Raw genomic sequence first — 72,089 nt, 5'->3', positions numbered from 1 at the left:
CTTCGATCGTCATGGCCGGCAACAACAACAACACTGTCCTCGTCCCGACCCCCGATCCTTTCCGTCTTACGGACATGATCGAGGAATCCAGCCAGGCCCTGCATCGACGGGGAGGTCGACGACACTCTGCTGAAAGGAATGGGAGGACAGGTCATGAGACCCCCCAATCCGTCAGAAGACCACCACCTCAACACGTCGAGCAGGCTCAAAATGATGAGCCCGAGCAACTCCAGCCTCAGAACAACGGAGAGGACACAGCTCGGAACGATCGGAACGCCGAGTTGATCCAAACCCAGCCTGAACAACCGCTGACTCGCGTCCAACACGAGACTGACCACGGGGACGGGCAGACTGCCTCCTCCTCCACCCGTTCCCGTGAGAGACCGAGAACTCACCATCGGCAAACTCGGGATGCTACGGATGCCCGTGGGGAAACCGACCCCTCAACCCTCGTCATACTCAAAGAGCTGCAGCGGACCAACCGCCTCATCCGAGTCCAAGGCGAACGGATCGAGAAACTGGAGAAGAGGCATCGTCATCGTTCTCCCCCGCGGAGGCACCGTCGATCGCGTTCCTCCTCTTCGCGCTCCCCGCCTAGGAGGACTCGCCGACGCTCACCATCCTCCTCTCGGTCTCCACCGAAAAGATCCCGCCGCCAAAGGTCCTACTCGCGCTCCCGTCTGCGAAAAAGCAGGAAAAATCGGAGGCCTGAGCCCGCAGAGGAAGAGAGCCCTTCTCCCGACAGAGAGGAAAGAAGGCTCGCCAGGAAAGGGAGGAAACCTCGCAACGAGGAACCCGCCTGGCGTAACACACGCTCGATCTCTCCGAGCGCCAGCAACGAGGAGGAATTCCGCAGCCCCTTGTCTGAAAGCATTAGAAGGGCCCGCCTTCCCCGAGGAATGGAAAAACCCCCGACTTTGGATGCATACGACGGGACTACAGATCCCGACGACCACATCAGGAACCTGGAGGCCGTCATGGAGTATCACGTCGTCCAAGGCTCCATCAAATGTCGGATCTTCCCGACCACGCTCCGGAAGGGGGCAATGACCTGGTACAGGAATCTCCCCCCCAACTCCATCAAGTCTTGGGCCGAGCTCAAGGAACTCTTTCTGAGTCACTTCACTGCTTCCCGCCGTCAACCGAAATCAGAGGCAAACCTCGAAGCTGTAGTCCAAGGGACCAACGAGCCTCTCCGAGACTACCTCGACAGATTCAACAAGGAGGTCGTCCAAGTGGAGACAACCGACTACATGAAAAGGTATCTCCTCGAGCGAGGGCTCCTCCCCGGCAGCGAATTCAGGAAAGCGATAAAGATCGAAAAAATGCGATCTATGAACGCCATCTTGAAAAGGGCGCAGGCTTTCATCTCCTTCGAGGAAGGCGAAGCGGCCGCAGTCAAAGCATCAAGGGGAAATGGCGTTACTCGGAGCTCAAGCCAAGACCCGGCCGCCGCGCCCCGAGCCAACGAAAGAAAGAGGGACGACAGGTCCCGCGACACAAAGGAGCGCAGAGGGCCAGCAGGGCGCTTCAACGACTATACCCCCTTGAAAGTTTCACGGGAGAAGATCCTGGCCGAGTGCATAAACGCCGAGTTCAGAAACTCCAACATCAGGCCCCCGAAGCCGAATCCCTCCCGGCCGAGGACCGACAAGTCCAAATACTGCAAGTATCACAAGAGCCACGGGCACCTGACGGACGAGTGCATACACCTGAAGGACGCCATCGAGACACTGATCAAAGAGGGTCACCTTTCTAAGTACACAAAGAGAGGAGACCCTCCCAGAAGGAAGGACCGTCAGAGCTCCGACGAGGGCAACTCACCGAATGCCAGGCCGATGCAGGTGGCATTATCCGTCACCCTACCAGAAGACTTCATACCCTCGGTCGGAGTGACATCTGCCCTTAGCGTCTGGGAAGGGTTCCCGACAGCAATGCTGATATCCAACGGCGGGGACCCTGGCTCCCTCACAATCGGCTCCGTGAAAAGGAAGTTCGACGAGTTGATCAGCGCCACCACGGACCTGACCCCGACCCTGAGGAGGTTCAAAGGGAGGTCAGAACCGATCACTTTCTACTTGGAGGAGCTACCCGGCGGCGCTCCGAACGCCACAATCCCACTGCTCGTGCGAGCGAGGATGGCGAACTTCGACGTCCGACGGGTCCTGGTCGACGAGGGAAGCTCGGTCGACATCATGTACTCCCACCTCTTCCAAACCCTACAGCTGGACGACTCACATCTCACTCCTTACGTGGGATCCGACCTCCAAGGATTCAACGGGACAACCACGAAGCCGTGGGGTTACGTCGAACTGCTCGTCTCCTTCGGGGAGGGGGAAGCTTCCAGGCAAATCAAGACACGGTTCTTGGTGATAGACTGCAAGACCCTCTACAACTGCATCATCGGGCGCCCCACTTTGGCCGAACTCACTGCCGTCCCCTCAACCGTTCACTTGAAGATGAAGTTCTATACGAAGAGAGGACGAGTAGTCACAGTCAATGCCGACATCGAAGCTGCTAGGAGGATATTCGACGCATCAGTAAAGGGACTGGAGCTGATCTCCCCACCCTCCAGCTCCAACAAAAAACCAAGGGCTGAAGACAAATCCCCTCCTGAAGATCGGCAGACGACAACAGACGTCTGCTCAGTCGACCTCGACGCTCGTTTCACAGAAGAGGAGCTGAAGAATGGCGAAGAACCGCAGCCGAAGACAGCTCACCCTATCCGGCCCATTCCAGACGGGGACTTCGAGCTCGTTCCTCTGGGTGACAACCCCGACAAGGCTGTGAAGATCGGCAAGAACATCCCGGATACACCGAGGAAGCAGCTCATAGCTTGCCTGAGGAACAACGCTGACTTGTTCGCCTGGAGCGCAGCAGAGATGCCCGGACTTGACCCTGGAGTCGCCTGCCACACACTCTCCATCAATCCGACCGCAAAAGCAGTAGTTCAACGTAGGCGTCGGCAGTCTCCCGAGAAAGCGGAGGCTGCCGAAAAAGCTGTAAAAGACCTCTTAGAGGCAAATTTTATTTCTGAGGCCAAGTATTCAACTTGGCTCTCAAACGTTGTACTAGTCAAAAAATCTAATGGAAAATGGAGAATGTGCGTTGATTATACTGATGTTAACCGGGCATGCCCCAAAGATGCATACCCATTGCCTAATATTGATAGGCTGGTCGACAACTCGGCCGGCTATAAATTATTGTCGTTTATGGATGCTTATTCAGGTTACAATCAAATCCCCATGGCGAGATGCGACAAGCAATGCACGGCATTCATGACCGAGTCAGGCAATTATTACTACAACGTAATGCCCTTCGGACTCAAGAACGCCGGAGCCACGTACCAGCGGATGATGAACAAGGTTTTCCGGGGAGAGATCGGCGACACCCTCGAGGTATATATGGACGACATGATCGTCAAATCTCGAGAAGACGACGATCACACGGCACATCTTGAACGGGTGTTCGAGCAGGCCAGATCCTGCAAGATGCGTTTTAACCCAGAGAAGTGCACTTTCGGAGTACGGGCGGGCAAGTTCCTCGGATTCTACCTAACCGAACGAGGAATAGAAGCCAACCCGGATAAATGCCGAGCATTCTCGGAACTTCCTACCCCTAACAATAAAAAATCTATCCAGGTACTAAACGGGATGCTCACAGCACTATCCCGCTTCGTCGCAAAATCCGCCCAGCATGCCCTCCCATTCTTTAAGTTGCTTCGGAAAGAGGCGACCTTCGAATGGTCCGAGGAGTGCGAACGGGCATTATCTCACCTCAAACAAGTACTTTCCAAACCGCCCGTCTTATCCCGACCGGATGGCAACGAGACCCTATATATCTACCTGGCTGTCTCGAACGAGGCAGTCAGCGCGGCCTTAATCCGAGAAACGGAAGACGGACAGAAGCCCGTATACTTCACGAGCAAAGCCCTACAAGGACCCGAGGCCCGATATCAGCAGATAGAGAAAGTTGCGTTGGCCCTAATAACGGCCGCGAGGAGGCCGAGATGCTATTTCCTCGCCCACACCATTGTCGTCCGGACAGACCAACCCATTAAGCAACTCCTCAGCCGACCAGACATGGCCGGGAGGATGCTAAGATGGTCCCTCGAGCTATCCGAATTCGATATCCAATACGAGGGAAGAAAGGCGCTTAAAGCTCAGGCGCTCGCCGATTTCATTGCCGAGATGACCTCAATTTCTAGCGGCCCGGCTCCCACCGAAAACAAATGGACCATCTTCGTAGATGGAGCCTCAAGCAACTCGGGGAGCGGAGCCGGAATAATCCTAGAAAACGACGAGGGGCTCGTCATCGAAGTATCCTTAGTTTTGTCCTTCGCCACGTCAAACAACCAGGCCGAATACGAGGCTCTCCTGGCAGGCCTACGCCTTGCCGAGGACGTGGGCGCTCGCGAAGTCATGATCTATACCGACTCCCAACTCGTCGCGTCTCAAGTTAGCGGCGATTACCAAGCAAAGAACGACACACTGGTCGAATATCTAAATCTCGTCAGGGAGAAAATGAAAAAATTCTCAAAAGTAAACGTCGAGCACATTCCCCGGGAGCATAACTCGCGAGCCGACATATTATCTAAACTCGCGAGTACAAGAAAGAAAGGTGGAAACAAGTCGGTAATCCAGGAAATCTTACCCAGACCGAGCATAAGCAAAAACGCGCAAGCTCTGCAAGTGTTCGCTATCGGGGACGACCATTGCTGGATGACCCCGGTATATAACTTCCTCACCAAAGACGAACTACCCGCCGACGCGAAGGAAGCTTCAATTATCAAGAGACGAGCCTGCTCGTACACGATCATCGAGGACAAACTATACCGGCGAGGCTTCCCCATCCCTCTCCTTAAGTGTGTCGACGCCTCGCAAGCATCTGAGATACTCCAAGAGCTCCACGGGGGGATCAATGGCCAGCATCTCGGCGGCCGATCACTAGTGAGGAAAGCCCTCCGAGCCGGATACTATTGGCCGACCATGCAACAAGACGCCAAAGAACATGTCCGTAAATGCGACAAATGCCAGCGTCACGCCGACATGCACTTGGCTCCCCCTAACGAACTTAAATCTCTATCGTCACCTTGGCCTTTCTCCACCTGGGGAATGGACCTCCTCGGACCGTTCCCCGTCGGCTCATACCAAAATAAATATCTCATAGTCGCCGTCGATTACTTCACGAAATGGATAGAAGCCGAGGCGCTCGCCAAGATCACGTCTCAAAACGTGCTCCGTTTCTACAAACGAAACATACTCGCCCGGTTCGGGGTGCCTCAAGCTATAATCACCGACAATGGCACCCAGTTCACTGATAGAAAGTTCCAAGAGTTTGTAACCAAGCTCGGCACAAAGCAACACTTCACCTCAGTCGAGCATCCTCCGACGAACGGGCAAGCCGAGGCAGCCAACCGAGTCATCCTCCGCGGACTAAAAAGAAGACTCGGCGAAGCCAAGAAAGCTTGGGTCGAGGAACTACATAGTGTACTTTGGGCATACAGGACAACCCCCCACTCGAGTACGGGCGAAACTCCGTTTAGGCTAACCTACGGCACCGAAGCCGTGATCCCCGTGGAAATCCGAGAACCTTCTCGGCGCACCGAGTCACCCCTCGAAGAGGAGCTCAACGACGAGGCTATGAGGGAGGAGCTCGACATGGTCGAGGAGATCCGCACAGGATCATCCCTCCGAGAGGCAAAATTAAAACAACAAATAGCTCTCCGCTACAACACCAAAGTTATCAAGCGCGAATTCGAAGTCGGCGCCCTAGTGCTCCGCAGAAGTATGAAGGATTCGCGCGACGGCAAACTAGCCCCAAACTGGGAAGGCCCGTACCGAGTTTACGATAAAACAGAGAACGGTGCCTACTACCTCGAGGATCTCCTCGGAGTAAAACTTGCTCGGCCCTGGAACGCTGAAAAACTCAGACGTTATTACAGTTAGACCCGACCTATTCACCCCCGAACACCTGTATCCAACGCGGGTGCTAACCGGGTACGGACCCGCGTCGTAGGTACGAACGCGAGAACTCCACGACAGCAACGGTCGGATACTACCACAAAATGGGAGAACCGACCGCACGGAAGACTCTACACCTAGACCCTCCGTGGAAGTACCTGTATGGCAGAACCCCAGCTCGCGATGGGACCGTTCACGCCGCGAGGACTTGGCCATGATCATGGGCTCGTACTCGCTAACAGCGCACACCTGCTCTGCGCACCCGGGCCGTACTCAACACGCCCGGACAATCATTCTAGGCCGAGCATAGTCCACAAAACCGATAATATCACAAGTATATAAGTAACTCTCCGGCGTATCCGAGCATAAGTCATCAGTTACCTAAACAATCGAAAAATATTCTAAGTATGGAGGAAATACCTCGTCATTCGAGCACAACAGGAAAGTTATCAAAACACGAGCATACAACGATAACGCCGAAAGTGCAGATAAACAGATATAAGCAAGCAAAATTATGTAACATTAAAATTGCCGACCAACTTGGTCGACGATATCCAAAGGTTACAATTAAAAGGCCGGGCACGCAGGCCCCCAAAAAACTCCGGTTATTACCCAACAAAAGATAAAATGGCATGCAGGCCGAAGAAGAAGGGCACGCAGGCCCAGGACCACAATCTACTCTTCACTCTCTGGAGACTCGGGCACCAACGCGCCGTCCACAATCTTCGAAGCAAGCCCGATATTATCCTCCTTCAACCCAGGGTTTAGAAGCCTCAGTTGACGAACAGCACGCTCGAAACCGACTTCAGCCATGTCGGCCAGGCTTATCTTCAGACCATCTATCTTCTCCACGAATTTAGCCCTGGTCCGCAGAACGGCCACATCTGACGACTCGTCAGCCGAGGGAGCCCACTCAAGGTGAAGGTCGGCAAGCTTTTTCTTCTCCGCCGCAATCTCCCCGTCTTTCTGCTTCAAAGCCGCATCAATCTTCTTCTTCAACTCCTTACGATCGGCCTCCATGTTCTTTATTTTATCCTCGGCAGCCTTCTTAGCAGCCTCCGCCTTCTTCAAAGCCTCGGCCGAACCCGAGCCACCATTCGCTAACGTTTGGGCCATCCCCAAGACCCTCATCACGGCGGCGCTATCACACGCCAGCTGTTTCTGAAGGGACGGGGGGTCCATTTCGCCGATCCGACGAGCTTCATCCGGAGAGGTGACCAGCGGGAACTTCTCAAAATAACCCCCATCCTTGTAACAGGGAGGCAGCACAAAGGCACGCTCGGAACCCAAGTGCGACGGCTCATGGCGAACCCCCTCGGAAGGACGAGGCCTCTTAGGAGACCTATCGTCCAAGGTCACCCGAGGAGAGCCTGCCGAGGCCGAGTTCTCCGCAGCACCAGTTCCCCGATTCTTCTTCTTCTGATTCCTCTTTGCATCCAGGGCCATCTTCAGGACTGGGTCCTCCTTCTCCGGCATGGCATCTGCAAAGAAAAAATAAAAGGAGTTAGCGAAAACACAGGACGGAAAAGGGAAAGCGGGGTGAATAGGCACGACCTAACAACGCCCGAGTCTCCTCGGGAGTCCGACAAGATAGCACAGCCTTGGTATTAATAGGCCGCTGCTCCACGACCGGCACACCATTCTCGTCCAATACGGGACTCCCATTCCTCGTCACCCACCGAGACATAGTAAAGCTGTCCACATATTTGCATAGGACCAAATAGGACTCTGCATCTTGCTCGTCCAGGTCCCCATCTTCCCAAACGTAATGTTTAGGGGGAGACGAGAAGTGACCTTTCCACCAGAAAAACGGGAACCTCGTACAGAATTCCCTTGCTACCTGCCCGTCCTCACCCCTCACTAGCTCCCCGTCGGCGTCACGGAGGACCACGGAATCCGACACATCGTGGTAAGCCGCCGGGCTGAGCGGACGAACGACAAAATATCGATCCTTGAAACCTTTCACAGAGTCAGTGTACATCCCGAAGAGCTTCCGCTCGGCATTCTTGAACGAGACCCAACCATATCGCCCGTCTGCCGCCTGTCTTTGAACACGAAAGCACCGGCCGAACAATGCGGTCGTGGCACCAATACCCAAATAATCACAAACAATCTCGAATGCTCGCATAAAAGCAAAAGCATTGGGATGCAATTGGGACGGCGCCAAGTTTAGAAACGCCATCATCGATTTCTGAAAGTCGGAGAAGGGCAGTCGGAAGCCGAGCTCCTTGAACACGTATTCGTACATCGCAAAGCCATCCCCGTTGAACCGAGAGCATATGCGCTCGTCCTGAGACGGGCACGTCACTTGGTAATTCGGCGCTTCGCCCGCTCTCAAAACCTCGATTTCTGTAAAGACCCCATCTAGAGACTCAGTGTATCGAGAAGTGACCGTTAAGGCTTCCTCGGCTATCCAGTCGGACGCAACCGTGCATTCGTAACTAAACAAGGGCATTGGGGAGACCCCTCCTTCGGCGTCCGGGCCGGGAGAATCAACATGGTCGTCGTCACCCAGAGAGGGCGCGTTTTGATCCTCGATGATCTCGACGTCTGAACTTGTGGCCGTTGAGGCATCCGACTCGCTACTCCATGACGAATCAGATCCCGAGCCGGACTCCGAGCTAGCGCTCGAATCAGATTCACCTGCACGCAGAAGGGAGAAAGTGAATTCGACAGTTCATCAAATCCACCCTTCCACCGCAATGCAAGCGAAAGGGTAGAGCAGGAGCGGCGGAGCCCCCGGCTAAACCCCCATCGAGGAAAGACGCCCGTCAGCCGAGGACTCGCGACATGACAAAATAATCCGAACAAGCACGGTGGCCCAACGCCACATCATCTGGTCCACCGACCCATACTAACCCCCGGGCATCGCCTGGATAACCCGAGGAGGAAACAACGATCGCTCGTTGATTCCAGCCTACGTCTACGACGACGACCGCGAAAATAAAGCACACAAACCCTACGGAAAAGAATGAAGCAACAAAGAGGGAAGCGAACTTACGTGAAGACATGATGACGATGACCGGATGAGCTTCTCGGTATGTTGAACAATCTGGAAGAGTATCTTCCGAGGAACGCCTGTCTAATGCCGAGCAGGTAAACAAAGAGTGTGAAACTTCCAAATGAGAGGATTCGCCCCCTTTTATAGGGAAAGGGCTCGGAAGGCGAAGCGTCACTTCTCCTGACAAGCGCCGCCTCCTAGACCCTAGGCCATTATTACCTGTGCCACGTCAGCGCGTGTCCCCCACGCGCGACGTTTCGTCCCTCCACAGGCTGTTCCTCCGAGCACATCTGGGTGACGAGGAGCCATCTCATCGAGCATCTCCCCGGCCCGAGCATCAGGTAAAGTCACAGCTTCTTGACCAGAAAACTCCGACTTGGGGGGCTCCTGTTCTGGACTGGGCCAAGGTTAGGCCCACTATGATTTTCGGCCCAATAAACCTCAGAGGCCCACGTTCCTCTACGGCCCTCCTACGCAGGTAAGATGCCCACCTTAGACATGCTCAGCTGCCCTATATCCCCGAGCATAAGACACCGACATGCTCGGCACTAACGACCCCGCGAACACCTTTGTTGCCGAGGACCTTGCTCCGCGCAGGGCTCCTTCATATCCAGCCCTCCGAGAAACACGGATTCCACGTGGCTCCTAAAAGACCGTGTCTCCCTTGAACTTCGGAGCGGCTAACCAGGACAGAGGGCATGCACGCACCTCCGATATTTCCGCTCAGGAAACCTGGCAGTCTCCTAGTTGGGCTTGGGAATCCAACCCAATAGCGAGATCATGGCCCAGCGCTGGGGGCTATAAATACCCTCTTTAACTAGAGGGTCAGGTATTCAATTCTCTTCTAACCTTAGCTAGTACTTGCTCTCCTTTGCTCATCTACTCACTTTGGCATCGGAGTACCTTGCAGGTACACCCCCCCTCTCACTTCACGAAGACCAGCATCCGAGCAGGCCTTGACGATTCTTCTGATCAGGTACGATCAGTAATATATTTAAAATATATATGACTTTTATTGCATGCTTACATGTGATTTCCGCTGCGATGATACCCTAAGAGAAGGTGAGCATGCGATGACAGGTATTGCATGTTTTGAATTTTAGTAAATGTGTTATAGGACAGGTTGTGAATTGTAATATTTGTAACATCCTAATTTATTGAGTGTTTTTACTCTAATTTGTTGAGTGTTACACCGGATTTCTTGTTCTTTTTTCTTTCAACCTCAAGAAACCTCCCAAGAGCCTTATCGATGTTGGCTCTCTTCTTAGAGGAAGCCTTTTTGGAATTCTCATGGTTCTGTCTCATGTTTACTGTAACACTCCATTTATTTTCATAATTTAATTTAATTAGATTAATTGAATTATGAGGAATTAAGCAATTGGGCTTGAGTTGTGGTTAGTAAGGGAGGGGGTGCATTGGTAGGCCCTATTACTAATTAAAATAATTTTATTTTATTCTTAATAAAATAGAAGGAGTGGTAGAATAGAGAAGGTTACAGTATTGGGAAAAGAAGTCTGAACGTGAAAAGAGAAGAGGAACGGAGAAGTGCGACCGAGGAAGAACGAAGAATCAACCTTCAGGTAAGGGGGGACTCTTCCGTTTATCTTCTATTATGGGATTATAGATAGTATGATAGAAATGATCGTGTTATTCGCATCAATTGGGTTGTGCTTAGGTTGTAGAAATGTTAGGTTTTGGGAGGATTGATGCATAATGATTATATTGATCATGTATTGGTGATAATTGGATGGTTGAATGTATTGTAAATGTGTTATAATGTGTGTTATTTCACTGTATGCGAAATCTGGTTGGAATGAGATTTGTTTGGTAGTGATTCGGTGAAAGAGGGACGAAATCGCAGGCTGTTTTCTGCTATTCGGAGCGCTGGAATTCGCCAGTTCGCGCCGCGTCCAGGAGTTGGCGCCGCGAACTGCTTGGCAGAAGGCCAGGGAGTTTTGTTGTGTTCAGTACGCGCCGCGAACATATGACCGCGCCGCGAGGGCGTAGTTTTTATTCGTTCCGTGCCGCGAACCTTTGTTTGCGCCGCGAAGGCGTTGTTCCTATTCGTTCCGCGCCGCGAACCGGGTATGGCGCCGCGTGCTGTTAGTTGTTGCGACTGTCCATTTTGAAAAGTCTTAAAGAGGTGTAACTTTTAAACCGTAAACCGGATTTTGGTGCCGTTTCGAGTACAGTGAAGCTAATAAAATAATTTATATACTCAAATGGTGTTTTGAGTTGTGGCTCGAATTATTTTTAAAACACCCGATCTTATTTATTTGTGGCGGGATATGTTTATAGGTACACTAATGAATGTCTTACCTGTATGATGTCGTGGTTATAACTGGTGTTTATTATACATGTATTGTTGGTATGAAATATGTGTTTTATTGATGATTATGACATTGATCGATGTATGTGGGTGATGAGCATGTTATGGTTGATGCATGCATTCATAATCATTATGTGGCTGGTCCTTGACGATGGTGGATCAGTGGTAGCTAATTCCCATTGTGTGGAATTAGTGAGTGGGTGTTGCCGTATCCTTGACGATGGTGGGTCGGTGAGTTGGGTTATCCCAGATTTTGGTACCACATGCATGTAGTTGCATTGCATTAGGCTGTTTTGCTATTATAACATGAATGGAAGATTGTCCAATGTTATAATATGTGTTAATTTGGTTGTTTGCTTACTGATTGTATGGTTTGAATCTGATCATAACTGTAATTGGGTGAATTGCATGTGAAATGATATTTTATTATCTATATCTTATAACATTAGTTAAATGTGAATGAGACTCACCCTTACTGTTGTTATTTTTCAGATTGAGGAGTAGCTCTCGTACTTGGTGAGGATTAGCTCGTCAAGTAGTGTTAGAGTCAGTTGGGTCCGTGTCATGCTCTGGTCGTGTAACACTGGGGGCGTCGTTTAGAATTATTTGCTGAACTTTTATTTTGGATGGATTTGTATGTTGACGCTCTAAGTCTGTGACTTGGCTGTTTGTTATTCAGATGTTAAAGATAATTCCGCTGTGTTAACATGATGAATCTGAATAAATTTGGTTGACGTTCTCCTTTATGGCATGACATGAGTATTATTGTTTAATTATTTGGAAGTTGTAATGCCCTTTTTCATGTTTACTCTGATTATTATTTATTATTTATGCGGGGTATTAGAAGGGTGTTACAATAGTGGTATCAGAGCATTGTCGGTCGTTTGAGTCAGAGTCTTAGTGTCGGTTAATCCCTCGTATGCGATTAGTGTAAGGTTGACACTGTCGATACTTCTTGTTCTAATAGATATTGTTTGATATTTAGCAGAACAATGGCTGGAAGAGGAGGAAGAAATGATGATGCTATCGCTGAGGCTCTGGGCATGATTGCTGGTGTGCTGGGAGGGAATGCCAATGGAGCTGGAATTGGTGCTGACAGGCAGCTGAATAGTTTTCAGAGGAACAACCCTCCGTTGTTCAAAGGCACTCACGATCCCGAAGGCGCCCAGAAGTGGCTAAAAGAGATTGAAAGGATCTTCCGGGTGATTGATTGTGACGAAAATCTGAAGGTGAGATATGGGACTCACATGCTGTCTGAAGAAGCCGATGATTGGTGGATGGCTAGTAGGGACGAACTGCAAGCTGCAGGAGTTGCAATCACTTGGGCTGTGTTCAAGAGAGAATTCTTGCGGAGGTACTTTCCTGAGGATGTTAGAGGCAGGAAAGAGATTGAATTTTTGGAGCTGACACAAGGTAACATGACTGTGCCAGAGTATGCGTCCAAGTTTGTGGAGCTAGCAAAGTATTATGTCCACTACAATAATGATGAGGCTAGTGAATTCTCGAAGTGTGTTAAGTTTGAGAATGGTCTCCGCGATGAGATTAAACAGGGTATCAGATACCAGAGGATTCGCAGGTTTGTCGATTTGGTTGACTGCAGTCGAATCTTTGAAGAGGACAATATTAAACTGAAGTCGTCGCACTCTCGCGAGTTAGTCGACAGGAAAGGGAAAAAGCATATGGATCGTGGTAAGCCGTATGGTAAGGGTAACCAGAAGGCTGGAGGCTGGAAGAAGCCTAGTGGGGGAGACTCTAGTGCCCCTATTAAGTGCTTCAAGTGTGGAGAACCTGGACATCGCATTCACGAATGCAAGAGTGAGGAAAAGAAGTGCTATAGATGTGGAAAGGCAGGTCACATTGCTATTGAGTGCAAAGGGAACACTGTAACTTGTTTCAACTGCGGGGAAGAAGGTCATATCAGTCCTAAGTGTCCTAAGCCGAGGAAGAATCAAGCTGGTGGTAAGGTGTTCGCCTTATCTGGTGCAGAGACTACTCCAGATGATCGGTTGATTAAAGGTACGTGTTTTATCCATGGCACTCCTTTAATTGCAATAATAGATACTGGGGCAACTCACTCGTTTATTTCATTGGATTGTGCTAAACGACTGAATTTGGAAATATCTGAGATTAATGGAAGTATGGTCATTGACACTCCTGCGTCGGGTTCAGTGACTACTTCGTTCGCTTGTTTGAACTGTCCAATTGATATTTTTGGTAGAGAATTCGGAATGGACTTAGTGTGCCTTCCGTTGGAACAACTTGATGTTATATTGGGTATGAATTGGTTGCAATTTAATCGGGTTCATATCAACTGTTTCACGAAAACGATTATTTTCCCTGAAGATGTCATTGTTGAGGACTTAGAGATGACGGCTAGACAAGTGGATGAAGCAATGAAGGACGGGGCTGTCGTGTTCATGTTGATTGCGTCCATGGAAGTGAAAAAGAAAGCGGTGAGTAGTGACTTACCGGTAGTATGTGAATTTCCAGAAGTCTTTCCGGAAGATGTAAGAGAATTGCCGCCAGAGAGGGAAGTAGAACTTGCTATTGAACTAATTCCTGGAACTAATCCTGTGTCGATGGCACCTTATCGTATGTCGGCATCGGAATTGAATGAGTTGAAGAATCAATTGGAAGATTTACTTGAGAAGAAATTTATTCGTCCTAGTGTCTCACCGTGGGGTGCACCGGTGTTACTAGTGAAGAAGAAAGAAGGTTCAATGAGGTTGTGTGTGGATTACAGACAACTCAACAAGGTTACTATCAAGAATCGGTATCCCTTGCCGGGGATTGATGACTTGATGGATCAACTAGTTGGGGCATGTGTGTTCAGCAAAATTGACTTGAGGTCGGGATATCATCAGATTCGGGTGAAGACGGACGATATTCAGAAAACAGCATTTAGAACGAGGTATGGTCATTACGAATATACAGTGATGCCATTTGGAGTAACCAATGCGCCGGGGGTTTTCATGGAGTATATGAATAGAATCTTCCATCCTTTTCTGGATCAGTTCGTAGTAGTATTTATTGATGATATTTTAATATATTCTAAGAATGAAAAAGAGCATGCGGATCATCTTAGAGTGGTATTGGAACTATTGAAGGAAAAGAGACTTTATGCAAAACTGTCAAAGTGTGAGTTCTGGTTAAACGAAGTGAGCTTTCTTGGGCATGTAATTTCTAAGGATGGTATTGCCGTTGACCCAACGAAAGTAGAAGCAGTGTCTCAGTGGGAAGCTTCGAGGTCAGTTTCCAAAATCCGTAGTTTCCTTGGTCTGGCGGGTTACTATAGAAAGTTCATTGAAGGTTTTTCAAAGTTAGCATTACCGTTAACTAAGTTGACTAGGAAGGGTCAAGCGTTTGTTTGGGATTCGAAATGTGAAGAAGGATTCCAAGAGTTGAAGAAGAGGTTGACTAGTGCGCCGATCTTGATTTTGCCGAATCCGGCGGAATCTTTTGTTGTGTATTGTGATGCTTCGTTGTCAGGATTAGGAGGTGTACTGATGCAGAATCAACAGGTAGTCGCTTATGCGTCGAGACAACTCAAGGTGCATGAGAGAAACTATCCGACTCATGACTTAGAGTTAGCAGCAGTGGTATTTGTGTTGAAGTTGTGGAGGCATTACCTATATGGTTCGAGGTTTGAAGTATTTAGTGATCACAAGAGTTTGAAGTACCTCTTTGACCAAAAAGAGTTGAATATGAGACAAAGAAGATGGTTAGAATTTCTCAAGGATTATGATTTTGAACTGAATTACCATCCGGGTAAAGCAAATGTTGTTGCCGATGCATTGAGTAGGAAGTCCTTGCATATATCTATGCTTATGGTGAGAGAATTGGATTTAATTGAGCAATTCCGAGATTTGAGTTTAGTATGTGAAGACACTCCTACCAGTGTTAAATTGGGTATGCTGAAGCTGACTAGTAGTATTCTGGAGGAAATCCGAGAAGGTCAGAAGACTGATGTAGAGTTGGTTGATAAGTTGGCTCTGATTAATCAAGATAAAGGAGGTGAATTCAGAATCGACGAGAATGGTATAATGAGGTTTGGTAATCGTGTTTGTGTTCCTGATGTTGCCGAATTGAGGAAGAGTATTCTTGAAAAAGGACATCGTAGCGGATTGAGTATTCATCCTGGTGCTACCAAGATGTATCATGACTTAAAGAAGCTGTTTTGGTGGCCTGGAATGAAAAAGGAAATAGCTGAATTTGTCTATGCTTGTCTGACTTGCCAGAAGTCGAAGATTGAGCATCAGAAACCGTATGGAGCTATGCAACCGTTATTTATTCCAGAATGGAAGTGGGATAGTATATCTATGGATTTTGTTTCAGGTTTGCCAAGGACGGTGAAGAATTGTGAAGCTATTTGGTTTATCGTAGACAGGTTGACAAAGTCTGCTCACTTTATACCAATGAGAATGGATTACCCAATGGAGAAGCTGGCTCAATTGTATATTGACAGGATAGTGAGTTTACATGGTATTCCTTCGAGTATCGTGTCGGATAGAGATCCAAGGTTTACATCCAGATTCTGGGAAGGTTTGCAGAGGGCTTTGGGTACTAAGCTGAGATTGAGTTCTGCTTATCATCCGCAGACGGATGGACAGACGGAAAGAACTATGCAATCACTAGAAGATTTGTTGCGTGCTTGTGTGTTGGAAAGAGGCGGTGCTTGGGATAGTTATCTACCCTTGATCGAATTTACTTACAATAATAGTTTTCACTCGAGTATTGGTATGGCTCCGTTTGAAGCTTTGTATGGTCGGAGGTGTAGAACGCCTTTATGTTGGTATGAATCTGGCGAAAGTGCCGTGATTGGACCGGGAATTGTTCAGGAGACAACAGAAAGGATCAAGATGATTCAGGAGAAGATGAAGACTTCTCAGAGTCGTCAGAAGAGTTATCATGATAAAAGAAGGAGGACACTTGAATTTCAAGCAGGAGATCATGTGTTCTTGAGGGCGACCCCCACAACTGGTGTTGGTAGAGCACTGAAATCAAGGAAGTTGACTCCGCGATTCATTGGTCCGTTCCAGATTACGGAGAGGGTGGGAGAAGTGGCGTATCGTATTGCGTTGCCACCGACGCTTGCGAATCTGCATGATGTATTCCACGTATCACAGTTGAGGAAATACATTGCTGATCCATCTCATGTGATCCAAGTCGATGATGTACAGGTAAAGGACAATCTGACAGTTGAAACTTTGCCTATGAGGATTGAAGACCGAAGGCTGAAACAATTGTGTGGCAAGGAGATAGCACTGGTCAAAGTAGCTTGGGGAGGACCAGCAGGTGGGAATGTGACTTGGGAATTGGAGAGTCAGATGAAGGATTCCTATCCAGAGTTATTTGCCTAAGGTATGTTTTCGAGGACGAAAACTATTTAGTGGGGGAGAGTTGTAACACTCCATTTATTTTCATAATTTAATTTAATTAGATTAATTGAATTATGAGGAATTAAGCAATTGGGCTTGAGTTGTGGTTAGTAAGGGAGGGGGTGCATTGGTAGGCCCTATTACTAATTAAAATAATTTTATTTTATTCTTAATAAAATAGAAGGAGTGGTAGAATAGAGAAGGTTACAGTATTGGGAAAAGAAGTCTGAACGTGAAAAGAGAAGAGGAACGGAGAAGTGCGACCGAGGAAGAACGAGGAATCAACCTTCAGGTAAGGGGGGACTCTTCCGTTTATCTTCTATTATGGGATTATAGATAGTATGATAGAAATGATCGTGTTATTCGCATCAATTGGGTTGTGCTTAGGTTGTAGAAATGTTAGGTTTTGGGAGGATTGATGCATAATGATTATATTGATCATGTATTGGTGATAATTGGATGGTTGAATGTATTGTAAATGTGTTATAATGTGTGTTATTTCACTGTATGCGAAATCTGGTTGGAATGAGATTTGTTTGGTAGTGATTCGGTGAAAGAGGGACGAAATCGCAGGCTGTTTTCTGCTATTCGGAGCGCTGGAATTCGCCAGTTCGCGCCGCGTCCAGGAGTTGGCGCCGCGAACTGCTTGGCAGAAGGCCAGGGAGTTTTGTTGTGTTCAGTACGCGCCGCGAACATATGACCGCGCCGCGAGGGCGTAGTTTTTATTCGTTCCGCGCCGCGAACCTTTGTTTGCGCCGCGAAGGCGTTGTTCCTATTCGTTCCGCGCCGCGAACCGGGTATGGCGCCGCGTGCTGTTAGTTGTTGCGACTGTCCATTTTGAAAAGTCTTAAAGAGGTGTAACTTTTAAACCGTAAACCGGATTTTGGTGCCGTTTCGAGTACAGTGAAGCTAATAAAATAATTTATATACTCAAATGGTGTTTTGAGTTGTGGCTCGAATTATTTTTAAAACACCCGATCTTATTTATTTGTGGCGGGATATGTTTATAGGTACACTAATGAATGTCTTACCTGTATGATGTCGTGGTTATAACTGGTGTTTATTATACATGTATTGTTGGTATGAAATATGTGTTTTATTGATGATTATGACATTGATCGATGTATGTGGGTGATGAGCATGTTATGGTTGATGCATGCATTCATAATCATTATGTGGCTGGTCCTTGACGATGGTGGATCAGTGGTAGCTAATTCCCATTGTGTGGAATTAGTGAGTGGGTGTTGCCGTATCCTTGACGATGGTGGGTCGGTGAGTTGGGTTATCCCAGATTTTGGTACCACATGCATGTAGTTGCATTGCATTAGGCTGTTTTGCTATTATAACATGAATGGAAGATTGTCCAATGTTATAATATGTGTTAATTTGGTTGTTTGCTTACTGATTGTATGGTTTGAATCTGATCATAACTGTAATTGGGTGAATTGCATGTGAAATGATATTTTATTATCTATATCTTATAACATTAGTTAAATGTGAATGAGACTCACCCTTACTGTTGTTATTTTTCAGATTGAGGAGTAGCTCTCGTACTTGGTGAGGATTAGCTCGTCAAGTAGTGTTAGAGTCAGTTGGGTCCGTGTCATGCTCTGGTCGTGTAACACTGGGGGCGTCGTTTAGAATTATTTGCTGAACTTTTATTTTGGATGGATTTGTATGTTGACGCTCTAAGTCTGTGACTTGGCTGTTTGTTATTCAGATGTTAAAGATAATTCCGCTGTGTTAACATGATGAATCTGAATAAATTTGGTTGACGTTCTCCTTTATGGCATGACATGAGTATTATTGTTTAATTATTTGGAAGTTGTAATGCCCTTTTTCATGTTTACTCTGATTATTATTTATTATTTATGCGGGGTATTAGAAGGGTGTTACATTTACTAACACATACACTTGAAAGGAATGAGAAAGACCTACTTTCTTGCTACCAAATACAGATAAGAGAACTTTTCTCTTGCTTGTATTGAATGTCCAGATAAAGGAATAAATCACCATGAATATAAGTGCACCATAGAGAATAGGAGAGAGGGTTAGGCTTGGTCTCCTTGCACGTTTCCTTAACATTAATTGTTATAGAATCTCACATATGCACACATATCAAGTGCACTTCTCAATTTTTCAAAGTGGATAACATATGGTGGCTTAATGAATATGCCAGCTAGTTGTTGGTCAGTTGTAATGTACTCTAAATTGAGCACTTTATCCTCGACAAGATCCCTCATGAAATGATGACGAATGTTAATATGCTTGATTCTACTGTGCTGGATATGATATTGTGAAATATTGATGACACTCATGTTGTCACAAAACAATGTCATGACATCTTGTTCAACATTATACTCATTTAGCATATGTTTCATCCATAGTAATTGAGTGCAACTACTTCTAGCATCAATATACTCAACTTCATCAGTGAATAGAGAGACACAATTTTGCTTCTTACTGAACCAAGAAATCAGCTTTTTGCCAAGAAAGAAACATCCACCTGAAGTACTTTTCTTTCATCAGAATTTCAGCCCAATCTGCATCTCAATACCCTACTAATACAAAATTTGTATCGTGAGAATACAATATGTCATAGTCATAAGTCCCAAAGATATACTTTAGAATTCTCTTCACTTGGGTGAGATGACTGGCCTTGCGTTCACCTACCGCACTAATCTCAAACTCAGACTGCATTTGTTGAACGAAATGGTCCGCCATCATATCTTTCATCCCAATAAAGGCTATATCATCAACATATATTTGGCTATCATGAGCTTTCCATTTTTCATTCTTAACAAATAGAGTTTTGTCAATTCCTCCTCTATTGTATCCATTGTTGATCAGGAACTCAATTAACCTCTCAGTCTGCATGAGGGGACCTCATCTTCTTCTTCATCTTCCTTATTTTTTAGGAGCCTCATCAATGACAATATTTACAGATTCCAGCATAGTTTTAGTGCATTTGTTGTATACAGTGTAGGCTCTGCTATTTGTGGAGTACCCAAAAAATATTCTTTCCTCACTCTTTGAATACACATTTCTCCTTTACTCTCTATCAACCAGGATGTGGCACTTACTTCCAAAGACATGGAAGTACTTGACATTTGGTTTTCTCCCTTTCCATAACTCATACTGAGTTTCTTTAATACCATATCTAATGGTACTCTATTATGGATGTGACATGTTGTGTTCATAGCTTCGGCCCAGAAATAATAAAAAAGTTTCTTGGCATGCAACATAACTGAAGCCGATTCTTGTAGAATCTGTTCTTCCTTTCCACCACCCCATTTTGCTGTGGAGTAACAAGGGTTGGGAATTCATGGCTAATACCTTCTAAAGCACAAAACTCAGAGAATTTTGAGTTCTCAAACTCAGTGTCAAGGTCACTTCTGGTTTCTACTATTACAATCCCCTTTTCTCTTTGAAGTAGTTGACATAACTCTTTAAAAACTTCGAACGTGTCAGATTTTTCTCTAATGAATCTAACCCAAGTGTACCTTGAGAAATCATCCACACATGAAGACATATCTTTTCCCTTCTAATCTTTCTACTTTCATAAGCCCCATCAAGTCCATGTTCAACAGTTCAAGAACCTTCGAGGGGGCAAGATACTTGAGCTTTTTGTAAGGCATTTTGTTCTGCTTGCCTATTTGACATTCTCCACATATTTTGTCTTCTTCAATATTGAGTTTAGGCAATCCTATTACAACCTCTTCATGAATAATTTTCCTCATGCTTTTGAGATTGAGATGACCGAGTTTTTTATTCCAAAGCTTGGTCTCACCAACTATTATCATTAAACACGTTGATGAGTCTTATTTGTTATGAGATATACACAGATATAAATTATCCTTAGACCTTTCTCCTTTCATAACCACTTCTTGTCCTAACTAGAAACAATATATTATGATCGAAGCTCACTTTAAGACCTTGATTACACAACTGACTTATATTGATTAGGTTGGTGGTCACTCCTTCAAATAGTAACACATTGTCAGGACTAGGAAGGCCATGATACATTAGTTTCCTTATGCCTTTGATTCTTCCTTTTGCACCATCACCAAACGTAACATAGCTATTTGTGTAAGGTTTAATCGTGTCAAGATAAGTCTTCTCCCTAGTCACATGTATTTAAAAACCATTATCATAATATCAATCTTCTATAGAGGATACTCTGAGTGATGATGAGCTATGAGGTTTGAGGTGTCTCTTTTTGTTTCCACATCTTCTTCACTTTACTCTTGTTCTTTTTTTCTTATGAACATTGATTTACTATAGGGTTGAGGATATCCGTATAGTTTATAATAGTCATAGGGCTCGTAATGAGCCGAACCAACTCGAAAATAGTTCGAAATTCGGTTCGACAATTAAATCGTTGTACTAGGTTCATGAACCAAATAAGTTGCATATGAGCTAAAAATTAAGTTTGTTAACTAAATGACCTGAACTTGAACTATACATAGTTCGACTCGTTAGGTTCATGAGTCAACTCAATTATATATGAGATGTATTGTATTATTAGTTTTAAATAAGTTTAAGGATTTGCTTCAAATCTTAACCCTATATCTTCTTTTAATTTAACAATTTTAATTGATAATTTATATTATCAAGTAAGTAAAATATTTCTAAAAATAATTATACAAATAAAATCTACATTGTAAAAATTCTAATCTTATAACTTTTATTTTATTTTTATAGTTTTTATTTAAAAAATGTCACATATAATTATTTTAGTTTTTTAGTTTTTATTTTAAAAATGTCACATATAAAAAAAGAATAGACTTGAAAAAAAAAATTTAAGTCCGTGAAGCAAATGAGTTGAACCTAACAAGTCGAACCGAGTTGTTCGTGAACTTTTGACGAGTCGGTTTTGAGCTGAAAAAAGTTCGTAACGAATTCGAAATGTTATTTGAGTTGGACTATTTCTTAACGAGTCGAGTCGGGCCGAGCTGAGGCAAATTCGACTCGACTCAACTCATTTCCAACCCTAAACAGTCGGGCCTTATGTGTCCATATTTGCCACGGTGATAACATCTTCTATCAAAGTTTCTATTATTTTTATGTTGGGGTGCACATGTCGAGGACGATGCCGGAGCATGTGGTCCCTCTAGTGTATGTTTGAATTCGTGGTATGTGATAAAAAAAAATAAAAAAGGTGGTAAATATTATGATTTTAGAATTTGAATTTACAAATAAATAATGGATGAAGTGGATTAAAACAAGAGGAAATTCATTCCATCTCATTCCATTAAATGCTCCTATTTTTTTTATTTCATCCACTAAATTCAATTCCGTTATATTTTGTTCCACTCCATTATTCCATTATGTTTCATGCCTTAGCCAATCTTAAATCCTTGAGAAGAGTGAAAAAAATTCTACTTTTAATTTGTTGGAAACAAAAAAGAATTTGGGAAAAACAAAAACACTAAATACAGCCGTTCACCTTCATTTCAACCTCTGAAATCATACTAACGTATGAAAAATGAAAGGTCCTTCCTTTAAAATCATAATGTGCAGTGCATAACAATAAATGCATCTTTTGATCGCATGCCATCCTTTACATTCAATTCTTACTCGAGAAAGCAATGATAATTAGGGAGATTAATTACTATTTTTTTATAGAAAATTTCTATAAGTACTCCAAGCACAACACAGTTTTGGAATGTAGATTCCAGAGATGGAGGATGACAGGATTAGTAAGTTGCCTGATGGAATCCTCGGTCACATTATCTCATTTCTCCCATCTGAAGATGCTTTTGCAACTCGTGTACTTTCTAAGAGGTGGAGGCCACTATGGTTTTTATATCCTAGTCCCAATCTTGACTTTGATGATCAAAGGTTTTTCAAAAAAGAAGAACCATACATTAGCTTTAAAGATATGGTAAATGTAACCATTACTGAAAGAAGTGAGCACCAACCCATCAAAAGCTTTCGCCTAAGATGTCATGAATCTCATGATAGCTTTACCAGTGAATTCAGCATAATGTTATTGTTAACGGCACGCAGAATGGAGCACGTTGACATTCAAATGTGTGATAACTGGAAATTGAATATCATTTGTTTTATTTTTCGCTTTAGTAACCTTGTTGTTCTAAAGCTGAAATTTGTATGCGTGAATCTTTTTATATCTGCCAACCTTCCATCACTTAAAATTTTACACTTGAATAGTGTTTATTTTTTCGAACACGGGTTTCTTTTGGAAATTCTTAATGCTTGTCCAATTCTTGAGGACTTGGAAATAAAGAATATATCAACAAGGTATTGGTCAGTTGAGTATGATGAACAAGTTAAGAAATTTACAAATTTGATCAGGGCGGATGTTTCTAACATCTCTATTTATGATGTTGATCTGGAAGTCTTTTCCAGTGTTGAGTTTCTTCGGTTAGAAGAGGTTTGAATTTGTATTTCATTTCTTGCTTATTTTTTAATTTCTTGTAAAAATACTATATTTCAATTTATTTATATCTTCTTCAGTATGTCTAATGTCTTTTTTTTATTACTGTTGTAGATGTATGGGGCCGTTCCTGTGTTTTCCAAGTTAACTCATTTGGAGATTGTATATGGAAGAAGTATTAATTGGAGATTTTTAACTTCTGTCATGAAGAATTGCCCTATACTTCAAACTTTTATCCTTGAAATGCCTTTAACACCAGATATTTTCACATCGTATTTGGCAGAAGCATTATTTGATCTTAGATTGTTCCGAAATATTTTGCCTGAATGCCTTTCTTTACAATTAAAAAAATGTACTATTACAAATTATAGAGGATGCGAATATGAGTTTCTATTTGTACAAAACTTTTTGATGAATTCTACATCTTTGGAGAGAATGAGAATATTCAGTTCACCTTCCTTGAAAAACCAGGAAAAGCTTGATAAGATGGAAGAATTATTGGCATTCCCAAGGATCTCTGCTACATGTGAAGTTTATTTTGTATGATAGTGATTGTTTGGCTAGCTTCAAATTATTCTTAGTGGATAACTTATCTATTTGGGTATTGTGGATTTTATAGTCTTGCTGATTTAATTTATGGCATTCAAAGGATCTCTGTTACATGTGAGGTTTATGTTGAATGATTGTAATAGTTTGGCTAGCTGCAAATTATTCATAGATGATAACTTTTGTAATTGATTTCGGTCTTGAATGATTCAACTTTTTTTATTGACTATGGAGACTCCTGAGAACGTGTTTTAGAGGATATGAATTGGTACTTCTAGAAGCAATATTGTTTGAAGTTGGTTTTGATCATTAATGCATAAATTGATTCTAGTATTTTTACAATTGAGGATTGTTTTATTTGGCTGTGTATTGTGTTTCTGTTACAAGTTTCGGATTGAGCCTAACTCAACCTAACCTTACAACAGAGGTTACCTTATTTTAGAGTGCTGGTGAAGATTAGCCTATAATAGAAGGTTTGCTACACCAAAAATAAAAGAGTGGAAATTTCTATGTTCATAACTTTTTTCATTTGAGAGTTGTCTTACCTAGCTTCTTCTCTTTATCCAAGTTCCCAAAGTCTTTGCCTCACTCTTCTCTTTATCCAAGTTCCAAAGTCTTTGCCTCTCCTTTCTCTTTTCACAGGAGCCTCCTCGTTTGCATGACTCTTTCTTTGTTCATGCCTCCTCCATACAAGATCACCCTTCACGCAACTCTTGTCTAGGGAACTATCGCATGAAAACAGAAAACTTGTGAAATTACTAAATATACTAATTAATCAATTGGAATGTCATGAATGTAAAATATGAAATATGGGAACTATCACAAGTGATAAACTTGTCACAAAATTGTCATTCATAGTCAGTATCTTCCAACATTATGGGTGTGCATCCTATCACTTGTGTAATAGTTTTTTTTAAACTTATCTCGCATCACAGAATTAAATCCAGCTTGTAAGGGACTAAAAATCACAATGCAGAAGCTCTCTCCTCCATCAAAATAGGCTCAATTGTAGAAACCAATATAACCAAGACGAAAAGAAGGCCAAGAGAGCAAACAAAATGTATCTAACCATAGAAAATCGATGTCTAAAATAATAACACACAAACACTATAGCTTCATTAGATGTTCTTAGAATAGGTCCCTAATGGAAATCATATACTTATTAAACAATAGAAAAGAGCTTTCATGATGAAGAACACATTATTAATGCAAAATAAAGGATAAAATGTGAAAGAAGATATAACTTTTTGCTTAAAACATGTATAGAGTGATAATCGAAAATTTTTACATAGTTAATGAAAAGATCTTGAAAATTTTTACATAGTTAATGAAAAGATCTTGCAGTATAACCATGGATATTGTGTTAAGGAACCCTATCAACTAAATTTATTATAGTTCCTTTGAATGTCCCACCGATTAGATAGAAAGTTATTGCATGGTTATAAACACAACTACTGTGATATCTGAAAGAAAGCTAAATAAATTGGAATAAGCTAAATCTGAGATCAAAATCAAATAAGTACTTATCTGAGAGATTTGGATATAAGGAAAAAAAATAGATGGAATGTATTTGATTGAACACAACCCACCTTGAGATCTCCCAATTACTCTTCATTTTTTGTTACAATGCCATAGAGTACATATCAATCAAAATATTTATAGTATTGAGAGTCGGATCAGGTTTTTTCAATTGTCAAAATACCTTTCAAGAGACATTACTTCTCAAATTACTGTTCAGTAACATAACTGTTGTAAATAGAAACAAGTCTAGCATGCTATGAAAAACAATGTCGAAGAATAGATTCCTAAATCTAATGCAATGCCATTGCTCCAAACAATGACAGACAAAACATTGACTAAACATGATGGGACTTTGTTGACTGACAGAGGGGATATTGAACATGAGGTCCTGGAATATTATGGCACATTGGTTGGGATATTGAACTTGGGGGAGTTTAAGGCTATTATGGAGGATATTGATATTGTGGCGATGAGGAAAGGAAGGCAAGTTAACACTGATGAGAACAATGCCCTGATTGCACCAGTCACAGAGGAGGAAATTTACAATGCCATGAAGGGAATTGGTGATTTGAAAAGCCCTGGCTTAGATGGTCATGGTGCAAGGTTTTTTAAGGCCACATGGAGTATTGTGAAACAAGATGTGATAGCAGCAGTTAGAGAATTTTTTGAGGGGGGAAAAATATATAAGGCTATCCACTGTGATTACTCTCATTCCCAAATCCAATGCAGCAAAAACCATTACAGACTACAGGCCAATTTCATGTTGCTCCACTATATACAAAATCATTTATAAGGTGATAACTAAGAGGTTGAGCAAGGTCCTGGGCAGCATCATACACAAGAGCCAAGCTGCATTTGTACCTGGACAGCACATCCAGGATCATATCCTGCTGGTCTATGAACTCATCAGAGGGTACTCAAGGAAGGGTGGCACTCCTAGGACAAGTGTGTGCTACAAAAAAGAATGGAGGTCTGAACATTATTGCCTTATGGAACTGGAACAAAGCCAATATGACTAGATTGCTGTGGAATCTGAGTGGTAAAGAGGATAGTTCGTGGGTAAGATGGATTCACTCCTATTACATAAAAAAGGAAACTCTCATGACAGTCCCAATAAAACAGAATTGTTCTTGGATTTTGAAGACAATCTTGAAACAAAGGGACCTGGTGCAACACATCAAAAGCTGGAATGAGGAGAGGCTCAAGGTTAGAGAGTGCTATCAAACAATCAGAAGGTTGAACACTTCTGGACAGAAGAATGCACCTTGGAGCAAGCTTTTGTTTAATAATTTGGCTCGGCATCGAGCTATTATCTGCACCTGGTTAGCGTGCCAGGATCGGTTGGCTAATAGAGAAAGACTCAACAAATTTGGCATCATTAATATGGATTCCTGTTTTTTCTGCACGCAGGTTGAAACTCGAGATCACATCGTGTTTGATTGTGCTGAGTTGAAGGAAATATGGATGACAGTTCTGAAATGGCTTCACATTCAACACATGCCAGATAAATGGAATTCTGAGATTTCGTGGGTCCTAAGCAATTGCAAAGGAAAGGGTTGGAAGGCCGCAATTCTTAGAGCAGCTTTCACCGAAACGGTTTGTGAGACATGGAGATATAGAAATAGAATTTGTTTTACACATAGTGCAAAGGATAATCATATAGGTGATAAAATTATAGATACTCTTGTTTCTTGTTTATAGGTTGTGGATGAAACCAAAGTAAGAGAGCACATCTCCAGATTGATGATGGTGTGTTAGGCTTGGTTTCTACCCTATAGTACACGTGTTGCTGGATTGATTTGATCGCATGGTTGTATATGTTTTTTATTTAATGAAAGTTATCTTTGATTAAAAAAAAAACAATGACAGACATATATTTACTAGGGAGACCACTAATCAAAGACACGAAACCAAAGACAAATTAGGGAGGCTATTAGCGAAAGCACCCTTTTTGAGTCTTTGATCCAAATGTATTAAAAGAAACCATTACCGAGCCTTGTAGCTGTACATATACTTACTAGGAAGAGCACTAATCAAAGACACAAAACCAAAGACAAATTCGGGAGGCTAAGCACCCTTATTGAGTCTTGGAACCAAATGTATTAAAAGAAACCTTTACTAAGCCTTGTAGTTTTACATAGACCATCACCAAACATCTAGTAAATTTTTTGGCTCAGCAGTAAAATGGCCGGAAAAAACTGGCAGATAGAAAGGAGGTTAAGAAATCTTTTGAGCCTACCTTGCAAGAACTTATTGAGTTTGTCTTCAACAACTTAGCTATGTACAGCACAATCATCCTTCTAAGGACCCTCCGACTTGAAGAGCCAAAGTCATTAAAGAATAGACCCCATTTCAGGGACATAGCCGGATAGTCTCAGCTGCTCATCCAGCTCAATTAGAAACATGTTAACCTGACCATAAGATGGGTGATACTTATCAGAAGCAGCAAAAACATGAAGTTCCTTGTTGATTTCGATCCAACTAGACCCAGGACATGTTTTTTCCACACCCAAATCCTTCATCTCATTCCTGGTATTCGCGACGTCACACCACCTATTCACTTCAGCATACATATTAACAAGAAGACTATAATGCCCACTGTTATTTGGCTCCATAACCCTTAGATTCTGAACCGCAACACGAGCAATTTCCAAGTTTCTATGAACCTTACACCCATTCAACAAGGCACCCCAAATGAAACCATTCGGTTCGGACCTCATTCCTCTAATCATCTCCAATGCATCTTCAAGCAAACCACCTTTGCTCAATAAATCAATCATGCATCCATAATGTACAACTTGAGGATTAATACAATAATCCTCAATCATACTCACAAACAAACGACGACCCTCTTCTATAAACCCTGCATGAGTACAGGCAGTTAAAACACTAACAAACGTTACCCCATTTGGCCTTATTCCTTGCTTCCTCATTTCCTCAAACATCCTTAACGCCTCTTTTGCATAGCCGTGTGCAGCCAGTCCATCAATCATGGAATTCCAGCAAAAAAGATTCTTATCCTGCAATTTATAAAACACCAAAAGCGACCTTTCTACACTTCCACATTTTGCATACATATCAATCAACGAAGACCCAATATAAACATCAATACAAAATCCATTCATCATCAAATAAAAATGCACCTCTTTTCCTAACCCAAGTGCACCCAAATGAGCACAAGCTGAAATCACAGTTGTTATAGTAACTTCATCGGGAACCACCATTCCCTCATTCACCATTTCATTAAAAAGCTTCACGACTTCATAATATCTTTTATTCTTCAAATAACAACTCATCAAAGTTGTCCACGAAATTATATCCTTAGAAGGGATTTTATCAAACAAAAACTCAACCCGCTCAATATTCCCCAATTTCGCATAACCATCAATCACCGCATTCCATGTAGCCGTGTTTTTTCTCTCAGGCATTTCATCAAACAGTTTCTCTGCAGATATAACGTCATTATTACGCACATACGCTGAAATCATCGTCGTCCAAGCATAACTATCTCTCTCATACATTTCATCAAACACCTTTCTTGAATCACACACAATACCCAAACTGGAATAGAATTCAATGAGAGTAGTTTGAACAAACACGTGTGAATGGAAACCGTTTTTCCACACGTGTCCGTGAAGTGTTTTACCGTTAACAGAATCTGTTAACAAAGTGCAGGCCTTAATCAAAGAGGAGAATGAATAGCTTGAGGGTACGACGCCGTTTCGGAGCATGTTTATGTAATGTAGTAATGCTTGGTTTGGTGAGTGGCAATGAACACAGGCTTTGATGAGTGCGTTGTAAACTAAAGTGTTTGGTTTTTTGATTTGTGTGAAAGTGGAAGTTGCGAGGTTTGTGTGAGAAGAGATTGAGGATGATGCGGTTATGAATTGGTTCATGAGGAAGCAATCTTGGTTGAAGTTGGTTTTGAACATTATGGCGTAGATTGATTCTAGTGTTTTTAGATTTGTGCATTGTTTGATTTGAGTTAGGATTGTGTCTTTGAGACTGTGTTGTTGATTGTTGTTGTTGAGTTGGATTGTGTGTTTTGGGATTGAAAAGTGTTTGGGTACAAGCATTGCTTCAGTCAAACATGGATGTGCACCAATTGCGTAAACATATGAATCACGAGTTTGCACTTTTGTAAGGAAGAATCTTTATTGCAGTAATGATTCTCAACAATTGGCAAAACAGGGGTGCTATCTATACACTATTATTTCTTACACAGGTATGTACACAGTAAAAAACACCAAAGCAAATGTTGGTCGCACAAAATCCAAGAAAATATAAATTAATAAAAAAATAGAAATAGTATATTAAGTGTAGATTTATATGGTGTAGTGTACACTTTCAGTGTACATATATCTTTTCTGTTGGCAAAATTAAGATGCAATACAAGGAAAAGAGATACTAGTAGTTAAGTACTTTAAAAATTTATTACTATGTCCGATTTTTATTTTTATAAGAAAAAAATTATTTTGTTAGATACATAATGACTAATTGACTAATGTATTTGAACAATACATAGGCCACATACATTAGTTATCTAATAAATTTATAAAGTATTTTTTTTTTATAAATAAGCTCAAAGAGAGTATTATTTTTTAATCGAACAATGTATTATTAATTTTATAAAAGAATTGAATTAAGCTAATTAGACGATATAACCATTGCTTATTGGCCATTAGGGAAGTGGTGGCTGGCTTCGAGTTTATTAAGATCGGCTACTTGTACACGTTCGACCATGAAGATTTGCCTTACCAGTAGGAGGTCGATGAACCATGTCTCGCAACGTTCAGACCATATAGGCTACACTTATCTCTATAGTTTTGCCTTCACCTTCTTTTTCGGTCATGCTACAAAGTTTTATAGATCCTCGTCACCCAAAACAAGTTGACGCTTATTGTCTCCGTCTCATCATGGACATTGTAGTATTTCAGCTTAACATGGATTGGGGATGCTATTGCGTCTAAGGTTGTTGAGAATGACCTTCCTTAGATGAAAATATAAACGCTCCTCCATGGTATTACCAAGATTTGAGAATCAATTGTTCTGGAATCTCGTTATTCTCCCATGGTGACTATCACCTCAATGTACTCCAAATGAGGGTTAATGTATCGTTGAAAGTTGTTCCGGCACAAAAAATACCCGAGTGTAAGAAACACTCGAAATACAATAGATTCGACATCAATATTTATTTATTCCAAGAGAAAAGGGAAAATATTGAATAAAACCCACAAAGGAAAAGAAATGGTCGTTGCAACCAAGAGCGTGTTGGAGAGTCGATTATGCATGACAAAGGTATTAGCACCCCTCACATCCGTTGTACTCAATGGGATCCATTTAATTAGTTTTGCGAATGAGAGTTAGCATTATAGTTTGCGATCTTCTACTTATTATGAGAGGAAAAAAAAGAAAAGAATTGTTATTTTCCAGTAGTCAAAACATGGAAAAAAGAAAAGCTAATAAGAAACGCGTATCTCTCCTAATGAATGATGCACTATTACTAAGAATAACTTTATCTTCTTCCAAAACTATTTTTGACTGGAAGAAGATAAAATTATTCTTAGTATTTAAAGGATTTACAACCTCATTATCCTTACAAAATGTGTTTCAACAATGAGTAAATCTTCCAAAGATGTTGGTGCTAAGGAGGATCATCTGCTGAAGTCAAATAAGGATAAGGACGGTGATTCAAAGAAGACTAACTTCAACATAGCAACATATGCTAGAACATCTACTGGAGCATCCAGAACAGGGAAAACATATGAGACCGAGATGAATTTCCTAAAGAAGAATCATGATCATCTAAATGATTCAAGCTCAACTACTGAAGAAGACTGGGTTAGTTTCATTGACTCAAGAGGGAGATTTGGATAACTGCTATCTGTTAAAAAAAATAACTAAAAAGAGGGAGAAAAGAAAAAGACAAAAATAGTTGTTTATTTGTTTTAGAGATTTCTCTTGTTAGTTTTTGTCTCTTTGGGTCTTTTTTTTTGTTTCCATCTTTCCTTCTTCATCATTTTTTCCCTCAGTCCAGTACTTGGTGTTTGTTTTGTTGAGTCAGTTTTTTTTTGGTTTGTTTGTTTGTGTCAGTTTCTTTCTACTCTTGTTTTTTGTCAATTTTTTTACTAAAAGGGGGAGAAAAGTGTCATTGAGTCTAATCTCTAAATTGAGGATTCAATAATTTAGGGGGAGTATGTTTTATGTTTGAGTCTTTAGTATGTTCTTTATGTGTGTTTCTTTTCTGTGCTTCTGCTGCTAAGTCTGTTTTCTTCTTGTGTCTACACAATGTCGTGTGGGATATTGTAACATATTGATTGTACCTATCTTTGTGTCTTGTGGTCTGAGTTATGGGAATGGTTGTGTATTTTGCTCTGAGTTATGTGATCCTTCACATACAAAGTTCAGGATGGTAAATTGGAAGTGTGTTTGAGGGGGAGTATATCCCATCTTCATTCTCATGTACACTGTGTTGAAGGGGGGTGTCTCTTATCTTCTTCCTCGTGTACAAAGTTTACATATTTAGCATGTAGCTTGTGTTTGTGTAACTGCGTTTGAATTGACATATATTTTTGTAGTTTGGTCTTTGGTTGTTTTGGCCAAAATTTGGCAAAAGGGAAGATTGTTAGCTCCTTGTTTTTGGAATTGGCATAATTTTGCTAAAACATGGGGCTTGAAGGATGCTAATCAAGATGTCATAACATATTGATCTCTTGTTACAACTGAGTTTAAGCTTACAAGAAAAACTAAAAGTCCTGATTGATGTCGTGACACCTTGTTTCAGAAAATTAGCACAGATTGTTTGGAATCTTGAATGACTTTGATTTGTTTTAAATTGATTATGTGATATTTCCTTTGAATATATGTCAGTGATTTACGCAGGTCAAGAATATTTAATCTAGAAAAAGAAATCAAATCTCCACCAAAATTAAAGTTTCTAAAATTAGAAGATTGAAGCAATATTTGTTTTCAAGATTCAAAAATATTTTTGTGCAAATTTGTTACTACTCTCAGCTTGTGGATCGAGTAAATAATCTCGAAGCCCATGGAATGCTGAAGACTATTTAAAGAGTTCCCTAGACCTAATGTAACTAAGTTTTCACTATTGTATAAATTAGGGGAAGGTTAGAAAGCTTAGGTTTTGAGAGTCTCATGTGTTTTAAGTCTTCTACATGTCTTTTAATACTGTGTGGTAAACTGTATGTAGCTTGACTATTTGTCAAGCTGTTTGTTCTCACTCATAAGCCTTTAGGTAATGAGTTGAGTTCTTTGTTCTCACTCTTAAAAATTTTAAGCAAAAGAGTAGAGTTCTTGTATTGGAAGTGTGATCTTCTAAATTGGTTTGTTTTTTATATAGTCACTAGGATTGAGATTTTTATATATCACTGCGGTGATTGGAAGTGGGATGGCAATTTCTCAGGTCTAGATGTCGACTTCTAGGCATAAGTAGCACTCAGTAGTGATTAGGCGAGAAGTTGTAAAGTGGGGTGTTTAGCTTTGAACTAATATTGCTGATAGTGGACTTCCTTCTTGACTTGGTGGTCCCTAGAGTAGGTGTTGTTTGCACTGAATTGGGTTAACATCTCTATGTGATATTTATCATTCTGCAATTTTAATTCAGTATCAATATTCAATCTGATAAATCTGGTTTGTTTCCAGATGTCGTAACATTTTTCTTGACCATATGTAAGACAACTGTGTTAGCATGTGTTATGTTTGTACTCAAAATTTCACCTCTAAAGTATTCAGACTAACAACCTAGTCACTTGAGGAAATCAAATCTCAACAGAGTTACAATAGAAAGTGTTTACAAATAATGCTTCTAGATAAGAAAATGAAATAACGTTTAAGAACAAATGATTACACAAATAATGAGCAACAACTTATTTTGTTTGAGATTTTGTAGAAATAGATTTCTCACAATGGAGTGTTTAGAACAATATCTCTCAAATTTTCTTCTCTAGCTTTTCTTTCACGTTTGAAGTTTTTAGTATTATAGTTGAGTAGCAGTCTTAGAATGCTTCTTCAATGGTGAGTGCCTCTATATATAGTCCCAAAAAATATATTGTTGAGAAGGACAACATGACGCTTTCCACACAACTGGTATAACAGCTCAAATGATATCGTGGGAGACAAAGAACACGCAATTCCTTTGGTCGTACATACATCATCAGAGTAGTGGAGAAGGTATTGTACTGTTGTACCATTTTTATTCTAGTGCAAGTTTATGATCTTTCCATATTAAAGATATGCTTCTGATCTGAAGTAGTGAGAGCATAGAAGAGATCAAGTGACATGAATATTTCAAAAGCATTTGAGTCTTCAGAGTCAGAACCTTGTCTTCAGAGTTTAACACAATAGCTTATTTGAATGTCACATCTTGATTTCTAAGCTGGAAGCAAAAGCTTATCTGAGCTTGAAATCTTGACTTCAGATATGGAAGAGTAGCTTATCTTAGAAACACTTGAAAATCCTTTTCTAACGAACATTCAACATTCTTTACACTGCTGATGTTACTTCAGAAATGGATGAATAGTTTTTCTGAGGTGTGTCAGTGCTGATTCCGGTGATCTTTTAGATAACAATCCATAATCAATCAAAATACTTTATCTGCACACTTGAGAAACTATTAGAGTAAAAAATGGTTACATATAACATATATGAATTGTTATCATCAAAAGTAAAGATTGAATGCAGAGCCAAATCTTGTTCTAACATCATTATCATAGAACATATGTAAAGACATTTGAAGCATGTGGCACATTTAAAGTGCAAAGTTCCCAAAAACATCAACGTCATCTCTTAGTTTCCCACTTAAGACGAGTTACGGTCGGCGAGAAAAGACAAATGCTACAAAGCCCTTGCACTACAAAACAAAGGCAAGAGCTTGGGGGCAAATTATTTTGGGTTGGTCAGAAGACCCATCAGCCATGACCCAGAAAAGGCAACAATCTACCAACTCACTCGCAGTGCAGGGATATCATCTTGTGTTCGAGTGTAGGCAAACAGAATCCAAGATCCGTCTAACGGCTTCCCGCATCATATGCTTGGAGATCAGTAATTTGTTATAACCAGTCCACTATATAAGGAAGTGTGTCATTTTTCAGATACAATTTTAAATTCAAACTTCATTCACTCATGTTACTCACATACTGACTTAAAAGTATGAGTGTTAATTTTATAGACTAATTCTTCTCCCACCGTACTAAAAGTTCAAATTCACAGTTGCATCTCGCAACCTAAATCTTCAATTAATTCTAGTTTCCTAACGGAACAATATTGCCGTTAAAAATTAAACCTTATACCAATAAAATACATATTTAATTCAACTGATAAACTTAAGGCACTCAAAAGAATATATAATTTGAACGTTCATGACTTGTTCTTTGGTTTTTTTTGTTTGTTGACTTTTCTATTTGTTCACCCTTCTTTTTTTTTATTTGTTTGTATATTTATATTTTCCCTAGACTCTGCTAGGGTTTTGTTTCTTTCTTCTCTCTTGAGAAGTATAGTTTATTTTCCTGGTTCTTTTGGTTCTCTTGACTGATTTGTGGATCAGTATGGCCAGTCCGAGTATTGCAAACTTATCCATTAATGACGACGGTGATGAAGAAGGGTTCTGTTTTGATCTGGAGGAGGAAGAAAGTGAAATGGCGGATCTACGGCTGTGTCTTGTTGGGAGATTTTATGTGATAAACCTATTCATGTGCATTCTATGAAGACTAGAATTGCAGATATATGGAGATCTGTTAAGGGTGTAGCGATCAAAGAAGCGACTGAGGGTTTGTTTCTGTTCCAGTTTGAACATAAATTTGATATGGAAGCAGTAATTAAAGGAGGTCCGTGGAGTTTTAATAGCCACCTCTTAATCCTAGAACAAGTCAGATTGGGGGTTCAAATTGAAAACATACCATTATTCCATGTTAATTTTTGGATCCAAGTCCATATTCTTCCGGCTGGATTCATGTTAGAAAAGGTGGGGAAAACAATGGCTAGTTATATTGGCACGTTTCTGGAGTATGATAAGAACAACAACACCATCTTTTGGCGTCAATATATGCGGATTCGAGTTAAAGTAGATGTGAGGCAACCTCTGAAGCAAGCTACTAAAGTCAGGAATAAAGGTGGAGAATGGTGTGTGGTCAATTTTAAATATGAAAAACTAAGTACGTTCTGTTTTGTTTGCAGTATGCTTGGTCATTCGGAACAAAGATGTGAAGTGAGATTTGCTATGGAGGAAGAAACTAGTGTTCGAGGTTGGTCCAATGAGATTCGAGATGAAAACAAGAGATTTGGTGCTCCTTCTTCAAAATGGCTTAGACAGGAGCAAACAGGGAGAAACGAAATCAACCATGCAGAAGCCAACATTCAGGCGCGTGAGATGCAAACACAGAAGGAGGCGAGTGGAGATGCAGATTTTGTTCAAATCGCAACAAATGATGACACAATTAATTCAGGGGCAATTAAAACCATCAATGTCAATTATTCTCATAATAATTGGACATTTAATCATAAGGGCCCCACTCCCAATAGTGCTATTCCCGTTTTTGAATCAATCAAGCATGGCCATGTTCAAAATAAAATTCAACTTTTTCAATTAAACAACCCGACAAACCCTGCTATCCAATCATCACCTATTCAATGTTTTGTCCCTCATTTGTCTCCCACTTAAAATTCAAACACCAATTGCCCAATTACTCCCTGGCCCCACCCCAACAAAACGTCAGCAAAAAATAGCACACTCTCCCAATGCACTCTCTCTCTCCCTACTGGCAGACAAACCATATCCAACCTTAGCCAATCAAAAGTTCCGATCCCACCCCCCACCATGCAATTAACCCAAATCACTTCTGGGCAATCAAAAACGACCCCACAAAAACCCATGCAAATAACCCAAACCCCTTATAATGAAAAAAGCCTGTACTCTGTCACGATGGAAGACAATTCCCATATAATGCCTCACACACTCAATGCCAAGACCTTTAAATTTAAAACCAAAATAGCTCAAAATAAACATGGGCAAACCACCCTTAAACCAACCCGCACAAACAAACTCATTCACCAGAAACCTCAAAACAGACTGACTCATTTACCTTACCCAGCTCTAAACCTTGACCAGAATAATTCCCCCCTGATTCAAACAGAGAAACCGAACAAGGAGAGAAGAAGAGGAGACGAGAATCGGCAACGGCGGCGGAAACTGAGGAAGATACACCATCCAATCATTTTTTAACGGCAAGTCCTGGCAGCCAGGACTGCCGGGACTAATGAAAATCTTAAGCTGGAATTGTCGGGGTCTGAGCAGCCCGCGTGAAATTCCAAACTTACGTAAGCTTGCTCAAAGTTACCAACCGGATATTATTTTTCTTTCGGAGACGCTCACTAAGACCCACAAATTGGAAACAATCAGAGTCTCGTTAAAATTCTCAGCCTGTTTAGTTATTGATATCGAAGGTAGAAGTGGTGGTTTGGCAGTTCTTTGGAAAGACGCAGCTCAGTGCAGTGTACAGAACTTTTCTCGTAATTTCATTAACATTCATATTAAGGATGATAGAAAGGGAGAATGCAGATTAACCTGCTATTACGGATATCCAGAGCGAAACAAAAGAAGACAGGCTTGGGATATGCTGCGTGAGATTAGTACCATGTCTAATCTTCCTTTGTGTATTATCGGAGACTTTAATGACATGCTATCACAACAAGATAAGCAAGGAATTCACCCACATCCTAATTGGCTTTGCAATGGATTTAGAGATACTGTCAGTGACTGCAATCTTGTCGATATCCCATTGGAAGGACACCAATATACATGGGTTAAGAGTCGAGGCACTGACCGGATGATCGAAGAGAGGCTGGACTGTGCCATCGCGATGCCATCCTGGCTGGAGTTATTCCCATCTGCTAAGCTGGCTAATCTCATCGCAACGCATTCGGGCCACTCCCCCATTCTGCTTTCGTGTGAGCCGGCCCTTCAGCGTCCTCGATACAATGTGTTTAGATTTGAGAACTATTGGTTGAAGGAAGATGATGTAGTCCGTTTTGGATGGCAACAGGAAAGTCCTTGTGATGTTATGCATCAAATTTCATCTTGTGCTAAGGAATTGGTAGCTTGGAACAGTAGGAATAAAAGGAAAAAGAAGGAGGAATTGGAATGTCACAAATCGATTATGGAAGATTACCGTACCTGCCATGATTCCGAAGCGACCTCTCGTTTTCTTGAAGCCCAAAGCGAATATGAGAAGGCTCTTTTAAAGGAAGACATCTATTGGCGCCAACGAGCTAAGATGCATTGGTTTCGTGACGGTGATCGTAACACCCGTTTCTTCCATCAATCGGCTACGGCACGAAGGAAATTTAAGCAAATTAATTTTTTAAGGCATGAGGATGGTACTGCAGTCACAGAACAGCAGGATCTAAGCATGATGGCTAAGAGGTACTTTGAAACTTTATTCACAGCAACACCCTGTAATGATGATGATGTTCTCAGTTTGTTCCACCAAGTGATTACAAAAGATGAGAACGTGAAGCTTATCCGCCCTATTACGCAGGAAGAACTGTATGAATCTCTTTGTGATATGCATCTTAATAAATCTCCAGGCCCTGACGGATTTAACCCGACGTTTTACAAAAAACTTTTGGGAACTCTGTGGTAGAGATATATGGCTGGCAGTAACTAATTGGTTATCTAGAGGTTACTTCCCACCGACACTGAACGACACCAATATTTGTTTGATTCCGAAATGCATAAATCTGCAGAATATGAAAGATTACCGTCCCATCTGCCTCTGTAATGTTGTGTATAAATTGGTGTCAAAAACTCTTTCTAATAGAATGAAACATTTATTGGAGAAATGTGTCGCGGAGGAACAATCGGATTTTATTGAAGGAAGATCGATTCTCGATAATGCTATGATTGGTTTTGAGGTAATCCATACCCTCAAAAGACAGACGCGAGGAAATAGATCGAATTTGGCTCTCAAAATAGACATCAGCAAAGCATATGACAAGGTGGACTGGGGTTTCTTAAGAGGTGTGCTATCCCGATTGGGTTTTGAAGAGAGATGGATTCATTGGATTATGATGTGCGTTACCTCGGTACACTATACTGTTCTTGTAAATTCGGATCAAGCAGGACCAATTGAACCAGGAAGAGGACTTAGACAGGGAGATCCACTGTCTCCTTATTCAATTATCCTTGTAACTGAAGGACTTTCCAAACTCATGACAACATCGGTAGCACGTGGTGATGTCCATGGGATACAAATCTGTAGAGGGGCACCTACAGTGTCCCATCTACTTTTTGCTGACGATTGTTTTCTATTTTGCAGGGCAAATTTAACTGAAGTGAGAAATATTATGAAGGTGATTCAGACTTATGCGGAGGCTTCAGGACAGGAGATTAATCTGACTAAATTGGAGGTGTTTTTCAGTAGGAACTTATCCAAACCAGCTCAGGAGGATCTTGCTGGTATTCTGGGAGTGTGCCATGTGTTTGGAACAGGGAAATATCTTGGGTTACCATCTATGATTGGTAGAAGTAAGAAGGCTACTTTCTCTTATATTAAGGATCGAATCTGGAATAGGATTAACTCTTGGAAAGGAAGATCTCTCTCTAAAGCGGGTAAAGAAATTATGATCAAATCCGTTCTTCAGGCTATTCCATCATACATTATGACTCTTTTCATTATACCAGCATCGGTTATCCAGGATATTGAAAGGATGTTGAATGCGTTTTGGTGGGGTGGTGGTAAAGAGGGCGCAGGAATTCGTTGGATGGCGTGGGATAGATTAGCGTGTCCTAAGGAGTATGGAGGATTAGGATTCCGAGATTTTAATGCTTTTAACATGGCTATGGTGGCAAAACAAGGTTGGTCCTTAACTTCGAATCCAGATGCACTTGTTTCTCGAATTTTCAAAGCAAGATACTTCCCTAATAACTCCTTCTTTGATTCTTCTCTTGGTTATAATCTGAGTTTTATTTGGAGGAGTATTTGGAAATCCCGCGAGGTTCTAACACTAGGGTGCAGGTGGAGTATCGGTGATGGTAGTATTATTAAAATCATGCAGGAACCTTGGATTCGGGGAAGTAGTGAAGGTAATTTAGGAGGTCCACAGAAACAAGAGGTTTACCATTTGTCAGTTAATAATATTATGATGGCTAATGATAAGAAATGAGATATAGAAGTTGTTAGAGATCTTTTTGACGCGGCGGATTCGGAAAAAATTCTCAAAGTCCCGTTGTTGGAAGAGGTTAGACAGGACATGTTGATTTGGAAGGAAGAGCAATATGGTATCTATAGTGTGAAAATTGGCTACAATCTTTGGTATCAAGCTGTTAAAAGTAATAAGGAGGTGGGAGGGTCGGAGAATTGGGGCAGTATTTGGAATATCAAGGCGCCACCGAGAGTAAAGCACCTTCTTTGGAGAATTTGTGTGGGTTGCCTCCCTACTCGTAAGAGACTTAGACAGCGTTTTGTTATGTGCCCGACAATTTGTCCGTTATGTGAGAGTTCTACCGAGGATGAGTGGCATTTATTTCTGGACTGCATACCTACTAATCAGTACTGGAGGGCAGCAGGACTATCTAATCTTATTGAATCTTGTTTGCAGGTTTTCAGGACATTAAGTCGCTTCTTCTTGATATTTGCTCGAAGGAAGACAAGGAAGTTTCAGGCAGACTTGCGGTTATGATATATGTTATTTGGAAGAACAGAAATGACTATGTCTGGCAGAATGAGAAAGAAGACGCGACAACCTTGGGAGTAAAAGCGATCCAGATATGGAATGACTGGTTTCAAGCTCAAGATAATTCAACAAACAATGCTTGAGCTCAACAGGCTTTAGTTTGGAGTGCTCCATCTTGAAGGATAGAAAAACACTTAGAAAGGGGGGGTTTGAATAAGTGTAGTCTAAAAACTTGAACGATAAAAACAATTTGCACAGTTATTTTTATCCTGGTTCGTTATTAACTAAACTACTCCAATCCACCCCCACGGAGTGATTTACCTCACCTGAGGATTTAATCCACTAATCGCAACAGATTACAATGGTTTTCCACTTAGCCCACGACTAAGTCTTCTAGAGTATCCTGATCACAACCTGATCACTCCAGGAACAAATGCTTAGACACAAGCTAAGACTTTCTTAGAGTATCCTGACCACCACGTGATCACTCTAATTACAACTGCTTAGACACAAGCTAAGACTTCCTAGAGTATCCTGATCAACACTTGATCACTCTAGTTACTTACAAATTAATGTAATCAAATAAGAGTATTACAATTGCTTCTGAAAAGCTATAATCACAACAATGATATTTCTCTTAAAGTTTAAGCTTAATCTCACTAATATATTACAACAGCAATGTAGTGAGCTTTGATGAAGATGAAGTTTCTGAGCTTTGAGTTGAACAGCGTTTCAGCAAGTTAATCAGAATAAGTTCGTTCAGAATTGGTAACCTTGCTTCTCATCAGAACTTCATATTTATAGGCACTTGAGAAGATGACCGTTGGGAGCATTTAATGCTTTGCGTATTCCGTACAACATTGCATTTAATGTTTCACTCTTTTGTCAACTACCTCGAGCCTTGTTCACGCTGTGTCTACTGACGTTGCCTTTAATAGCTTCTAACGTTCCTTTTGTCAGTCAGCGTAGCCTGCCACCTGTACTTTCTTTTGATCTGATGTTTGTGTATACAACATTTGAATATAATCAGAGTCAAACAGCTTGGTGCATAGCATCTTCTTGTCTTTTGACCTTGAAGTGCTTCTGAGCGTGATACCATGAGAACTTCAGTGCTTCTGCTTCTGAACTCAAGTTCTTCTGATGCTTCCATAGACCCATGTTCTGATTCTGCCTTGACCATCTTCTGATGTCTTGCCAGACCATGTTCTGATGTTGCATGCTGAACCTTCTGAGTTAAAGCTTCTGAGCGCTGATTTGTGCATACTCTTTATATATTTCCTGAAAGGGAAATTGCAATGTATTAGAGTACCACATTATCTCACACAAAATTCATATCCTTGTTATCATCAAAACTAAGAATATTGATCAGAACAAATCTTGTTCTAACAATCTCCCCCTTTTTGATGATGACAAAAACATATATAAATGATATGAATTTGCGATCAGAAAGAGCATACGGCTAAAGACAATTACATAGCTAAAGTATAAGCATGTGAATATGTCTCCCCCTGAGATTTATAATCTCCCCCTGTGATAGATAATCTCCCCCTGAAATTAATACTAGAAGAATTTTAATAATAAAAGACTTCCCTGAGTATTTTAGTAGAGACGTTCACAGTGCTTGATCTTCAGAACATTCATGGTTTCTGATTGTTGCTTCCATTAGGACAGCTTCAGAACTTTGAATTTCTTTAGATCCTCAGAACATTCACAGCTTCTGATTCTTGCTTCCATCGGACAGCTTCAGAACTTGAATTTCTCTGATCTTCAGAACATTCCCAGCTTCTGATTCTTGCTTCCATCGGACAACTTCAGAACTTGAATTTCTTTGATCTTCAGAACATTCGCAGCTTCTGATTCTTGCTTCCATTGGGACAGTTTTAGAGCTTGAATTTCTTCTTACATCACTTCATGCTAGATTGTATCAGAACATTGTTGAATGTACCAGAGCATCATCAGAGCATCTCTACATCCTGAAATGTTACAGAACAAAACTAAACGAGAAAAGTCAGCATGAATGAGTCAGAACATAGAATATGTTTCAGAACACATAATATGTATCAGAGCCATATAAAATGTATCAGAACAAATAGACATAATGTTTCAGATCATGTTCTATCATCAGAATATCTGAACATTCTTCCTTCTTGCTTCTGATCCTGAAGCTTCATAGCACTCAGCTTGCTTCAAGAATCCAAGAACTTGATTTATCTTGTTGCTTCTTATGTTGATCTTGAATCTTCAATTCCTGTAACAACACAACTTAAAGCATAGAACTTTGCAAGTTCTGTTAGTAATGTGAGGCCTTTTTACCCGGTAACTGATATTATTAATCAGATCATTTATCACATTTTCTCCACCTTTTTGTCATAACATCAAAAAGAATATAAAAGATTCAAAAAGGAAACGCATGGAAGAAAAAGATAATTTTCATAGAAGCTCAAAAAGATAGAAGTACAAGAAGATAAGGAAGAGAAGATGCACAAAACAGATGCAGCAAAAGCAAAACAGAACAACTAAGACTCAATCTAAGATGACCCTAGCCTCGACAAGATCTTGGCCAGCATATCTTGAACCCCATTGTTGTGCTCATTCTGCCTCTCCATGAAAGCTCTAAACTCAGCATTGACTGAGCTTTGCTCATCCTGGTTCTTCTGAATAACTTCCAGAGTCCTTGCAAGACGGGAAGGTTCATCAGAAGAAGCTTCACAGCTTCTATCCAACGGGATGGCATTGTGATCTGTAGCTTCCATTGATAGATCATTTACAGGGATTTCCTCAACAGGAACTGATTCAGCAACATGATCTTCTACATCTGCTTCTTGCATAGAAGCATCTCCATACTCTGCAGCAGGAACCTCAGAATCTCCATTCTCAAGTGCCTGAAGAATGGCAGCTAGATTCCTGGGGGCAGAAGGACCTTCAACTTCTAGTGGGTCAACAACTTCCGGAATGACCAAGCTTGGGTCTTTCTTAGAAGGGTTTTCCCTCAGAAAGTCAAAGAGAGTCTTGAAATCTCCGAGCAGAACAGGATATTGAGGTATCCAGACCACAATCTCCCTGCAAGGATTAGCTTCTAATGCAGCAGCCAGTCTTGCTTCTTCCAATTCATCCACAAACTGCTTCTCTTCCAAGGTATATCTCCCTCCGAGACGAGCAAACCAGAATTCTTCATAACTTCTCAGAATTCCACGAGGCCGTGGAGCAGCTTCTACACAGGCTTCCTGAAGTTCTAAAAACAGAGCATCTGATTCTCTGCGTAAGATCCTCCAGAACTTCCTCATAGCGACGTCATTCAAGCCAGAACTTTCAGCAATTCTGAGGGTATCAAAGATACTTCTGAGATTCCTCTTTACCTTTTCAAAAATTACACCAATAGGGTAGACAAGGCGGGATTTTATTTTGGTTTTTGAAAAGGCAGGGCTGGGGATGAAATAAGGTTGAGATTCTCTATCCAACTTATAAGAAGATTCTGCTTCATTATCGGACTCTAACACAACCAGTTCAGCTTCAGAACGAGGCTTTGGAGTATAGTTGCAGTCACGGAGCAGTTGCTCATGTGATGCAGAGGTTGGAAGATCAGAGCCACTATGGCTGTTTTGAGAGGTGGAAGGAATGTGTTCAAAGTTGGCATGGGGAGGAGGTTGAGAGATGGAGATATTCGTGTGAGGTGGAAAGAGAGTTTGAAGGGGTGGTATATCCAAAACAGGATTGATGGAGGGTGGAGAAGAAGGAATGGTTACAGGAGAAGATGGAGGTGTAAGAACATGGACATTTATAGGTGATTCTGATGGGGCTTTTTCTGGTTCAGGGATAGGGGCAACCGCTATTGGTGCAACTTCTGAAATACCAGCAGGAGTAGAATCAGTGTCAGAAATACGTATACCTTTGGATGATTTCTGAATAGCTTTGGCCACAGCCTCAATTTTCTTCTGCTTCTTATCCTTCGGCTTTTCAACAACCTTTGTTTTGCCGCTAGAGATCTCTTTCCTCCTGATGCTCGCCAGAACTTCCTGCTGATTCACAACCTCTTGAACATCATTTTCTTCATTGGAGTCTTGAATTATCAGCTTCCTTTTTCTGGTTTTCTCCTTCTCAACAACTTCAACACTCTCAGCATTGTTATTTGACTTCTTCTTCTTCTTCTTCTCAACCTCCTTCTTATTTTTCTCAAAATCAACTGAGACAGCCTTAACAACCTTTGCAATGACTTCTTCTGGAACCACTTCTTTCACAGTGGTAGCAGCAACTTTCTGAACTACCTTCACCTGATTAACAGAAGGATGATCAAATTTTCTTTTGGTCCTTCCTTCCTTCTTGCGGTTTACTTTAGCAGGAGCACCTTTCTCTTGACCTTTAACACCTTCATCTTCTTTTAGTGACTTCAGATACCTAGTTCTGACTCCTGGTACCTCACTATTGAAGAAGGTTTCAAATTCAGCTAGAACGGGTTCTCTTCTGATTCTTGTTCCAGCAAGAGGTTGGGGAGTTTTGACGATAGTATCAATCACCTTCATCTTCTTTAAAGTGAGAGCATTCAGGCAACTCCCAGAGGTGACAACAAGGTCTTTGATAATACCTTCACTTTCCAGATTCTCAACAATCTTGGAATGAACCAGAAGATTTGTGATGATTCTACCAAAAGGAATAGTGATACAGCTTTTCTCTCTGAAGGCATTTCTGGAATCCCTCACAGCCTTCCACATATGGTTGAAGATAATGTAGATAGCATCAACCTTCTTCTTAGTGGCAATGCAATACAGAATGTATTTTTGCTCATTGCTGACGAAGTCTGCAGCATACGTACTCTTCCTGTGATAGAAACACCCAAGAAGAATCTTGGTCCAGATTTTGTAGAGGTGTCTCATGTCCTTGACATGCTTTGTTTTATTTGTGTTGGTGTAGAGAGTAGACAACACAACTTCCCAGTCAGCCCTTTGATCAATTTCAAAAGCCCCCTCGGTGTTTCTCAGATCAAACATCATTCTTAGAATGTCCTCAGTTACTACCACAAACTTTCCATAGACGAAAGACAAGATGGATTTAGGGGCGACAACTGCATGCACCCAGAATTCCTTGACAAGATCTGGATAGACTGGTCCACAGAACTCAGCGAACAGTGAAGTCCATCCTTGAAAGATGATTTCTTCTTTAAGATGATATTGGTGTTCTTCAATGTTATCAAAATCAACCATGAGTTCACATAGAACTTCCAATTCATCCTTAGGAATGGAGCACGCAACAACCGGAGTGAGTTGCTGATCTTCTTCTTCTTGAATATGGAGAGGAGCAGATGAACCAACATTTTGAGATGAAGAAGCAGCCATTGAAGCAGAATGAACAAATTCTGGGTTTTCGGTTAGGGTTTTAGAAGAGACTAAGAAGTTTTCAAAAGAAAGTATGCAAGAAGAAAGAGAGAATGGGAGCGAAAAAGATAAATGATATGATTTGAAAAGAATATATAGAGACGGATTTAAAAAAAAATGCAATAAAATTGAGAATGAACAGTTACAGAATCAAAGGAAATCAATGGCATTAAATGATGAATGACGTTAGGTGAGAGAATGTGGTAAAAGAAATGATTTAACACAGTTACCTAGGTCGGCGTCTTTTCAACTGCACGCTTTGTACTGACCGTACGGACACGCATTCAATTTTCAGAAACTCATAGATGACAGCTGTGTTGTTTTGAAAAGACTGTACATCTTCTGATTCTGATCGCTACTTCTGATAGTCATTCTTTAGAAATGATCTTGTTCTGATAGGATCACCTTTCTTCCCAAGGACATCTTCTGAATGAGCTGAAGCAAGTCTAGGAGATCTTCTAACTGTTGGCTCTTCAGAAATCCTGAGATTCTCTAAAGATGCAGCAACTTGATCTTCTGATCCATTGCTTCTGAGACTATCAGCTTCTGCAGCTTTGCTTCTTGGTTCTACTGCTTCTGATATATCAATATCAAAATCTGCAAAATTCTCAAACTGCTTTGGTTTTTCAAGACCAAGCTTATCATCAAACCTGATATTGATTGATTCTTCTACAATCAATGTTTCAGTATTGTATACTCTGTAGCCTTTAGAGCGTTCAGAATATCCAAGAAGGAAACACTTTTGTGCTTTAGAATCAAACTTACCAAGATGATCTTTAGTATTCAGAATAAAACATACACATCCAAAAGGATGGAAATAAGAAATGTTGGGCTTTCTGTTCTTCCACAATTCATAAGGAGTCTTATTTAGAATAGGTCTGATAGAGATTCTATTCTGAATATAACACGCAGTGTTTATTGCTTCTGCCCAGAAATGCTTAGCCATATTGGTTTCATTGATCATGGTTCTGGCCATTTCTTGTAGAGTCCTATTCTTTCGCTCTACAACTCCATTTTGCTGTGGAGTTCTAGGACAAGAGAAATCATGGGCAATACCATTTTCTTTGAAGAACTCCTCAAAGAATTTGTTCTCAAATTCACCACCATGATCACTTCTGACCTTTATGATTTTGCACTCCTTCTCAGATTGGATCTGAGTGCAGAATTCAAAGAACACTGAATGAGACTCATCCTTGTGTTTTAAGAACTTTACCCATGTCCTGCGGCTATAATCATCTACGATGACTAATCCATATTTCTTCCCTCTGACATATGCTGTTTTGACTGGGCCAAACAGATAAATGTGCAAGAGTTCTAACGGCCTTGAGGTAGACACAACATTCTTAGACTTGAATGCAGGTTTGGAGAACTTGCCCTTCTGACATGCTTCACAAAGAGCATCTGATTTGTATTTCAGATTTAGGAGTCCTCTGACCAGATTTAGTTTTGTTAATCTGAGAAATCTTTCTCAAAATAGCATGTCCTAATCTTCTGTGCCAGACCCATTGCTCCTCAGAAACAGACATAAGGCAAGTCACCTTCTGCTTCTCAAGATCTGAAAGATCAATCTTATAAATGTTGTTCTTTCTCTTGCCTGTAAATAGGATTGAGCCATCCTTCTGACTTACAGTCTTGCAAGACTTTTGATTCAAGATTATATCATAACCATTATCACTTAATTGACTTATGGACAATAAGTTATGCGTTAATCCTTCTACAAGAAGTACATTAGTTATGGAAGGAGAGTTACCAAGACTTATGGTTCCAGAGCCAATGATTTTGCCCTTCTGATCTCCTCCAAACTTGACTTTTCCACCTGGTTTAAGCACCAGGTCTTGGAATGTAGACCTTCTTCCCGTCATGTGTCGCGAGCACCCAGAGTCCAGGTACCATGACATTTTGCTTTTTGTCCTCTTTTCCGCCAAGGATATCTGCAACAGAAATTATTTTCTCCTTAGGTACCCACAATTTCTTGGGTCCTTTCTTGTTAGTTCTCCTCAAGTTCTGATTGAACTTGGGTTTAGCAAAATATTTAACAGGAGGAACAACATGATATTCTTTAGGTTTGTCAGCATGATATTTCTTAGGATGTGTCACATGCTTCTTGGTGTGAACAGTGTCAAAACTCTGTGCATGTGAAGTGAGCCTAATATCATGTGCATGGCCATATTTGAACTGATCATACAATGGCTTGTATGTGATCTTCAGATCATCAATAGGTTCAAATTTATGTGAGGTATCACCCTCATAGCCAAAGCCAAACCTTCTGTTTCCAGAAACACCATATATCATAGAAGCAAGATGACTTCTGCCAATACTCCTAGATAAGAACTTTCTGAAGCTCGAGTCATATTCTTTCAGAATATGATTCATGCTAGGAATGGATTTTTCTGTTTCAGAAGGAGATCCACTATCTTTGGATAGATTTAAAACTTTTTCCTTCAGTTCAGAATTTTCCAATTCCAGCTTCTTAGTTTCAAATTCAAACTGCTTTTTCAGCTTTTTGTATTTGATGCTAAGATGAGCCTTGAGTTCCAGAAGTTCTGTTAAACTGGAAACTAACTCTTCTCTAGATAGTTCAGAAAATACCTCTTCAGAATCTGATTCTGATGTATATTCTGATCCATCATCTTCTGTAGCCATCAGCGCGAAGTTGGCTTGCTCTCCTTCAGAGTCTGATTCTGATTCTGATTCAGAATCATCCCATGTTGCCATAAGACCTTTCTTCTTATGAAACTTCTTCTTGGGATTCTCCTTCTGATGTTTTGGACACTCGTTCTTGTAATGTCCAGGCTCATTGCACTCATAACAGACAACCTTCTTCTTGTCAGATCTTCTGTCACCAGAAGATTCTCCTCGTTCAAATCTCTTTAAACTTCTGAAGCCTCTGAACTTCCTTTGCTTGCTCTTCCAGAGTTGGTTTACCCTTCTGGAGATCATGGACAGTTCATCTTCTTCAGATTCTGATTCTTCAGAATCTTCTTCTCTAGCCAGAAAAGCGTTAGTACATTTTTTAACATTTGATTTTAACGCAATAGACTTACCTTTCTTCTGAGGCTCGTTTGCATCCAGCTCTATTTCATGGCTTCTCAAGGCACTGATAAGCTCTTCCAAAGAAACTTCATTCAGATTCTTTGCAATCTTGAATGCTGTTACCATTGGACCTCATCTTCTAGGTAAGCTTCTGATAATCTTCTTTACATGATCAGCCTTGGTGTAGCCTTTATCCAGAACTCTTAATCCAGCAGTCAGCGTTTGAAATCTTGAGAACATCTTCTCAATGTTTTCATCATCCTCCATCTTGAAGGCTTCATATTTCTGGATTAGAGCAAGAGCTTTAGTCTCCTTGACTTGAGCATTTCCCTCATGGGTCATTTTCAATGACTCATATATATAATAGGCCGTTTCCCTGTTAGATATCTTCTCATACTCAGCATGAGAGATAGCATTCAGCAAAACAGTTCTACATTTATGATGATTCTTGAAAAGCTTCTTCTGATCATCATTCATTTCTTGCCTTGTAAGCCTTACGCCACTAGCTTTCACTGGATGTTTGTAACCATCCATCAGAGATCCCATAGTTCACCATCTAGACCAAGAAAGTAACTTTCCAGTTTATCTTTCCAGTATTCAAAGTTTTCACCATCAAATACTGGTGGTCTAGTATAACCATTGTTTTGCTCAGCAGAGCCAGATGTAGATGCAGGTGGATTTGTTGGAATTTCACCAGCCATCTTTTACTGAAGCGTTTTTCTCTTCCTGAATCTTTTCTAAACACGGTTAAGTGCTTGCACCTTAGAACCGGCGCTCTGATACCAATTGAAGGATAGAAAAACACTTAGAAAGGGGGGGTTTGAATAAGTGTAGTCTAAAAACTTGAATGATAAAAACAATTTGCACAGTTATTTTTATCCTGGTTCGTTGTTAACTAAACTACTCCAGTCCACCCCCACGGAGTGATTTACCTCACCTGAGGATTTAATCCACTAATTTCAACAGATTACAATGGTTTTCCACTTAGCCCACGACTAAGTCTTCTAGAGTATCCTGATCACAACCTGATCACTCCAGGAACAAATGCTTAGACACAAGCTAAGACTTTCTTAGAGTATCCTGACCACTACGTGATCACTCTAATTACAACTGCTTAGACACAAGCTAAGACTTCCTAGAGTATCCTGATCAACACTTGATCACTCTAGTTACTTACAAATTAATGTATTCAAATAAGAGTATTACAATTGCTTCTGAAAAGCTATAATCACAACAGTGATATTTCTCTTAAAGTTTAAGCTTAATCTCACTAATATATTACAACAGCAATGTAGTGAGCTTTGATGAAGATGAAGTTTCTGAGCTTTGAGTTGAACAGCGTTTCAGCAAGTTAATCAGAATAAGTTCGTTCAGAATTGGTAACCTTGCTTCTCATCAGAACTTCATATTTATAGGCACTTGAGAAGATGACCGTTGGGAGCATTTAATGCTTTGCGTATTCCGTACAACATTGCATTTAATGTTTCACTCTTTTGTCAACTACCTCGAGCCTTGTTCACGCTGTGTCTACTGACGTTGCCTTTAATAGCTTCTAACGTTCCTTTTGTCAGTCAGCGTAGCCTGCCACCTGTACTTTCTTCTGATCTGATGTTTGTGTATACAACTTTTGAATATCATCAGAGTCAAACAGCTTGGTGCATAGCATCTTCTTGTCTTCTGACCTTGAAGTGCTTCTGAGCGTGATACCATGAGAACTTCAGTGCTTCTGCTTCTGAATTCAAGTTCTTCTGATGCTTCCATAGACCCATGTTCTGATTCTGCCTTGACCATCTTCTGATGTCTTGCCAGACCATGTTCTGATGTTGCATGCTGAACCTTCTGTGTCAAAGCTTCTGAGCGCTGATTTGTGCATACTATTTATATATTTCCTATAGGGAAATTGCAATGTATTAGAGTACCACATTATCTCACACAAAATTCATATCCTTGTTATCATCAAAACTAAGAATATTGATCAGAACAAATCTTGTTCTAACACATTTGTGGGCTGGCTTAAATGTAATGTGGATGCGGCTTTTAATAACAATAACGACACTACTAACAGGGGGTGGTGTGTGCGTAACCACCTTGGAAACTTTATCTACGCAGGTACTTCATTGGATCCCGGAACTCTTCCCGTCTTTGAAGCCGAAGCTTTGCCTCTTAAAGAAGCTATTCTTGGAGCTATTTCCTCGCATTTGGAGTTTGTGAGTTTCGAGAGTGATTCCCAAATAGTGACACAAGCTATCCATTCCAATAGGAAGAGTGATTCCGAGTTTTATCTTATTATTGAGTCCATTCGTAGTTTATTGCTTTCCTTTCCAAACTTTGAGGTGAAGTTTGTCAAACGTCAAGCGAATTCGGTTGCTCACTCTCTTGCGAGGGCGGCCAATTCTTGGGCTCGACGTAGTATGTTAGTTTCGATTTCTCATTGTATTGAACACATTTTGATTAATGAATTACATTGAATTTGTTGTGATAACAAAAAATAATTCAACTAATACATAGTTGAGTTATTTATTTCACCCACTAATCTTCTCTAAATATTTCAAATGTTCCTAATCAATAGAAAAATAAATTTTATTTATAATAGTGGATATAATAATAGTGACACGAGGAAGTATTACATGTGTAGTCTCGTCTTTCATATAGTTTCATGTAACATTTTTTTAATGTAATTTCCAATAAGCATGAAGAACATTGAAAAGTTATTTAAATAATAAATTCATGTACAAGATTTATAGTTTCTTTTATATTTGAATAAATAACTATCTAATGGAGATAGTACACCTTTGGATTTACAAAACTAAAGACAAAGAAAAAACACAACTATTTAAATAGATCAGTCTTAATTAAATAGATCATCGGTACATGTAAAAAAGTCAGTCAGTAGAATCTCTCACAATTTCTTGTGCAAAATTATGCTCTGCTTGGGATTTTCATTTGAGAATCTCTGCCATTATTCCCTTCTCAAAGTGTAACTTTGGTGTTCTCTTGGGAGTATACTGTTAGGAGTAAATTAATGGTAAATTCATGTGTTAATAGAAGTGATTTAGTCTCCAAACCAATGCAAAATGTGATGAATCCATAGGTTTTTATGAAGAATTGAACTGAATAAGTTTAGTTCATGTATAAAGCAAATCGAATCACTTGTGGGTGTTATTGTTGCAGGTTTTGAGCTGAATTGGAACTTAAGAAGAACATGAGGAGGATAGAGAGCTTGAAGTCTCAAAGGCAAAGGAAAAAGTTGGTTTTTGCAAAGGTCGCGCCGCGAGAGTTCTCCCTTGCGCCGCGAAAATATCTCTGTTTGAGGGGCGCGCCGCGCCAGCCCATTGCCGCGCCGCGGCCTCGGCGTTAAAAGCCCAAAAATTCTGTTTAAAAGCCCTAGCTTCCAAGAGAAAAAGGGTGGTTAGAGAACTTTGTGAAGAGCGAAATTAGGAGAGCAATCTGAAGGTGCAGCCACAATCATCAATTGAAGACCAATTCTCTATCAAGCGAAGACATTCCTTTGATGAAGATGAATTCTTCCATTAATCTTTGTGTGTTCTTCATGTCTATGGAGAGCTAAACCCCTCTTGTTGAGTCTAAGGTAGTAGTTAACCTATGAATATACATTACTATTGATTAATTCCTGTGAACAATTGTTTGAATTTATTATCAATAAGAAACCTTGTTTTAATTTACATCATTGTTGAATCTTCGATCGAAAGAGAGGATTTTTACTTTTGCCCTAGGTTCAATTATAATTTGCAGAGATGGAATTGTGATTGGGTTTTCATAATTATCGTTCTTAATTACTATTATCGATATTGATATTTGGAGAGATCGAATCTCATACCGGTAAAAGTTTATCTAATTTGATTTGCAGACATGGAATCTTATTTGAGGATAAGTGAAGATAATGATTCAAAGGATTGTTCTATTGTGAATTAATTGATAATTGTATAAGATTAGGTTGATGAACCCTAAAGGCTCAACATCTTTCTTTACTTGTTAACACAAAGTCCTTTACTTGCTTTTATTTTATTATTTGCTTTTGATATTAGAAGTATAAAACAAACCAAACTCAATTTTCCTAACTCAAAATAAACAACTATAGAACGGCAGTGATATTAACCAATCCCTGTGGATACGATATATTACCGAAAATATTTACCCAAAAATACTTTCAACATATACTAGAAGTATTGTTTTATTAATATTTACTATTATTCATCTTAATATAAAGGCCAAATAATCCAACATAGATCATAATATTTTGCCATTGGCTACAACAAAATACCAATATTCACTTAAATACAAAAAAAGTTCCTAACTTTCCAACATTATCCTACAAAACTCATCCAATTCATCCTTAGGTAAACTCAAACATACATTAATCCCTCCTTCATCTTCTCCTGGCAACAACATAATCAAACCAGGCTTAACTACAAGTGGAGTAGCACACTTCAATCTCCCCCAAGCAAAAACTACATTCTCTAACCCTAATCTCCACCATGCAACCAAAGAGAAACTATCTTCATTACAAGGCACACCTTTATTCATCTCTAACCAATCTATACCCGATTTAATATACTCATCATTCAATCTCTCAATCCCTTCTTGCACTTTTTTTATAGCATAATCATCTCCTTGTTCAACTAACTCCTTCACAGTTGATCTTGTGAAACCCGGGACTAATGCATTTCCCGCAAATCCGTTCGGAAGTTCGGGGACAACCTTTTTTCTAACGTCGACCGGAAACAACATTGTTGATAGTTTATCTTCTTCGATCTTCGTTGCTATGCTTCTCGCTTTCCAGATTTTCGCGGCAATGACTTGAAATGTTGTGATGTTTTTTAAGGTTGTTTTTTCTAGGGCTTTCTTTTTTAAGGTTGAGATTTTTTGTGGTGATAAATGAAGCACATGAGTTTGATTCTCTACAAGGTTTTTTTTAACATTTGTGCTAGTTGTACCTCGGATTGTGAATAAATCCTCTATGTTTGTAGATTTTGAGAATTCATAATGTGGGTGAGTTATCTTTGGAGGATTCCGAGCTTTCAGGACGGTTCTGTCTTTGTTAGGTAATATGACGAGCTCGTCACCGCGTGTTAGCGACGCCAAATTCGTCTCAAATTCTCTTATTGCTATACCGTCGAGAATGCAGTGGTTGTAATGAGAAGCTAGTGCCAAACTTCCACATCCAAATTGTGTCAGCTATCATAAAACAAATACATTATGTACAATGTGTAACAATAAGCAAAAACATGAATGAAATAAAATGATCAGGGCAGAGTCTTTTAAGACGTGCAAGATAAATTACCGTAAAAGTTCAAAAATATAAACATGACAACAAATTTCTCATGGATAATCGTGACTAAAAAATCTCGTAAATTAATGTCTATCATACAACCGAGTCTCTAAAAACTTAAGACGGTCCTGATAACGATCGTAACATATAAAAAATGAAGGATGAAGCAAGGAAAAAAAATTAACCTGTAAGGAACAAAGGGGAATTTCCTTTAGGTCAATATCTTCATCACCTTGTTCATGCAAGAAAACAACCACTTCTCTTAACTCTGGATTAGGCGCCGAAATAACACCAAATTCACACAACTTTCGATCCGTTCTTGCAGCAGCGACAACAATACCAGCGTCATTACAATCGATTTCAAATCGATTTTTCTCTTCCAAACTCGGCACGAGCCGCCCCGCCATAAAGTCATAATGAACAAGCAATTTACCAAGTGCATTGTATAACTTGCTACAAATATCTGAGAAAGATATTTGGTTACTTGGAGGATCAAAGAAAGAGGCAGAATCTTGGTAAACTACTAGAGACAAGTCAATGTTTGATAAAAACATTCGTTTACGAGGTGTTGGTTTTTCAGGGACAATCACAACTTTTTCAACTAGTTGAATCCTCTCCATTTTGGATACAATGTTATAGAACTTTTTCTAATGTAATTCACAACAATTCAAGATTTTTCACCCCAATATATATAATATGTTTTCAAATATGTTGGTACATTTATGACTAGGCAAGTTTCTTAACATGAAAGTTACATGTATGTTATGTGGCAAAAATGTATATACTGTTATCCTTATTTATTTTGTAACAAGCCACAAGAACTAGGTTTGTAAACTGACCTATATGTTTAATATTTAACTGCAAGAGTTAATACCAAATATAAGTTAAATTAGTATAGATTTTGGTAATCAATTATGGTTAATAAAATTTTTAAAAATATATCCTAAAGAGAACAGTATTGTGTCGCTGTTTCAAAAACTGATGTAAAAAGTGTTGTCGTTTCTTTCAGCGGGAGATATATGGTTAAGCGCCGCGAGGACACTTCTGCGGCGGTTTAAATTGTTGTTGTTATCCTGTTATTCTTTTATTTTGCTAGTTTAGATTTATGAAATTACAATTAATTTATCTAATTAATTAGTTTGTAGAAAATATACACAAGTTTCCAACACTGGAATTTTATAGATACATACTGGAATTTTATCTTCCTTAATTTGATAAATATAAACAAAAGAAAGCTATGATTAATACATTAAATATTAAAAAATATTAATAACTTCATCATATTTAATATTCCAATTTTAAAAATATATTTCAACAAATACTAAATACTATTTTCTTTGGTAGGAGGTTGTTTTGTATTTTGTGAATTGGTTGGTTCATTAATAATATTTTTCTTGCTTTCAAAAAAAAAAAAAAAAACAAATACTAAATACAAACATGTCTACAATTTTTTTTCTTTTTAGTTCCTAGAAATTCCTTTTACAGGAGGCAATCATATGTGAAACATCAGCAAACACTTAATATGATAATGCTTTCGAACATGCCTAATTCTACTGAACCTGTCCTATTCTCTTTGCACCAACTGAAAGTATGATCCAAACTGTTGCGACGTGATTTTAATGTGGCAAAGTTATTAAGTCGCAATCACATTGCCACACGCCCTCTGCCATGTGAATAAATATGTCGCTAATAAAGTGTTGTGACGTGATTTTACAAGTTGTGACGTTAATATCACATCGTTGGCGACAACTTATAATTGCCACAACCTGGCCATGTGAATAAACATGTAGCGAATTAAGTGTTGTGACGTGATTTTAAAAGTTGTAACATGAATATCACGTTGTTGGTGACAACTTTTTTTGTAGTGATTGACTTTCCATTTTGTGTAAGTTTAGTTCATTTCTCTGAGTCAAACTCTTTTAAGGACATGTTTGTTTTAACTTCTTTTTTTTAAAAATAATTTGTATAGTGTTACATATTTTTATTTTAAAAAAATTTCATAAAAATTTAGTTTAAATAGTTATTTTAGATATTTCATCATTTCATAAAAAAAAATTGGATAACGAAATATTAAAAAATCACTTAATTTTGAAACTATTTCAAATAGCTTTTCATAAAAAATATTTTTAAAATACAATTTTTTTAAAGAAATCTCAATTTTGTCTATATTTTAATCGTCAATAATGTCTATTTATGTTATAGGATGTCAAAATCATTCACTCAATTTATTTAAAAAATTGTAATAATTTAAAAAATGTTGTAATAATTCAAAATATTTGTTATAGTTTTTTTTAGGTTTTTAGAGATAAAAATTGTTTATTAAATTTCTAAGAAATCAATTTTGTGTTTTTTTTTAAAACAAATTGTTTAAAAAAGCGTATCAATTTTTTATTTTTGAAAAAAATTATGTTTTCTCGATAATGAAATTAAAAATTGTTTTTCTTATTTAAAAAAAATATTTCTTCATTTTTCATATTAGTTTTCAAAAATATTAATTTTTTATTGTATTTTAAAAAATACGTAATTTAAAAAAAAAAACTAAAATATTTTGTTCAAAACAAATTAGATTTTAAGCCTAATACTTATACTCTAAAAATTAAAAATATAATAATTAAAAATAAGAAGTAAAAAAATATTCATGTGATCTAAAATAATAGAGTCAAGTAGGAGATTAAATTTTGGGTCTTTGTTATATAGGAGTTTTTTTTTTGACACGTATACCCATATCAGACAATATTAAAAGGGTGAAAAACACTCCAATATTTAAATCAGTAACAGTCGAAAGTGATGTTTAAATCAGTAACAGTCGAAAGTGAGAGATTTTTATGGTTAAAATAATGTCAGTGGAACAAATGCTTTCAAATCTCATCTTCAAAGAGCATTTGGGCTTTTCATTATTCAGATCATCTTCTCCATTTGGCCTTTATAAAGTGCATATCGTTCTAGACTGAAACAATAGTCCCCTAGAGTATATTTTGTGGTCCAATTTTTCTTCCTTTCTTCCTGTGTACCGGACTTCACGCTATTGTAATTTTAAAAAAGAATTAACTTTCAATTCTGATTTAACATTTTTGAATTTTTTGCAATCTTTGTTGTCCTTTTTACCTTTTATGGGGAGCTTATACTTCGTATGAAGATGAATCATGAATATGCGTGCCATAATTATAATTAGGACTGCTAAAAAAATCTATGAACAGAACCGAATCATTAAACTGAACCGAACTAAAGTTAAAATAACCAAACTATTATATTTGGTTAGCGAACCGAACCGCTATTTTACTAATGGTTAAAGAATCGAACTAAATTAAAATTAACCAAACATAAACCAAAACTGAACCATTAATTACAAAACATAAAAGTTGAACTATCATTGAAACTTGAAAACCAAAACATGAAAATTGAACTTCCAAATCGTTTAAGCTCCAAAAACTGAAGAACCCTAAATTCCCAAATAGTTGAAGCACCAAAGATGAAGAACCCTAAATTCCAAAATCGTTGAAGATCATCACCATAAGTCATATTTCATTTGCGGCGTTTCTTTCACTCTCTCTGTCACATTTGCATCTTTGTTTTCATCCTTCAAAGGTTCCACTCCAGTTTCAACTTTTTCAGCCATTTTCATCCTTCAAAGGTTCATAACTGAAGATAGTGAACTCAAGGGCTATTTAGAAAAGTTGTTGTTAAATATTTTTCTTTAAATTATATCACAACGGTTATTTAGAATAACTGTTGTGTTAGGTAGCGTACTAATTGACATATAACTATGGCCGGATGTCCGTGGTGGAAAGCGTCATATATACAACCACTCTTACCTCACAACGGTTAGTCATCTGTAGCGGTATCCCTTTTCCAACCGTTATGGTATCCCTTTTCCATAGTAGTGATAGTACTTTTAGGTCAAAGGATGATACACCACTATCACTGGGAAAATATCTTATGACACTTGCATAACATTCCATGTAATATTCTCATAGCGGATCAATCTAGTATAAATATTACTCATAATATTCGTACTTATGTGAAGACTTGATAACTCTTTATCCGTGATCCATGAGATTTGATGACCAATCCATCTACATAATAGTCTCAATGCTTTAATGTTATCCCACTTCATACTTCATAGTAAAACTCGTATATGAATTCTTCAAGAATAATGTTCTTATGTTTAATGAGATATCATGATTAAGTCACACTTAATATTTCATTAAATAGACTAGCTATTCTAGGGACTTTATTATTTTGGAATACAAACATAACAAATAAATGCCTTTACTTGTTAATAATTCAATGCAAGTATCATGTCCTACTAAATGTATTGGCCTACAGAACCTATACCAACACTTATAAACTAGTTTTATAAGGATGAGTTATGTCAAACTCAAATAATAATAGGGTATTAGATCCTATTGATCATGCCACAAGTGAGAATGAGTTAGTCCAAGCTAAAACTTTATAGGATATTAGAGCATATCAATCAGGTTACCCACCAATTAAATCCATACACCAAATTTAGTATTGTTGGGCATGATAGGGTGTATTGGAAAAAGCAAGTCCTATATATCAACAGTAAAATTGTAATGAATATATCTAGAATAACAATTACATTATTAACTTTGACCCAAGATACAGTACACATTTCAAGTTTGATTACAATTTTTGAGTTGTTTATCGAATTCTAATATTTACATAAAAAACTCTGATGATACATAAAAATCCGACGACTTCAAGAAAATTGGTGAAAACCATATTTATAACTACCTAAACCTTAACGGACCTAAGATATGATCAATTAACAAACGGATTCGCAAACAAGCTAGAAAATCTGTCAGTATCAAAATATGATTTTTTTACTTCTATTTTCCCACTCGAGGTTTTAAGACATACTACAATAATACTCCATCTTGACTTTAAGCCGATGATGACATCAATTTAACCACCAACAACCTTGATGCTCTCTTCAAAGCTTGAATCACTCTTTAAAAAGTTTAATCAGGTCCAAGCAATACATGTACCTTGATATTGGTAATGATTTGGTGAACATATTGGTTTATTCTCTTCTTAGGGAGCTTTTTGAACCTGAATCTCTGTTTACTTATCATTCCCTTTATAAAATGTAAATAAATGTCAATGTGTTTTGTCCTCTCATGATAAACTTGATGATTGGTCAAGTGAACAACACTTTGACTATCATAATTTATCTTTGCACATTCTTGAGTAATTATTAACTCCCAAATTATGCCTTTCAACCATATGGCTTTCTTGACCCGTTCAATATGGGCAATATGGTCCGCTTGATTAATATATAATGTGACCACTGATTTATTTATTTTCTTCCATCTTCTAGTTATCACGAGCAACACAAACACTAAATTTGTTAGGGAATTTTTTGGTGTCCACATTACATGCATACTCTAAATTTATAAAAACCTCCTAAGAATCTTCTTATTGAGTTAACCTCGTGTACTTTAAACCATCCTTTATAGAACCCCCCAAGTACCTGAGCATCCACTTCAAAGCTTCCTAATGAATCTAACAAGAATTTACCATAAACTGACTTACTATGCTGACTACATATGCTAAATCCGGTCTACTACAAACCATATCATAATGTTTACCGGTGTTTTTAGTATACAATCACGAGCCTTAATTCACATGTAGGATCAAAATCAAAAATCCTAAAGGTCACTTTGTGTAAAACATTCGAGAACATGTACTTATGCTGAAAGGATTTCTAATGTAAACACCCGAATAAATAAAGTAAAAGTGCTTAGATTGATAAAGAAAGTAAATAAGTAAACAATAATAAAGCAATTAAACGTTTGAATAAAAAATGGAACGCAGGTTCATACAATTCCCTCCCATAAACGCATTATCTTAGTGAATCATAAGTATGAGTACTAAAGAGAACAAAATGAATTGTAAACCCCTCACTATAGATTTGAAATTTGTCTATATACTAGGTAAATTATCAATTGTCAGCACAACTAACTCTTAAAAATCCGACACGTATACTGCTACATGGGCTTTCGTCTTTAACATCCGACACGTATACTGCTTCATGGGCTTTCTTCTTTTGATATGTTTCCACGTGTCCTCGGCACTTGAACCACTACAAACCACCACTGCTATTAAAAACAGTGTTAAATCATCCAATCTGTGGACTTAAGAATATACTAAGTCCTAAACACCTGAGTTCATTAGCGAGTCGAACTCACCATATCTTCCAGAAAGGTTAACATATCAAATTCATGATTTGATGCCAAAAATATGACTTGTTTATCTAAACTTAACATTTTTATATATCTTATATCATATATTCATATTGAAATGCTAAGCACAAAGTCTTAGGCTAACACATACTCAATGCTTTCAACTCCACATGAATAGGGAGTAATCTCCATTATCTTCTTCTCTTCCTCAATATGAGGATGTTATTTAACCAAAAATTTTTTATGATGACTTAAAAGAGTGTCAATGATTTTAGTATCTTTCATTTTAAACATCTCCACCATTTTATTCAAGTACTTAGATTGAGATAAGAACAATTCACTCTCCATACGACTTCTCATGATATCCGTACCCATTATTCTTTTAGCTTCACCAAGATCTTTCATCTCAAATTCACAATTCAAGATATCCTTGAGCTTGCCATTCTCATTTTTTATAGAGTTTTCCATCAAAAATCATCCACATATAGAAGATGGTAGATAATGACTTTCTCATTCCTCTTCGATATTTATACACAACTGTCATAATTACTTATGTGTTTAAGAATAAATTCATCAAACTGACAATACCAATGACTTGGTCTTTGTTTCAACCCATACAAATATTTATTCAACAAACATACCTTAGCCTTATCTTCTACAAAAACTTCAGGTTATTCCATGTACATTGTCTCTTTAAGATCTCTGTGCAAGAAAGTTGTTTTGACGTCCTTTTGTTCCAACTAAAGATTATATTGATTTAGGATTTCCAAAAATACATTTATATAACAATGTTTTACCACATGTGAAAAAATTTCATTGTAATCAAATCCTTCCACCTGAGTAAAAGCCTTTACTACCAGTCTTGTCTTAAATCTTGGTTCTTCAATTCATGGAATATCATCACTCTTCTTGAAGATACACTTACATTTAACTACCTTTTTTACTTAACTAGTCTCACAAACTTCCAAGTACGGCTCTTCATCCGTAAATTCTTATTGTCATTTACCGCCATCAATCATCTCTAACTATCTTTGATTTTGACTTTTTCTATGAAGGTCTTATGACGATGAACAAACGGATCCACGAACAAGCTCGAAAATTTGACATAATTGAAATATATTTTTATCCTTCTATTTTTTCACTCAATGTTATCAGAGGTATTACAACATTAAGTCAAGCTTATTAGAAGACGTGGGACTTATATATACCATATACACATGAATGCTCATATATATTGCCAAGTACAGTGCATTATCTTTGATGATGCTTAATATCTATCCATGTTAGTTACCATCTCTTGAGCGATCGAAAGTTTAAACCACCGAAGATCATAAACCCTAGGTCTTCAATAGAGAGTCGTTGGAATACAATGTTAACTTTAAACAAATCTCTAGTTTGATTTAGGAGGATAGCTTGGTCACCCATCTTATGCATCTTTGACCACTTGAGATATCTATAACAGTTTTCTAACTTCAATTGCAGTCATCATCAAAACTAAGCAACTATTATTTGACTTGCGTCGTTGTTATCCACATGCCTTATCATTTTGGATCACCTATTGACTATACCTCTAAGCAAATAGATCCACGCACACCACTCTCAAACTTCACCCTGTGTTATTTTCCTAGAATGCAATAATCACAAAATTATAGTTTATTTAATTTCTCACTCCCTATTAAACCTTATTTAATAATTTCAACTAAACCTCTTTCACTAGCATTCTCTAATCTCAAATGTCAACACTTAGATTTATCCAGAAGGTCTTGACTAGCTATTGATGGGTGACCAATAATAGTGCAACCATCTAAATTATATAACCCACACATTTTGGACCCATTAAGTATTATCATTGCACCATGCAAAATTTTTAACACCCCACGTTCAATTCTAGTGCAGTAGCCTAGATAATCAAACATGGTTATGGACAATAAATTCCACTTAAGTTAAGGAAAATACCTTTGATTGGGTAGAAGGGCCGCAATATCATCCAACATTTACAGTCTAATGTACCAATACTATGAACTTGCAAGCTTAGTTATTTTCAATTCAAATGATTGCACCTTCTTTTAGATCCAAAGTTTCTAAATATTATTTCCTTGGATACATGAGATAGGAGCAACTTGATCGCCTAACCCAACCCACTAGTGTGCTAACACTTTCATAACTATATTCGTCTGAGGCAATCACAATTAACATAATCATCCTTGTTTCCACTTTCGGGACAATTCTTTTTGAAGTGGTCGGTATTATGACAAGTGAAACATTTAAACTTTGACTTATAAAAAAAAATTATACTTTAACTTTGACTTGGATCTCTTCCCTTTCTGGTTTCCTATACTCTCACTCCTTCCTCTTGACACACTTAAGCATTCACCACTACCGTTAACCTTTAAATCTTTTAACTTTGATAACTCATTTGATCTTACAGCTACTTGAACTTCATCCAAAGTGATAGCTTCTTTTGACCATAAAGAAGCACCTTTAAAAGTGTTCAAAGGATATGGATAATGAGCTTAACAAGAGTAGAGTCTTGTCCTTGTCATCAATTTTTACCTTATTATTTTAGAAATTATCAATGATCTTGTGAATTTCTGCAAATTGTTTCACAATAGATTTATATGCGAAAAGAATAAAATTGTTGTTTCCGACAATCTCTAAGCCAATAACCTTTTCATATATAATTATTCAAGCTTGACTCACATCTCATCCACAGTCTTTTCCCTTTCAACTTCCCTTAATAATTTACCTATGAGACACAAGATAATGACACTTCTGACTTTATCCACCATCTCGGTCTTCTCAGCTTGTGTAAGGCTTACTGCAGGCACCAATGTCTCTCCCTTCAATGATCCTGGACACCTTTGTTGAATTAGTATTACTTGCATCTTTACCTTCCACAATCCAAAGTTGTTGTCTCTAGTAAAATTCTCAATGTCCTATTTGAAACTTTTAGTGTTCACTTGTAAACTTAACCTCTTTACCCTACAGTGCGCGCCATTTGTTATAAAAATAAATACAAATGGTTTTTACACAAGACTTTGATGAATGAGACAAAGAACAGCACAACGAGAAAAATGTCCTCAAGCAATAACATAATAATAGCGGCGAACACACAAATGTTTTACCTTTTGAGATCAAATCGATCTACGTATGGGAGGGAGAACATCTTTTCAATTCACAATACTTCAAAAATTGTTAAAAGTTATTACAATACAAATTATAAGAAAATAAATTTGGAGTTCCTAAGAACAAATCCTATTTCCTATTCAAGTGTTTTTCAATCTCTCAAATTCTTATTATTTTTGCAGCAACATTAAAAATAGAAAAGGATTAAATTACCGGATCACTTATTTTGATATAAATTACACAGCCAGTGCCATGAAGTTTTCACATACACTTCCCAATAATAAAAAGACACAAAATAAAAACAGTATAAATGAAAATAAATAGCAACCAAAACATAACTTGAGAATCAAATAACATTCTTCACTGAACCACCCTTCCATCCACAATCCTCATTCAGAAAATGGAGCAAAATGAGAAACAGGCTTACACTTAAGAGGCTTAGCCAAAAACACAGTAACCCTTCCAACCTCCTTCATGTCAATCTCATTACTCTTCCCATCATTCACATCCCAATCATAACACTGCACCAAACTCGCAAGTGTTGCTTGGATAACAATCAAAGCCAGTGAAGCACCAGGACAGCTCCTTCTCCCACTACCAAACGGCAAAAGCTGATAATATTGCCCCCTCACATCGATCTTACTCTTGCTAGGATCATCACTTTGTAAGAATCTTTCGGGGTCATAGACCGACGGATTGTCCCAATAGTTTGGATCTCTACCTATAGCCCATGCATTGATGAAAATCTTGGAGTAGGCTGGAACGTCGTAGCCGTCAACTTGGCAACTTCTGATGGCTTCTCTTGCGAATATTGGTGTTGGTGGGTGGAGTCTTAGGGTTTCTTTAACTACTGCTTGGAGATATGGGAGATTTGGTATGTCTGATTCTTTGACAAGTCTCTCTTTGCCAACAATGGTGTCTATTTCTTCTCTTGCTTTCTTGAAAACTTGTGGATTTCTTATTAGTTCTGCTAGTGCCCATTCTAACACACTTGCTGGTCCATTTGTTCCTGCAATAAACATGTCCTGTTGAACACATTAACAAATGTTAAATTCAGACTTGATCGGATCTCTATTTAAAAATTATACAAAATTAAATATCCTATTGGTTATTTTATCTTATCTCATAATTAAAGATTTAAAATGAATGTAAACCATTACATTTTAAATATTTTATTAAAATGTGTAGAAGTTTAATGATAATGCATTTTTTAGAATTAATATACACATTTTTTATATAATAGTAAAAAAAATATTATATAAATATGAGAGGAAGTAGATACTAAAATATTCATGCTTGTATTTATAATGCACTATATTTTTTACTTTATTTATTATTAGTATTTTTCTGAGTATTCATCGAATATATATCCAATTGTCATTCATTTTAATTCTTAATTAAATATCAAAATATAAATACAAATATTAAAAATTATTATAATTTTAATTATTGACCCTTGAGATGTTAGTTTAATAAGAGTTTAGTATTGAAATCTTAAAATAGTAAGTTTAAATCACTAGCGTCAATTTAATTAATAATTTCTTTTTTATTTAATTTAAAAAATATATATGAACCCTTGATCTGATCATGAACGTACTGATTTCACTTACTAGGCTAGTGCAAATATTATCAACAACAATAATCTAGGTCATATTTCTACTGATTTCACTTAATAGTAATTAATTATAATTTTTAAATAAAAAAAATTTCTCTCTCCTTAATCATCACCATCACCTCTTGATTTCAATTAAAAAAAAATTAAATTTAAAATAAATTTAAAATTTTGATTCAAAATAATAATAATTTATTGATTATTTTTAAGAATATAAATATAGGTGTCTTCCTTTACAAATATTTCTCCAAAATTCGTGACACCTCCTTTATTCCAAAATATTTAAATCAAGATCTACCCTTTAACTTATAATATATTAAAGACCTACTCAAAATAGTTTAACAATATCATCGTTTTCTTTAATCAATGTTTCTTGTATCCTTGTTTAATCAATGTTTCTTGTGTCATAGAGACAAATATTCTTACATCATGCCAACACATGAAAGATTCTAAACAAGTTCACAAAAAGTTTACCAAATATAGTAAAGAATATCGTCTATTCAACCGATACATGCTCCTTGAACTAAATGAGTATCAATTGTTAATTTAGTGTTCAATATCTAATAATAATAATACTTATTTATATTTATGTACTAAAAAAATAATATAGAATATGCAAAGTATATAAAAAAATAAGAGTATGAGAAAAAAGTTGATACCAGAGCAAAAGCTTTAGCACTTTGTCTAGTGAGTTTACTATCAGCACCATCAGCCTCAATCAAGTTCAACAAAATATCAAACAAATCCTTCTTCCTATCACTTCCTTCACCTTCTTTAGCCCTAACCTCTTCATGTTCCTTCAACACTTTCTCCATCATTGCATCCATCTTAAGATGTGTATCATTATTCTTCTTCCCAAACCCTTGTAGATCAAATGGCCTCATAAACCCTACAATATCACCCAAATTAAAAGCTCCAAGAAGTTCACCAATTTCCCTAATCACTTTCCTCAACTCACCAACCTCATCATTCACACCATTACTCTTCTTCCCCATTGTCATCCTAGAAATGATATTATTAGTATGTCTAATAAGTTCATGCCTCATTTCAATAGGTTTACCGCTTTTCGATATCTCAAAAAGATTCCTCAAAAAACACTTAACTTCATCCTCACGTATACTCACAAAATGTTCAAGAGTTTTTCCACTAAGAAGCTCAGTCATGCAAAGCTTCTTGAGAAACCTCCAATAGTTTCCATAAGGTATGAAGAAATAATCAGCAGCGCCATAGGTTAAACTCTCACTCGCGATCATAATCGGCCTATTGCAAAACGACTCTTCGCATGTTTTTAGAATCTGTTTCGCACTCTCGGCCGAGGATGCTACTATAACATGCTGTGAACCTAGCATGATGTGCATTAAAGGTCCATAACGTGTGGAAAGTTTGTAAAGTGCTTGGTGAAGAAGTGATCTAAGATATGGTGCATGCCCTAGAATTGGAAAGGAAATTGGAGGGCCAGGTGGGAGTTTATAAGACACAGATTTTTTGAAAAGTGATCGAATGAAAATAGTTGAAATGAACCATAGAAAGAATAATGCTAGGTAGCCTTGGATTTCAAGCATGGTTGAGTTCTTGAGTTTGGTAATTATTGGTGACATGATAATGTTGTTACCAAACTGAAAAGATGATGAACTCAAGAACTTATGCTTAAGATGAAATTGAATTAAGAATAATAGATGGAATATAAATAGAATTTTTTGGTTTTGGTTTCAAGATGAACTGTTCAGTGAATTTTGAGAGTTAAGAGAATAGGTTATTAATTTGTGCGATCCTCGTGGCCGAATATTATATTAAGGATGTTGTTATGTGTACCTCGTGGTCCATATTATAATTTGCATGCTGCTTACGTATGTTGTATCTAACAGTGTGTGATTGAGGTGTGTTTTTCTTATGTTTATGGTGAGTTTTTAACCATCAACTTTTCATCAAATAAATTACTACTTCTTTGAAAAAAAATATAAATTAATATTAATTGTGAATATGTCCCCTTAATATTTTTTTTATGTAAGGAAGGGAGAATTAAGGGTTCTCCAATGTCCTCTCAAATATTAATAATGAGTTTATAATTTATCTATAAATATTTTATGTCTATTTTAATATATGTAAGGCCCTTATATTAAATAGAAAAATAAAAATATTAATAATTAGTACATTTAGAATAATAGTAAATATATTTAATAATTTCAAAGATATGTATATTTAATAATAGCGTATTTTCAAATAAGGATGGGAGGAGTATTTTTTTTTAATAATAAATATCAATAAAAATGTATATTGATTTATTATTTTTTTTGGCAAGTCGGTGATTGTGAAGGAGTTGGTGAATAGGACTAGACCTCCATTTCTCGGAAAAAGTATATTAATAGAACTTTTACTATTCTTGCACTTTCCATAAGTGGTTGAAATTTTGTGAATCTTTGTTATGATTTTCTTCAATGATTTCGATCAGTTTTGAGTTAAAAATTTATCTAATTTAAATATAAAATTATGTGATTCAATTTGACTTCGAATGATTTATTTATAATACAAAATCAATTCAATCTGATTTAATTTAATGTAACTTATTTTAACTCGGGTGGGGATGTCTTAGTTACAAATTATAATGTAGTGTTAATATTATAAAAATATGATAAAATAATAGATTTGATTTAAAATATAATATATTAAAAATTAATATTATGAGATGAAATCAATTATATCTCAAACATGTGTGAAATTATAGAAATAATTAAATTAAAGTAAAGATTAAATATTCATTTTAGTCTCTTAGTATTTTTCGGGGTTCATTTTTATTTCTTACCTTTTAAAAAGATCAATTTGATCTTTTACCTACTCAAACAATATCATATCAATCATTTTTGTCAATTTTTCAGAAACGACGTCAAATATTGCACTCGTGATATCTGAGGTGACATTTCTTCTTCACCGCATTCTTCTTCACTACGCCTTCTCTGTGTTTTTACCCAGAAACGAACCCGAAATTGAAAAGGGATCCAATTTCATTGTTTTCCATCGCAATTTCTTGAAAAGAAACTTAAATAAAAAACGTGGGTTCCATAAGTATGAGTTTTGGGCGTTGTTCATCATCTCTAGGGAAAAACGAAGAGCTCTCAAAGTTTTGATTCGCAGGTTTACACTAGTTCGAATATGCGATGGAAACTTTATTGTCGTTGTGGAGTCATTGATGTTCTTCGCAGGGAAAGAACACTTAGCAACTATGGAAAGCATTTTTGTGATTGTCCATATTTTAAGGTAACCTTTAATGGTAAATCTTGTTCGTGTGAAAATTATGAGATAAATTCTTGTAAATCTTGAATTTATGACATTATTTGTTGCTTTCTTAACCTATATAGGGATCTAATCAGGATGAGTGTGGCTTCTTTGATTGGTTCTATGAAGAAGTTGGATATAAAAAGGACCAGTTCGTGGTGAAGCAAAAAAGTAGGCTGAAAAAGTTAACAAGGGAAAACAAGGAAGCAAAAATGGAGGTTCAAAAATTAAGGCTCACAAATGTTGAACTAGAAATTGCTATGAACAACATGATGAAATGGAAAAAAAACCTTTGGAAGATTATGTTTTATCTTGCTTTCACTGTATTAATAGTCATGAAGTTTTAATTTTACTATATTAGCAATTCATGATGTACCAAAATTGAACGATCACACAAGTTAAATTACAAGAGTAGGTTTAGTTGAATTATGTACTAGTTTTAGTTCAATGTATTAGTGGAATTATATATGAACCATTGAAATATGTACCTGTTGTGTAACACCCAAAGTTCTACCCGAAATTATAATGCAGAAATCAGAGTATTTTAAAAACTACCAGCAAACATTTGGGATATCACATTGTTAGCTGAAGATTTCGTTTAGAAAGAATATCCTTTGAAGAGTTACAATTTGAAGGAAGATGGTTACTGATGACCATTTCTGAGTTTAAAAATGGCTACTGATGGCCATGTTTCGAGAGAATGTTGGTTTGAGTTGGAGTAAAGATGGTTAAACTTGGAGCTAGTTCGAAGAAGATTATCTTTAAAGACTTAAACGTTTTTGCGAAATACGTAAAGTACTGAAGCTTAACGTGTTTTCGTGGCATTCTCAATTCTGATCATGTTGCCACGCGTCGAAAGAGGATTCAGGCGGGAGGATTTGAATTTCGAAGTAGTTTGTGTAACTGCACAAAGACAGATGGCATCCCAGGGATCCCTGTGGGCAACGTGGCATCAGATTAGTGTAGGACCGTTAGGGTCGAATGTAGTATAAATAAGGGTCTTAATGTTAGGATTCCGGGTGTTCATTTTGTACAAATCACTCACAAACCACTCAAGTATCAAGTGTTTAGAGAACGAGTTCGCTGAGAAATGTACGTATGACACCAACACCAGTTTAATACATTTGTATTTCTCTTTATTCAAACATCTTTTCATTATTACTGCTTTCGTTTACTTCATGTTATTTATATTTCTGCACTTCCTTATTTCGTCTAACTTTTATTTCGAAGCACTTTATATTTATGCATTTTACATTCTTGCACGTTACATTCTTGCACTTTACATTTCTGCAGTTTATACGCTTTTATTTATATTTCTTCGTCGAAAGACATATTTATGTGTATAACAAGTGTTGTTTTTAAGTAAACATTCACATGATCATATCATAAACAAGTTTTCTCAAAGCCAGAACAAACAAGCATGAATCAAATCATATCGAAAGACAATTGTTTGACTATGTCCTAGGATCAATCTAGTCGATCCTGCGAGTAACCAAAGTATACTTTATAGTTTGGAGGACTAGCGGTTGTCTACCGGAAATCACCGTAAACAAATTGGCACGCCCGGTGGGACAGTGTCAAACAGATTGTTATTAATTGATTGTTTTGTTTTGTCTAGAAAATATCAAGACCTTGTATGAACCTTAGGAACGGTAAGTTAACCAACAGTGCACAACCGATTCCTAAACGAAGGTACAACAAGAAAATGGTCAACACGGCCAGTGGAGGGGGAGATCAGGATCCCCCACAAGGGTCAGGAACAGTAGCGACAAATTCTACACATGTTTCGACTTCTACTCAAGAGGTGCAGGCTATACCGGTTTCGACAGGATCTGAACCTATAGGTAGTTCCCAGGCGATACCCGAAAATACTACAGGGACGACAGGGACTGTACCAGTTTCAAGTTCGACCACCGCGCCTCCATTCATCAGCGCGAGCGAGATACCACCTTTCTCGACAAACGCTGCAAGTCAATTATTTTCCCCAGGACCATCATCCACCTTCGAAGGATGGAGACCCAACAATCCATATGGAATGCCATATTCATATATGACAGGATTACGAGGACCAGGGCCTACATACACTACAACTAACCCGACGGCATTTTTGCCGAATGTCAGTTCGATAGGTCGAAGCGCACATAATACTGGTTTCTCTGCCCAAATACCCCCTTTCACTACAAATAGTCAAGCAGCATTTCGACAAGAAATGGATGCAAGTAATCATGATATGTTAGGAACCCTTGCTAAAGAATTGGGGTCGATTTTGAATCCATTAGCAACAAACATTGCCAGGACTAACCAGGATAATGTGGAAACTTTCAAGAAAATATCATCTCAAATAAATCGAATGGCGGATTTTTTAGGAGTTCCACAAAATAGGCGAAGAAACAACCAATCAACCTATCAGGAAGGGGAACCCATTCAAGAACCAGTTCAAACCGCAATACAGCCACCTAGGCCAACACCAGTTGAACGAAACCAAGTGATAGATTTTGAAACTCGAAGTCAAACGACTAACGTTGGCCAACAAGCAGTTGCCTAGCAACAGCCTAATCTAGTTGTAGTGAGAAGGAACGAACATCCTGACGAAGTTGTGCATAGGGTTAGGAGAGACAATTTGGCAACGGAGAACAATCTCACTGCCATGATAGAGAGAATAATGGCTAACAATGGCCTCAATACTGGACTCCGACGTCCAAATTATACATCCCCCATAGCAGAATATGTTATGCAAACAAAATTGCCAAGGGGTACCAAAGTACCAAAATTCACTAAATTTTCAGGGGACACAAATGAATCAACGGTGGAACACATAGCCAGATATCTAACAGAAGCAGAAGACCTAGCGGGGAACGAAGATTTGAGAATTAAATACTTCCCTAGTTCGCTAACAAAGAATGCTTTCGTTTGGTTCACCACTTTACCCCCAAATTCCAAGATAAGTCTGAAAGAATTGGCTAGCATCAAGAGGAAGTTCACGGAGAATATAGATGATTACTTAAATAGGTTCCGTTTGTTGAAATCAAGATGCTTCACGACTGTCCCAGAACATGAATTAGTCGAAATGGATGCCGGCGGTCTAGATTATTCAATTCGAAAGAAATTGGATACTCAATACCTAAGGGACATGGCCCAATTGGCAGACAGGGTTCGACAAGTTGAACGACTTAAAGCAGAGAAGGCCAGAGCAAATAAAAGTTACAAGAAAGAAAAAATAGCATACGTCGAGGCTGAAGACGTCGACGGTGAATCTTTCGAAGATTCATACAGCATGGAAGAGGTCGAAATAGACCTAGCAGAGTTAAAAGAAGCGCCACCTTATTCTTGCAAATTGCTCACACCGGCCAAGGGAAAAAATCCAGTAGAGAATGATAAAAACGATAGATTTCCTAAGAAAACTTATACATTTGACGTCACTAAATGTGACGAAATATTTGATTTGTTATTAAAAGATGGCCAGATGATAGTGCCTCCTAATTCCAAAGTTCCTCCGTTAGAACTGAAGGATAGAAAAACACTTAGAAAGGGGGGGTGTGAATAAGTGTAGCTTTAAAACTTGTAAGATAAAAACAATTTGCACAATGATTTTTATCCTGGTTCGTTGTTAACTAAACTACTCCAGTCCACCCCCTTGGAGTGATTTACCTCACCTGAGGATTTAATCCAGTAATCACACAAGATTACAATGGTTTTCCACTTAGACAACTTCTAAGTCTTCTAGAGTATACTGATCACAACCTGATCACTCTAGGAACAATCTGCTTAGATACCCTCTAAGACTTTCTAGAGTATACTGATCAACAACCTGATCACTCTAGCTCTTACAACTTAATGTAAACAAATTCTAAGAGTTACAATGCTTCTAATAAAGCTATTATCACAACTGTGATTTTCTCTTAAGTTTAAGCTTAATCTCACTAATATATTACAACAGCAATGTAGTGAGGTTGATTAAGTTTGAGAGCTTTTGATTTGAACAGCGTTTCAGCGTTTTTGCATAAAGTCTTGTATTCAGAATTCGTAACTTAGCTTCTCATCAGAACTTCATATTTATAGGCGTTTGAGAAGATGACCGTTGGGAGCATTTAATTCTTTGCGTATTCCGTACAGCATTGGATCTAATGTTTCACTCTTTTGTCAACTACCTCGAGCCTTGCTTTCGCTGTGTCTACTGACGTTGCCTTTAATAGCTTTCAACGTTCCTTTTGTCAGTCAGCGTAGCCTGCCAGCTAGTACTTGCTTCTGATCTGATGTTTGTGTAAACAACGTTTGAATATCATCAGAGTACAAACAGCTTGGTGCAGAGCATCTTCTTGTCTTCTGACCTTGAAGTGCTTCTGAGCGTGATACCATGAGA

At 38.7% G+C, this 72,089-nt stretch overlaps 5 protein-coding genes across 5 annotated transcripts; 2 read left to right on the top strand and 3 right to left on the bottom strand.

The window, feature by feature from the left end:
- Positions 1-21,125: 21,125 nt before the first annotated feature.
- On the bottom strand, positions 21,126-29,317 carry LOC131609235 (pentatricopeptide repeat-containing protein At1g06143-like). The gene is made up of 2 exons (XM_058880910.1): positions 27,378-29,317; positions 21,126-24,342 (listed from the first exon to the last, which is right to left on the bottom strand). The coding sequence occupies exon 1, from the start codon at positions 29,212-29,214 to the stop codon at positions 27,472-27,474; it is 1,743 nt and encodes a 580-aa protein (XP_058736893.1). The 5' UTR covers positions 29,215-29,317; the 3' UTR covers positions 21,126-24,342; positions 27,378-27,471.
- Positions 22,355-23,617, top strand: LOC131613883 (F-box/LRR-repeat protein At4g14096-like). Its single transcript, XM_058885520.1, has 2 exons — positions 22,355-23,068; positions 23,186-23,617. The coding sequence occupies exons 1-2, from the start codon at positions 22,355-22,357 to the stop codon at positions 23,615-23,617; spliced, it is 1,146 nt and encodes a 381-aa protein (XP_058741503.1).
- Positions 29,318-37,969: 8,652 nt separating the features above from the next.
- Positions 37,970-50,690, top strand: LOC131613882 (uncharacterized). The gene is made up of 4 exons (XM_058885519.1): positions 37,970-39,233; positions 39,321-39,590; positions 39,749-39,929; positions 50,288-50,690. The coding sequence occupies exons 1-4, from the start codon at positions 37,970-37,972 to the stop codon at positions 50,688-50,690; spliced, it is 2,118 nt and encodes a 705-aa protein (XP_058741502.1).
- A 1,843-nt stretch (positions 50,691-52,533) lies between these two features.
- On the bottom strand, positions 52,534-54,132 carry LOC131611672 (acyltransferase GLAUCE-like). Its single transcript, XM_058883595.1, has 2 exons — positions 53,698-54,132; positions 52,534-53,418 (listed from the first exon to the last, which is right to left on the bottom strand). Exons 1-2 carry the CDS (start codon positions 54,130-54,132, stop codon positions 52,534-52,536), a joined length of 1,320 nt encoding a protein of 439 aa, XP_058739578.1.
- An 8,919-nt stretch (positions 54,133-63,051) lies between these two features.
- LOC131611671 (beta-amyrin 24-hydroxylase-like) lies at positions 63,052-66,125 on the bottom strand. The gene is made up of 2 exons (XM_058883594.1): positions 65,119-66,125; positions 63,052-63,872 (listed from the first exon to the last, which is right to left on the bottom strand). The coding sequence occupies exons 1-2, from the start codon at positions 66,055-66,057 to the stop codon at positions 63,237-63,239; spliced, it is 1,575 nt and encodes a 524-aa protein (XP_058739577.1). The 5' UTR covers positions 66,058-66,125; the 3' UTR covers positions 63,052-63,236.
- Positions 66,126-72,089: the final 5,964 nt, after the last annotated feature.

The sequence above is a fragment of the Vicia villosa genome, linkage group LG6 (genome assembly GCF_029867415.1).
Source record: "Vicia villosa cultivar HV-30 ecotype Madison, WI linkage group LG6, Vvil1.0, whole genome shotgun sequence".
Taxonomy (NCBI): domain Eukaryota; kingdom Viridiplantae; phylum Streptophyta; class Magnoliopsida; order Fabales; family Fabaceae; genus Vicia; species Vicia villosa.
This window is presented reverse-complemented; position numbering and strand designations above follow the sequence as displayed.

Bases quoted from the DNA above. Each gene is read 5' to 3' on its own strand.
- LOC131611672 (XM_058883595.1), bottom strand. From the start codon at position 54,132: ATGGAGAGGATTCAACTAGTTGAAAAAGTTGTGATTGTCCCTGAAAAA. The intron at 53,419-53,697 runs GTTAATTTTTTT...GTTTTATGATAG, and splicing joins TTCCCCTTTGTTCCTTACAG to CTGACACAATTTGGATGTGG.
- LOC131609235 (XM_058880910.1), bottom strand. From the start codon at position 29,214: ATGCTTGTACCCAAACACTTTTCAATCCCAAAACACACAATCCAACTC.
- LOC131611671 (XM_058883594.1), bottom strand. From the start codon at position 66,057: ATGTCACCAATAATTACCAAACTCAAGAACTCAACCATGCTTGAAATC. The intron at 63,873-65,118 runs GTATCAACTTTT...TGTGTTCAACAG, and splicing joins GTGCTAAAGCTTTTGCTCTG to GACATGTTTATTGCAGGAAC.
- LOC131613882 (XM_058885519.1), top strand. From the start codon at position 37,970: ATGAAACATTTATTGGAGAAATGTGTCGCGGAGGAACAATCGGATTTT. The intron at 39,591-39,748 runs GTAAGAGACTTA...TCTTGTTTGCAG, and splicing joins TGTGGGTTGCCTCCCTACTC to GTTTTCAGGACATTAAGTCG. The intron at 39,930-50,287 runs GTTTCAAGCTCA...CACTACTAACAG, and splicing joins ATCCAGATATGGAATGACTG to GGGGTGGTGTGTGCGTAACC.
- LOC131613883 (XM_058885520.1), top strand. From the start codon at position 22,355: ATGGAGGATGACAGGATTAGTAAGTTGCCTGATGGAATCCTCGGTCAC. The intron at 23,069-23,185 runs GTTTGAATTTGT...TTACTGTTGTAG, and splicing joins AGTTTCTTCGGTTAGAAGAG to ATGTATGGGGCCGTTCCTGT.